The 70,554-nt window shown below is 41.6% G+C and overlaps 5 protein-coding genes across 7 annotated transcripts in view; 2 read left to right on the forward strand and 3 right to left on the reverse strand.

Moving 5' to 3' along the window:
• Positions 1 to 2,503: 2,503 nt before the first annotated feature.
• On the forward strand, positions 2,504 to 9,831 carry zbtb8b (zinc finger and BTB domain containing 8B). 2 transcript variants are annotated; one of them, XM_039605752.1, is made up of 5 exons: positions 2,504 to 2,611; positions 3,108 to 3,300; positions 6,610 to 7,525; positions 7,650 to 7,828; positions 8,887 to 9,831. In XM_039605752.1, the coding sequence occupies exons 2-5, from the start codon at positions 3,127 to 3,129 to the stop codon at positions 9,199 to 9,201; spliced, it is 1,584 nt and encodes a 527-aa protein (XP_039461686.1). In that variant the 5' UTR covers positions 2,504 to 2,611; positions 3,108 to 3,126; the 3' UTR covers positions 9,202 to 9,831. The 2 variants fall into 2 exon arrangements, with proteins under 2 accessions (XP_039461686.1, XP_039461685.1); XM_039605751.1 differs by having other exon boundaries at positions 2,513 to 2,576.
• A 16,298-nt stretch (positions 9,832 to 26,129) lies between these two features.
• LOC116320473 (serine/threonine-protein kinase Nek1-like) lies at positions 26,130 to 44,669 on the reverse strand. The gene is made up of 5 exons (XM_039605222.1): positions 44,647 to 44,669; positions 44,229 to 44,377; positions 44,045 to 44,141; positions 43,832 to 43,929; positions 26,130 to 29,219 (listed from the first exon to the last, which is right to left on the reverse strand). The coding sequence occupies exons 2-5, from the start codon at positions 44,343 to 44,345 to the stop codon at positions 29,139 to 29,141; spliced, it is 393 nt and encodes a 130-aa protein (XP_039461156.1). The 5' UTR covers positions 44,346 to 44,377; positions 44,647 to 44,669; the 3' UTR covers positions 26,130 to 29,138.
• A 1,484-nt stretch (positions 44,670 to 46,153) lies between these two features.
• Positions 46,154 to 49,301, reverse strand: LOC116320475 (serine/threonine-protein kinase Nek1-like). The gene is made up of 7 exons (XM_039605295.1): positions 49,279 to 49,301; positions 48,861 to 49,009; positions 48,677 to 48,773; positions 48,462 to 48,559; positions 48,275 to 48,358; positions 48,110 to 48,177; positions 46,154 to 46,166 (listed from the first exon to the last, which is right to left on the reverse strand). The coding sequence occupies exons 2-7, from the start codon at positions 48,975 to 48,977 to the stop codon at positions 46,154 to 46,156; spliced, it is 477 nt and encodes a 158-aa protein (XP_039461229.1). The 5' UTR covers positions 48,978 to 49,009; positions 49,279 to 49,301.
• A 7,504-nt stretch (positions 49,302 to 56,805) lies between these two features.
• The window catches only part of LOC120435957, a 13,797-nt gene continuing 48 nt past the window's right edge, over positions 56,806 to 70,554 (forward strand). Inside the window, exons 1-5 of one of the 2 annotated variants that reach the window (XM_039606197.1) lie at positions 56,806 to 57,405; positions 57,787 to 57,942; positions 60,973 to 61,065; positions 68,979 to 69,147; positions 69,490 to 70,554. The exon at positions 69,490 to 70,554 is cut by the window's right edge and continues 48 nt beyond it. In XM_039606197.1, coding sequence (XP_039462131.1) covers positions 57,301 to 57,405; positions 57,787 to 57,942; positions 60,973 to 61,065; positions 68,979 to 69,147; positions 69,490 to 69,986 — 1,020 coding nt within the window. In that variant the 5' untranslated portion in view covers positions 56,806 to 57,300 and the 3' untranslated portion in view covers positions 69,987 to 70,554. Of the gene's footprint in view, positions 57,406 to 57,786; positions 57,943 to 60,972; positions 61,066 to 61,591; positions 61,700 to 68,978; positions 69,148 to 69,489 lie in introns of those variants that run through there. The other variant, XM_039606198.1, reaches the window with a different exon arrangement.
• On the reverse strand, positions 61,927 to 65,748 carry LOC116309453 (coagulation factor XI-like). The gene is made up of 9 exons (XM_039606196.1): positions 65,619 to 65,748; positions 65,282 to 65,438; positions 64,547 to 64,656; positions 64,278 to 64,440; positions 63,922 to 64,040; positions 63,605 to 63,737; positions 63,291 to 63,394; positions 62,286 to 62,445; positions 61,927 to 62,125 (listed from the first exon to the last, which is right to left on the reverse strand). Exons 1-9 carry the CDS (start codon positions 65,677 to 65,679, stop codon positions 62,023 to 62,025), a joined length of 1,110 nt encoding a protein of 369 aa, XP_039462130.1. The 5' UTR covers positions 65,680 to 65,748; the 3' UTR covers positions 61,927 to 62,022.

Here is a 70,554-nt window from a genome sequence, read left to right on the forward strand (position 1 = left end):
CTCTCGCTTTTCTCTTCCTCCTTTACTGCCACCACAGACTAAGAGGGGCGCCCACTCTATTAGACTCCCAATGATTGGCTGTGATTGCATTATCTGATCTCATAAGGGATGAAACACACACCACATGCCTGCATTTCATTGCTCAGTGATCACTCAGAAGTCAAACATGTTTTTTTTTCTTTACACATGAAGCCATAAAAGAACATGGGATTCAAATTCAAACATTTTCCTAATCTTTTTCAAGTTAGTTTCCTGAAACACACAAGCACGCGTGCACACACGCATTCATACTCTGCTATGCACTCGACTTCACCACGAGTCCACCGCACTCCTCTCAAAGCTCTTTGATCCCCGGTCGAGGGTCCTCTCCGTGGTGCCTCAGTCTGAATTCCAGAGATTCTGGGATAATTCAAACGTTTCACGGCACATACTTGGTCCCCCCAGGAGACAGCGGCAGAGATGGAAAATGCCACCACGGTCCCTGTCTCTCTCTCCCTCCATTGTCCCTACTCTTTAATCAGGCCCTCTCTGTGGCTCACGCTGCCACCATGGTGTGTTGTCTCAGCCTGGGAAAATGCCGGCCTAAGTGGCTGTTATGTGCTGAGGCGCAGACCACAGGGACCCAGAGGGGTGCTGCTGGAGCCCTCTGTGCCAGCCGTGGGTCTCAGAGTGGCTAACACACACAATGAGTGAGGTCCCAAGTCTGGATGTAACCTTACATAACAGCCATCACTTCATCTATTTACTTTTTGTCTGGGTTTTCGATCAGTAAATCATCACACGACGTTGTAATCACAGGGACAGGCAAGAAACCCAATCATGAATCATGAATGTTATTTGTTCCTAAGAAGTTGCTGGGTGTAAACCGGCGCTAAACTGCCACACAGATAGGGCAGTATTGTAGAAAGTCCTGTGTGATTGCTTGGCTGCGATCTGCACAGAGGGAGTTTCCTGCCCTGAAGTCAACAAATGACCAAAACAAAGGCCTTGTGTTTCCCTGAGTCACAGCCAGAAGAAGGTCAACAAGCAGAGCTACATCAGTGTTCGGCCCATTTTAGCTTTGTTTTGGGATGGACTCGTGTTAGGGCTGGGCCCGTTGGGTCAACTGACAGCTGGACTTGCCTGCAGCCGGACACAACGCTCCGTCAGGTCAAGTTTACAAGAGCTGAGTGAAAGCCTTCTGCTTTATACTGGTTTATATTTAGTGCTTATAAGCATGAATAGAGTTTTTATGAGGTGCTATAAATTTCATTTTCAAAAAAAAAGAAAGGGGTGAGCGCTTAGGCTCATGTACGCCTACCCTGTGGTTTCCACAGGCCACCACGAAGCCTTTGTATTCACTCTGTTTGCCATGGGAAAATATCTGAAACAAATAAGTTGCCCAGTCGGCACCCATCAGTGTAAAAAACACTTCTAAGAGCTGTGGATTGTGCTGAGAGGGTGTGGTGCAGCGCTAAAGGAACTACTTGTTTACTCTTGCTATGTCTGAAAATAAAATAAAAAAAGGATCTATTTTCTCTCTGAAATGGAAGGCAAATAAACAAGTATTCTTGAGCAGACAATGTGGGCAGGCGCGAGCCGCCTGTGGTTGTACAGCGGCATGCTGGACTTGGTAAGAGACGGAGGGTGACACTTGGAGGTTCTTCCTCCAAAACATCATTACCATCATCTTCATCATCATCAAAAAACGGTTTTGCTCTTTATGGATAGTTTCCTGCTTTGTAACAGCTGTGTGCTGGATGAATTTGTTAAACGTCTCTCCAATGGATTATGTTAAAACTTACAGTCAGGGGTGTGGCCACTTTGATTGACAGGCAGCTGTCAAAAAAGCTGACTACTAACTCAAGCTTGACCTTATCTGTACCCATCTGTGGGTGCAGCTTTCTAACCAAACCTGATGGTGAGCTAATAATTTAGCTATTTTAGCCAGCTGTGGTCAAAATATACTGAGACTTCAAAATGCCGAATCCAGACACTAACGATGTGATCATGATGGTCACATCCATCTTTCATATACAGTCTCTCCTGGAGACATCTAGAATTGAATTGAAAGCATTAATCAGCTGATTTGGTTTTTAATGAATACTGCCATATAGTAAGGAAAAGAAAAATTCAGTGCAGACAGTGTTACGAAAACGTGATAGATTATTCCTGTATTTGTCCAGAAGCTTAATAAATCAGTTTTCTAATAGTTAAAAACATGGCATCATCATTTACTATAAAGTAAAATATGCATCCTGAATTAAGAGCACAGGGAAGACAGAAACCCTTTTTCTTGGGGTCAAACTGGCCATAATTGGTGATCTCACTACTTTACATATTCCTGGTATTTTTGCAAGTTATGTTGTTTTATTCCTTTGCACAAAGAGGACAGAGGCATGTGTACAGAACAAGATTTAAATCCGTCAATCTGACCATAACCTCCTCCTGGAAAATAGTACAGCAGACGCAGAACTGGCCACTGATTGGACAGATAAACAAAAACGTCACTATTTTTTTTTTTTTTTGGCCGAAAGCGGAAGTTGTTGGCTAATGTGGACATGGGACAAAAGAGCCTCGCTTCTAGCGTTGCTACGGTAAAAGAGTTGTTACGGTCAGCGTAATTAAACAAGTGAGTCGGTATTTCACGCCTTTTTATTTCAGTTTTTTCACAGGTTTTGTAATAAGCAGCTCGTCTCGTCAGTCGGCTATTTTAGGAAAAGTACTTCCAACTAGCTACCCAGCGTTAGCAACACACACTAGCTAGCAAACAAACAGAAAAAAGTGATTCCACTTTTGTTAGTCCAGGTGTGTCTGAGTTAGTGTTTGCGTGTTTAAACTCCATTATCCTTGTTGTGTTTTTAAAGTGTCAAGCGTCTGTGGTTACAGTTTGTCAGACCCAGTGCGTGTTAGCTGAGTTAACTGTTAACCGTCAGGACTAAAGTCTGTAATCATTAACATGTGTTTACCTGGAGATTTTAAACTTTGTATAAGTCAAGCTTTTAATACGACTCTGTCGGAGTTGACTATTAAGCGGTAATGCCATTTTAAATAACACACCTCCAACAGTTAATGATCACAAGTGCTTGTTTACCTCAGTTTACCCGTCTATTCCCTCATCCTGGCAGAGCCGCCAGGAGTTCAGCCATGGAAGTGCCTTGCTATCTGTCCAAACTACTGTTCGAGCTCAATGAGCAACGGAAGCGTGACTTCTTCTGTGACTGCAGCATCCTTGTTGAGGGTCGTGTCTTCAAGGCCCATCGGAATGTCTTGTTTGCAGGAAGCGGTTATTTTCGAGCTCTTCTCGTTCACTATCTACAGGTAAGGACATAAGGACAGATGCCATTGTTTTCTCTGTGTGTTTGTTAAGGAGAGCTGGCTAAACTAAGGTGGCTTCTTGGACGTAAATGCAACAATTTGGTCAAGATAATGTATTTATTATCAGACTGCATATATTACAGTATGTAGGTGAGTCAGTTTCACTGTTAGTTTCAAGTTCTAGTGTGTTGTGTTATTGTGATAGCTGTTTCCTAGAGTGTTCTTTCACATACTGCTTGTCGAAAGGGGGAAAAGGCTATCCAAACCTCCAGTGGATATAAATGACTTACACTTTTCCCTAAACTTTTTCCTAAACTTGCATAATGCAACTGAAAAGCAAAAAAAATGTTGGGGGGAAATATAAATCATAATAATGATGATTAAAAAATGTACAAAAAGCTGGTTGCATAAGTGGACACATCCTTACATTAATACTTAGGTGAAGCACTTTTTAAAGAACGCAGTCAGGCTCCATGGGTAGGAGACTGTCAGCATGGCACATCTTGACTTCGCACTATTTGCCCACCTTTCTTTTTAAAAGTACTCAAATATGTCAGATTGCCAGGGTACCTCTCGTGCACAGCCCTCTTCAGATCACCCCACAGATTTTTCCATTGGATTTATGTCTGGCTTGGCCATTACAGACTTTAATTTTCTTCAGGTGAGGTCATTCTTTTGTTAATTTGAATTGGCTTGGGATCATTGTCATGTTGAAAGGTGAAATTCCCCTTTATCTTCAGCTTTCTAGTGGATGCCTCTAGTGGATGGGGCCCTCCATCTTGACTAAAGCCCCAGTTCCAGCTGCAGCCCCAACTACCATGCCGCCAGGAAACTCCTACTAGAACAGCTTAACTTTACTTGGGCGTAATCAATTTAATTCAATTTTATTTATACAGTACCAAGTCACAGCAACAGTCACCTCAAAGCGCTTTATATTTTGAGGTAGACCCTACAATAACAACACAGAGAAAACCCCAACAATCTTATGATGCCATATGAGCAAGTGCTTTGCTCATAGGGGAAGGGAAAAACTCCCTCTTAACAGGAAGAAACCTCCAGCAGGGGAGAGGAGGAAGGCAGAGAGAGTCTCTTTAATTGATAGTATGTGTGTAGAAGACTAAATGCTGTGATTAAATCAAAATTTGTTTCACCAAAGTATTAATTTAAGGATGTGCTCACTTATACGACCAGCTTATTATATGTTTTTAACTTTTAATATTTTTCAGATTTGTTTTTTCAATTAAATTGTACAGGTTTAGGTTACATTAAAGGTGGGAACATTTTAAAATGATATATTGTAGTAATTTTTTTTAACATCATAGAAAACCTGGCATTTCAACAGGGGTGTTTACACTTTTTATATACATTCTACCTGACCCTGTGTTTTAAAAAAAAAAAAAAAAAAAATGGAATTGCCCCCACTTGTTAAATTAAGCCCACACCCAGGCCTGATTACTGCCAGACTTGTTCAGTCGAAAAAATACTTACAGAGAAGCTGTCTGACAAAATGAAGTAGGCTAAAAGTTTCCAAAAAGCAACACATCATCTAGAGAAACTCAAGAACAGATGCCATTTCTAAGACTTTGGGACTCGCGACGAACCACAGTGAGAGCCATTATCCACAAATAGAGAAAGCTTGGAATAGCGGTGAACCTTCCCAGGAGTCGACCAAGATTAGCGCATTGAAGACTCATCCAGGAGGTCACAAAAGAACCCAGAACAACATCTAAAGACCTCCAGGCCTCATTTGGCTCTCTTCATGTTTAACAGTAAGAAAGAAACTGGGCAAAAATGGCATCCATGGGAGCGTTTCAAGGAAAAAATTATTGCTGACCAAAAAGAACACAATGTTTTGTCTCACATTTTCCAAAAAACATCTTGATGACTTTTAAGAAAATAGTTTGTGGACGGAGGAGATAAAAATGTAAACTTTTTGGAATGTTTGAATTGTGTTAAATCTGGCATAAAACTAATACACAATATTTCATAAAAAGATCATCATACCAACAGTCATAGATGTTGGTGTTTTGATGGTCTAGGGCTTTGCTACTTTGCTGCTTGAGGGTTTGGGTGACTTGCTGCAGTTTATGGAACAGTCAGCTGGAACCTGCTCCCTATCAGAAAATCATGAAGCAATCAATTCATGGTCTAAAGCTCAAGTGCTTTTGAGTTATGTCACAGGAAAATGATCAGAAACAAACCTGAATGGCTCACAAATAAATAAATAAAATAAATGAACAACTTAAGGTTTTGGAGTGGACTAGCGGAAGTCTGGATCCAATTGAGGCACAAGGGCATGACCTTAACCAGGTGGTTCAGGTTTAAAAAACCTTCCAATGTGGCTGAATTAAAACAATTCTGGGGGCCAAAATTCCTGCAAAAAAGTTTGGAAAATTCTTTTTTCCTTTTTAAATAAATTAAATCATAATTTAAAAACTAAATTTTGTATTTACTCTATTTTTATCCAATTGAGATTTGAAATCGGGAAGGGGGCAAGTACTTTTTTCACAGCACTGTGTTTTGCCAAGGTCACAAATAAAAACTGCAGACAAGCAGTATTTTTTTTTATATATATATATTGTGCTTTTCTCAGACAAGAGGCAGAGAGTGCTTCACAGAAAACAAACATAAGCAATATAAAAATTACAAAATGAAGGGAGATCATATTTAAACAACAGAAATAGTGCATTAAGTGCTACAAATAGAAAAATCTATCTTAAAAGCAGTACAAAAATTAAGACAAATTATGCATTTCATAAAAGAAGAACTGGCATAAATATATTACTAATATGCCCGAGTAAACAGATTCCGCAGAGTCCGCAGAAATGACAACCTACTCAGCATACAGGCAGAGTTACACAGGTCAGGTCACAGCCTCAAGTACTCTGTCACAGTGTGTCCTTCAGTGGACGTGGGAGGGGAAACCTCCCAAAAAACATTAATTTTAAATTGCTTTGACTAAAGGGAATGACATGAAGAAGGTCGGCCACAAGGGAGCCTGACTGTGAATGCTGTATAGGTAAGGATGAGAATTTTAACTGGATACTTAACATTACTGAGTGCTGGTGTAGAGACATTAGTTGGGTAATATGGGAGCAGCTCTATGACCTAGAAAGTAGCGTAACCACATTTTTGCAGTCAGGAAAATGGAAATCTTGAAAACCTTTAGCTGTTTTGTAAAAACTATGATTTGAAATGTACTGATATTTCTCTGGAGCCCTGTTCCACTTTCTAAATATCTTCTGTTCCAGCATTTGTTTTCCAATACATTTGGCTCAACATTGTCTATCTTTTGAATACATCTCTTTTCAGGACAGCGGACAGCGCTACAGCACAGCATCGTTGGACATTGTGACAGCTGACGCCTTCTCTATTATTCTGGACTTCCTCTACTCTGGGCGCCTGGCTCTGAACAGGAGCAATGTCATCGAGGTGATGTCAGCAGCCAGCTACCTGCAGATGACGGATCTGGTGAACTTCTGCAAAGAGTACATCCGGTCGTCTTTGGAAATCTGCAGCAAGGAGAAGGAGAGGAACACGGAGAAAGAGAATCAGACAGAGGATGGAGGAATGGGTCCTGCAGACAGTGGCACTCCTTCTGCAACAATTTCCAGTGGTGCTGGGGTTGCAGAGCCTCATTCGCAGGTCTCAGAGGCGGATAGAGGGTCAGGTTTAGGTCAGGAGTCTGTTACATCAGGTAGAACACCTTTGTCCATTGTTGTCACCACCCCTCCAGGCGCTACCAGGGATATGGACACCTCCTATCCCTCTCGGGAAGAGTTTGCACCTGGGAGTGAAGGGCAAAAGGGACATATGGATCAGACTAATCTCTCATCATCCTCATCCTCTGCTCTGACTCCAGAGTTGGTGAACCCTAAGATAGAATATGACCCTGATGAAGAACTTATGGAGTCACCCGACACCAAAGTCATCACATCCTATCCTGGGCCTCCTCTGCACAATACTCATCATAGCAGGCTGCTTCCCCCGAGTCCCTCTCCATCTAACGAACGCTCCCCCTTGGGATACAGCTCATCCTTTAATGCCAGGCAGCTGATGGAGGCACTGGCCAGAGGTGAAGGTCCCACTTCTTTGGGGGACAGAGTAGGGCAGCGCTTCACCCAAGGGCTGGGTAGCAGCACTGGAGGAAGCAGAATGGACGAAGGTCTGGGATTTGTAGGATCATCAATTATGGAGATCCAGTCTGATTGGCTTGGAGAGGACACAGGTAATTAGTAGAATAAATATAAGGACATTTAATCAATTAAAAAGCTATATAGCAATGTTAGTAAATTGTCAACCCAAATAGATAGGGGTAGGTTTGAATTGTTGCTGTGTTTTTCCTCCTTCAGGTGATGGCTTAGTAGTGCCAGTGAAACTCCACAAGTGCCCCTTCTGCCCATACACTGCCAAGCAGAAGGGGATCATGAAGAGGCACATCCGTTGCCACACAGGAGAGAGGCCATTCCCCTGCCCCATGTGTGGCAAGAGGTTCACACGACAGGAGCACCTACGCAGCCACGCCCTTAGTGTAAGAATTTCATGCACTGCAAGCTTTGATCAGAAAAAAACAATAAAACTTATTGCCTCAAAAAATGTATAGCAGGTCGACTTCATTCTGAGTTAACCTTATCCAACTTTAGTTCACAAATTTTCTAATAATGCAAACTATTACCATGAACAGGTTAGATTTTTTTTCTTTTATTAAGAGTATCTGTACACAGCATTTATATTATCTGAGAAGAGACACATCTCAGTTTTTGTTGCATTCCTGTGGCCCCTTGCACTGAACAGTTACAGCAACACTGGTCATGTCTCAGTAATTACTACAGGAGTCTCAGTGACAGAGACCTGATACAATACTAGAATATAGCTTCAGTATACTAAGACTTCATTAAAGTATCTGTGTCATGATGCTTCCAACTTACAGTGCACTCTATTATGGATGAAAATATTTTACATTGTACTCCATAGTACTCATTTTAAAGCTTTTCTACTTTAAAACATCCACACTAATACATTGTGCAGTGTAATATTTTAAAGTCACATGAATAATAAAAATAGTCTCCAACTGTGACATTAAAATGATACCATAAAAGATTATGCACATGTATCACATTCATTATGAGTATTTTTTTTCTTTAGGTAATTTTCTTTTTAAATATAAGTGCAAATATGAGATTTTGAAGTAAATTTCATTAAGTGACTTAAAGAAATTCAGTGAAAACTGTGAAATTCCGTTCACTGTTCCCCATTGTGTGACGTAAGTTTCAGTAGTGCAGTTTTTTGTTTTGTTTTGTTTTTTACCCCTCAGCCCTAAAAAGCTGATGGGGAATATTTGTTACCCTGCCGGACAGGCAGGTGGCTGGAGTGGACACCCAAGTTTGTGAATGTGATAACTTGAGAACGAAGCGAGTTTCAAATTGGCACCATAAGTGCATCTGCTAGTAGCCTGAGGTTTAGCACTATCCACTGCTGGGATTTAAAAAAAATATATATATTGTGCTGTTATTTTCATCTACACTGATGGAAAAGTTGGTACTGTCCAAACAGATGAATTCACATCCTCCATGTCTTGATCATCCACAGGTCCACAGACACTACTGGCCCGTGTCATGCAAGAGCTGCAGACGAAACTTCACTGGTTCTAGCGTTTCACCCGGACTCAGACGCTTCGGCATCTGCGATAGCTGCAACTGTGTGACCACCACTCACGATGAAACAGCCCCTGTTCACCCTTCTAGCCAGTCAGAGGCTGTGGAACGAGCAGACGGCAGTACGGATTGGTCCAGCTTTATAGATGAGGTGGACGAGGTGGAGGTCGGCAGAGTGGAAGACTTGGTGGAGAAACAGATGCTTGAAAGACAGCTGGCTGTCTGCACTGATGTAGTTCACACGTTGTGAATTCAGTCAGTTATACCGAGGGAACAAAGTCTTTCTCTGAACTTGCTGTCTGAGCTAGTGTGTCATGCCAAAATGTAGTCTTGGACACATTGGGGTTGTAGTTTGGCGTGTATGTTTGTCAGATTTCATCACATTTGTGCAAGATGCCGTCACAGATCTTTAGTCAGAGGCTGTGTGTCATGGCTAGTGCGATTCCCATCAGGGTGATCTCTAGTTAGTATTATTTACTGTAAGATGATTTATTTATTAACTAATTTGTATTTTAAATCTTTGAGTTTTGCAGATATTGTACTCCAGTAACTTGCTTGACTGGAACTAGGTTCTGTGTGTGTGTGTGTGTGTGTGTGTGTGTGTGTCTTTCTTTAAATTATTACTGTAGTCTTTCCCTTCCTATATTTGCACAACTGATAAAACCAAATGTTTGTGTGTCTGTGTCTGTGTGTCTTGTATGTAAGAAGAATACACCCGTCCAGCTGGATTTCTGAACTTACAGAGGACAGACAAAGCGTCTTCTCAAATGCTTTGTCCAGAAAATTACACTTTGTGTATAAAAACAGTCTTGTGGATGTAGAGGGGCCACTGGAGTTATTACTGCAATAAATGTGTTCTCAAACTGTGGACACTGTGTAATTGCCTTGTCATTGTTTGTTTCTTTCAATAGTCCCGGAGTCAGTTCTTCTTCTTTATTATTGAAGTATAAGTAAACTTTGTACTTGATGTAGATTTGGATCATATACAAAACTAGCCTGCGGTGCACTCTAGTGGTTATTCAGTTCAAATCTGTGCCAGCAACTGTTTTCTCATGTTTCTGCATTAAATAAGCAGCTGCATTTGTCCTTTGCGGAGTAAACATTTATTTAGTGATCCAGAGTGCAAACAGGTGTGTGTGTGTGTGTGTGTGTGTGTGTGTGTGTGAGTGAGTGAGAGAGAGAACACATTCAGCAGTGAGCTTACTTGGATCTGGATAGTACCTGCAGGTGAGGTAGGTTGAGGATTTTATATTTTATTTCTCAAGTTCATTTAACACACTTAAGTTGCTGAGAGAAACTACAGGAAATGACACTAAAGCACAACCAATATCTCATGGATTATTAACTACTGGACAGGCCACAGTATCAGAGACTGGGCAGGACTTTGTCTGATTTGATGATGTGCAGTACAGAATCTTCACAGGGTTGTGTGCTGTCTCTGTTAATGTTCACATGATACAGCTCAGACTTCCAGTACAACTCTGCAAATTAAAATCAGTCTGTGGCACACTAGTAGTTACTCAGTTCATACGGACGCGGTTGTATAGTCTTACTTAGGTTCTGACTGCATATTTTTATTATTCGAGATAAATTGAGAGCCAATCCTGGCCATCTTCCATACATGCTTGTACAGTATGGTATGCCATACAGGTTTAATATGTAAAAATCATGAAGACTTTACAAACTGGGCTTAACAGGCTCTTGGACCTGGATCATTGTGGACATGGGTCCTCACAGGAGCCTGGTAGCTAATGTTTAATCCTGTGATAGGTATACTGATAAAAAATAATGCAGTGTCTTTAGTAGCGGTTTTTGATACGGGCGACACAGGCAGATGACCGGGGCGGCATCGTGGTGGGGGGCAGCATCACGGACATCATCAAAAAACAACAACAACAAAAAAAATATGCTCGTACTCATGCTGCCTCGACATCAGTCAGCGCATATTGGGAATAGCATAGGCACCGATCGGGTTTCTATCGCCCATTTGCTGCGCCCTCCGTTTGCTAGGTGCGCCTGCTGCTTGCGGCACAAGGAGGAGGAGAGGGCGGGGCGGCGGGGTATTCACTGGCTGGCTGGAGCAGCACCTAATAACCAACCCGCAAAATAAAACAAAATAAAAACAAACACGAAAACACCAGACATTATGATACAGATTTATAATTTGCACCATTGTTTTTTTCGAAATTCTATACACGAAAAGTGAGAAGGGTCTGGCTGCAGCCACTGGGGAGCGCCATATTACCTCCGCAGTAACCGTATACACGTGACCTCCACAGTAGCCGTATGTATATAATTGCCTGGACATTCCAAAAAAAATGTCCAACATTCACATTTTCCGTCATTCACAGTAGTGCTGTGCCACACTACAAATTTTAGTATCGATCTGATAACAAGTAAATACAGAGCCAGTATTGCCGAAGTTGGTTAGATGAATTCTCAATTTGCAAATTCTGAACACATTTTAATCATCACGATAGCAGTATGATTTTTACTTTCCACAATAATTAGTTAACACAACAAAACACACCTTTGAGCTTTTCATGTGTTTTAAAACTGGGTTTTTGGAGACCTGGAATGTAAATTTTTCTTTCTCTAAAGCACACAAACAGATTCGGACATTTCACAGTGCATGTTTGAGGTTTATTTTTTCCAAAGAAATAATTAACGGAGTTCAGCGGGCTACACACTGAATTTCGATAGCAGTACTAGTGTTGGTATCGATACTGTCGATACTTGAATCGATCCGTCCACCTCTAGTACTTGTAGTTAACTGCAAACTAGAATTAGGAGGAACAATTATGAACAACTAAACTTCCTGAGCATTGTGTGCATCTAGTGAGGCGATAAAGCTTAAATACCAATGCCCTTTAACATCAATTATGAAACCTTGTTTTGTAATTTTTACCAAGACCTTTACAAGACACCTTACAGCATGTTAGCAAACACACTTAAGCAATACAAAAGAACATAAAAAGAGACATTTGCTTCCCTAAACTGTAGTGCGGATTTCACCAGTGACCATGGTAGCCAGATACTTCCTTCTGCTGTTTGTCCTCAGTGGTAAGCTTTCATGTTTTTATGATAAAAAAAAAAAAAAATTAAATTAAAATCTGACAAACACTGTGCAATTTTTATTTGCTACCTATCCTACTACTAACTACATAAGATAAGATAAGATGGCCTTTATTAGTCCCGCAGGTGGGAAATTTGTTTTGTTACAGCAAAAGTGCAAAGTTATGTAGCAGAAATTAGAAAACACTGGAATGCAATAAAATACAATAAAATAAAATAAAATACTATATACAATAGAATAAAATAGAATAGAATAATATATACAATAGATTAAAATAGAAATACAAATACTATATACAACTGAGTAGGAAAATACAAAAACACAACTTCGTCAGAAGAAGAATTGCACGTATAGCAGTCTTATTGCACATGTGTGGGTTTGTGTGTTTGATCAGCTGCAAAAGTCTTTATTGTAGAGTCTGACAGCAGTGGGGAGGAAAGACCTGCGAAATCTCTCCGTCCCACACCGTGGGTGCCGCAGTCTCCCACTGAAGGAGCTGCTCAGTGCCGTCACAGTCTCATGCATGGGGTGGGAGATGTTGTCCATCAGGGATGACAGCTTAGCCACCATTCTCCTGTCACTCACCACCTCCACTGGGTCCAGAGGGCATCCTAGAACAGAGCTGGCCCTTCGGATCAGCCTGTTCAGTCTCTTCCTGTCCCCAGCAGAGATGCTGCCCCCCCAGCAGACCACACCATAAAAGATGGCTGAGGCCACCACAGAGTCATAGAAGGTCTTCAGGAGAGGGCCCTCAACTCCAAACGACCTGAGTCTCCGCAGCAGGTACAGCCTGCTCTGCCCTTTCCTGTAGAGGGCGTCTGAGTTATGAGTCCAGTCCAGTTTGTTGTTCAGATGAACACCAAGGTACCTGTAGCTGTAGCAAGGTACCCATATTGTCCTGGATTGCTATAAACCCATGACGTCGTAGTTTATGTTTCAGGAGCTGACAGTTCTCGGATTATTGGAGGCCGAGATGCTGCCCCCCACTCACTCCCCTACATGGCCTCAGTGCAACTTCAAGGTCGCCATTTGTGTGGAGGAGCACTAGTGAGAGAGGACTTTGTACTCACAGCAGCACATTGTGAGACACGTTGTTTGATTTAATCTGCAGCATTTGCAGAACTGACAAAAAACCTCTCTATCAGTTTTTCTACATATCATAATAGGTGCTTTGTGGAAGAAAAACTATTAACATTGGGTCCTTGATAACATAATAAATGTTGCTGCAATTTGTAGAATACCCACAGTCGTGCTGGGAGTTGATTCCCTGACAGGTACTGTCAGGGAATCAGCAGCAGTTTGACCACAAGGAAAGCAGCAGTTCCTTGTGGTCAAATCTTTAAAGCATCCAGGCTATGATGGACACAAAAACGATATCATGCTCCTCAAGGTGAGTGTTGGAGCTATTTGTTCTTTATTTTTATTATTTTGAAATTTGTTAAAGTTTGTTGTTAGTTTACTTATATTTTTGGGTTTATTTACAAGTTTATTTGTAGGTTAATATTTGTTTCAATGTTTTGTTTTATTTTGATGTTTACCTTGTTAAGTTAGTAAGAGCTGTAGGGCCATTTTTTTCTATAAATAAAGAGACTGGTATAGGACCAGCATGCACTGGGGTGGGCCTTTTTTTTTTTTTTTTTTACCAGAGCAGGAGAAACAGCAGGAAGTAACAAAAAATGGATCTTGTTATTGCTTGCCAAACTGGATGAATAAACTATAAAAACGCAACTTTCAAGTTTGGACAGTGGACTTCTTTTCCCTGCGTACAAAATATTATCTCAGTGCAGCAGTGGCTTGTGGATTTTTAATTGTGGGATGTTTGGTTTGTCAAACAAAAGGAATTGCCACTACACAAAGTAAAAAACCCGCCCCGTGGACCAAAGGAATAATCCTTAATTAATGGATATGTTGGATATATGGATTTCAGGGATCACTGTTGAACTCGAACAAAAGTTACTGGATCGTCTTTGTAATAATCCAGACGGATTTGGTGCTTGAGGCCTGGATCAACATGTCAATCGTTCATCAAAACTGGTGAGTGATAATATTGTTTAACAGTGAAGCTAGAAGACATTATTTCACTACAAAGACTGATGAACTAAGTTGTACTAAATTGGTGCATAATTGGATCGCTAATTGAAACATGCCAACGCTTGTTGTGGAAATGTTTGCTCACTGCAATCAGCAGGTAAATGGATGTCATGTTTGTCCTTTATGCTGTGGATTCTCAATGTGCTGTGCATCTTTGGAATGTTTGAAATAATTCAAAAGAACAATAAAAATGTCAGATACTAAAATAAACAAGAGGATGACACTCAGATGCAAGCAGAGAAAATAAGCATCAAATTTACGCCCAAAGGTTTGGATTTGTATATAAAGACATGCCAAGAAAAGCAGAGTTCAACGTATAAGCAAGCATCTAAGTACATGGGGAAAATTTCCTCGTTAATGACCTCACATGAGAATGTTAAGGAAGTGTCTTCTGAATTTGGGATGCTTATTAAATGCTATCAAGATGCAACCGCTTTGCAAGAATCTATTTTAAGTTTGCCACTGCCAGAAGATGAAGTGAAAAGGCAAACCGCACATTTTCAGTCTAAGGTGATAGCATTCTCTGTTTTTTATGGACAATGTAAAGGTTTGGTTGCAGGAAGCAGGCGAGCCATATACTGAACAAAACAATACTGCTCATGATGATCGAGTTGTTGAAAATTTGTTGAATAAATCCTGAAGACAGCGTCTCTAATATCTCAAGCGTAAAGGCACCTTCAAAAACATTTTCACAGCAAAGTCGAATTTCATCGACACCTTCTGCACCAGGGCCGTGCAGATACATTTAAAAGGCGGGTGCTCAAAGTTAAAAGGGCACATTGAACACCTGGTACATGTGTTAATGTTACCTGTGCTCTTTGTAATCCAGCTGGTGAGGGATCCACTGCCTTTAGTAGCCTCACACAGCTCCTTTTGTCACTGTTCCTCCTCATGTCTTTACCAGGCATGTCTGGACAATGTTATATCATCAGTAATAATTAAAAAAATCTATACACATAAAACACACACACGCACACACAGTGACATTTTAGACCTTCTTCAGAATACTGTATATACTATGGCCACAAGTTTCCATCATGGTGCTGATTGTTAAGGTTCAAAAAATATAGGGAAGGAAACACAGGAGGAATGCAAGTAACCACACTGGTCCAAAGGGTAAAGACGATGATTTTAATGAAATGACACGCGTGGGAGAATGAGCGGACTCTGTAAGCAGACAGCCCCACAATCTCATCCTCCTAACATCAAAATACAGTTTTATATGCATCAGAGTATATTTAGTGACGCCCCCTCATTGCGTCATCACATACATCAGCTTCAAAACCACAAATGTTCTATTTGACAACTTAAGGCACAATTAAAAGTACACTGGCTTCCATCTTCTCCCGGTGGTTTCCGTAAGCCAGCTCAGCTCTCGCATCGTGCATCTACTGCTTCATCAGTCAACTTTCACCTACACCCTAACAGTGTGTGTGTGTATGTCTCTGCGCGTGCACAGAGTGTGCATCTGCTCTCTGCACCTGTGTTGTGATGATCTTAACTTCTATGTAAAATGTATAAACTCATTATACAAACCCAGACTCTGGTTTTGGTTTCACTTTTGCAAAAAGCACGCCGTTTCCTGTCAGCCTGCAACTCAGTTTTCTCACCCACGGAAGACTATATGTAAGAATATAAAACATTCGAAAACCTTTAAATTTTAGAACAACCTGTAATAAACCTGTTAATATTTGATTATGATAACCCCTGTAATATAAATTATAACTGAACCTGTAATAAAAACTAATATAATACCAATATATTTGAACATCTGAATGCATCTGAATGCAACATCACATGAAATGGTAATGACGATTATAAAATAGCAACAAATAATAGCAGTAAAATATTTCTATTCTCGATACTCCCTCTCTTGGTGACCCTTAAAAGGGTCACCATACACTTATAACATTACTCTGACCCTCTCTAGAAATGCCAGCTCCCCTAAGAACACTCCATGGGTAAAGTCAGGTTGTCCTTGGTCCCTCTCTCGTGGAAATCTTCTCCTGTAAAGGATAGAAAACACTTTCTCCCTACTATGCTCTAAGTTACTCTGTTCCTCGATTGTTCTCAAAACATGAACCTAATTTCATATTTGGTTTTTGACTTTTATTTTCAAATCTTAGTCAACCGTACTCAGCATTTGTAAAACTCTTCAAGCACTGCCTTCAAGAGAATCGAAGGAAGCACGTCTCTGCATATGCTTCCTCTTTGCTCCTTATCTGATCATCAACATCCTGTGCACAAAACTGCCACTGCTGCAAGGGCCTACCTTTCATCTAAAGTCACCTCTCACAAGCAAAATCATCATAAAATCATTATAACGGCTTATTCTACTAAAAGGATAAAAAACAACCACTTTAATCATTCCATGTAAACACATAGTTAATTGCTCCTAAATAAACTTCATCATAGCTAAAAGCTGAACTCTAACTGTATTTTGAACTCCCATTTCCTAGGTGATAACCTGTTTGAATCTATCATTTTATTTCATTTTGCTGCTTTTAATGTAATGGTACATTCTAATTATATTTTATCAGTCATTATATTTTATCAGTTTTAACCAAAATACATAAGCTTTTTCCCCTTGGACCTGGTTTAAAGCAAAAACTTGATCCCTTCAACAAGTATTTGTTATCCTGTAACTGCATTTTATATAAGAGGACTAATTTAGAACTGCATGTGTTATCTCCATATTTTTTTCATGTTACCCAATTTAGTTACAAACGAAACTCCTATTCAGTTAAATGCTAAATGGACTTCAGGCCTTTTGCCTGGAATCAATACTGTCAGGTCTTAATGAACTCTATATGTCTGTAAGCGTGTGCAATCCTTCAATAACTCAGGTCATTCTCACAGTAGATTGGCTAATCATAACGTTAACCAAAAGTTTATGACCCTCAAGAGACGACTCTCTGAGCCACAACTCCGTCAAAGGCACAAAAATGCAATGTGTATGAAAAATCATTTCTACATATATAATCTCCAATATTATTCATTCGAGTCCATACCACTCTTAACATCCTCATAAAAAGCTCTCCTCTACCCTAAAAATAAAAAAGAAATCCCACATTTTCTACTCATAAAATGTTCACTATTTTCCCCCAAAGCATATCCTTTATTCCCACAGTTTCCCCTCTAAGTTTGATGTACAACTTCTTATTAACCCCCGCAATTTATCTTCTAAACAGAATTCAGTTCATTTTACTCCTTTCTTTTAACAAGTCCTCAGTTTTACTATATCTAGATTATCAAACAACCCCAATCGTTATAAAATCCTAGTAAAACCCCTTTCACATTAAACAAATTAAATCTTAAATCCCTCTCTTTTTTGACACATCTCATGTGGCAAAAAACTCAACATGCTTCACCCAAGCTTAACAAATCAAAAGGAAAAAAGGTTAGTCATTTCATTTCTCAGAACAGCTCAGCAATTCTCCTCTCCGGTGTTTTGCTCCAGCCCTGAAAACCTGTGTTTAAGGAACAAAATCAATTTTATCATCATGTCAAATCTCCTCAAAATCGTTGCTCCATGCAAAGTCTGGATCCTTGGAATTTCCTGAAAACAAAACCTGTACTTTACATTTCATACTCTCCCTCTATGATCCAGTCTGTGTCATGACAAAAATAACCTTAAACAAAACAGTTATTAATCATGTGTTACCTCAGTTAATGGTAACTTAAGTTACATCAATGTTTCCCTTTTAGCATTTTATAATGTATTAATATGGTCTAACCCAAATCAATAAAACAGAAATTCACTCAAAGGAACATCAGCATCCCCAGATTTAAGTCTTCCACTTCTCCTGTTTGTCAACCTTTATTTATTTCCCCCTTGGTCCAACCACTCACATTCACTCCCATGCATTCACACATGATATTTTTGCTGATCTGCAGCCTTCGCAAGACGTCATCAGATGCTCCACATCAGCAAAATCAGTTCAATCATTTGTTTTATTTCGTTTTCCTTTTAGGAAAATAGTTCTCTATACTTTTGACTGGATTGAATCGATCAATCCATTTTTAGACAGAGACTCGCCGCCGATCAGTCTCTGATTGTAATCAATTATAATCCGTACTGCCCACCTGATTTTCGTACTTGGTAACTTTGTCAGCGCCGTCCGTTCACTCTCTTCCAGGCCTGCTTAGAACAAAATGAAAAAGAGAGCTGATTATTAGCTCATCAAAGTACAAAACAAAATCACCTGACAGGTTTTTTCCTGAGTGCACTACTACAAAAATTTTTGGGGCCCCTCTCAGACATATCCCTGTCTAATCAAACACCCTCTCTGGAAATAATCAAACACCCTCAAAAATCTGAAACAATCTTAAATTTCACCGTTCAACACACCGAAAACCTCGTCAAAAGATCAAAGACCGTTTGCACAATGTCACCCTTCCTCACTTTACCATGTGTTTTCATTCAGCACAAAATAAAAACCAATTTCAACCCCATATCAACCTTAAATTATAAATTTCCTGTCCAAATCTGCCCCTCTGAACAGACCTGACCACCGTAATCAAATATCCTGATACTTTACCATTATATATTTCTCCCAATACTCTTCAACAGCCCCGATCTCTCTTGAACTGAAAGCCTCCGACACACACACACACAGGAAGTGTCTCTGCTCCAGCTAATTTGCATAAACCCACAGCTCAACAGCCAACTTAACAAGAGGAATACATGTTTAAACCTTATCACATCATTGAATTATTTTCATTTTCTTTCTATACTAATCACTTACTTTGATAAATCAGTGCAAGAGCACCCTAAGTAATTACTCCTCTTTTTTTTTTTTTTTTTTTCCATAACTCACTCCCTTGTCATACAGCTTCGTTTGAGTTATTCCACAACTCTATTTTATCCAAGTGTGTTTTAAGTGTATTTTCTCCAACATTCACACCATTTTAACCCTCATGAAATTAGCAGGCTGATTTAATTACGTATGTTTGTGTTCTTAGCCAGGTTTTAAATCATTATCTGTTCATTAATCTTCATGAGCTTGTCTCTGTAAGGTTAGTGCCTTTTCTGTTTGTATGTGTGATTCTTATAAATGTCTCTTTATGATCTTTGTGATCTTGTAAATGTTTCTTTTCCAGTGTTCCAAACTCCTTTTGACAGGGGTGTGTTTTCTCTTTGGCTCATCACTGGTCATTGTGAATGACATTTCCCCTTCGTCTGTGCCCAGTGGCCTTACCTGTTAAATCCCGTCTCCTCCAGTGACTCCAAGGTCACTCCGGGACTTAGGTTCGAGCAATCGTGACTGCGCCTTGCCTTAGGTTGTCCCAGGGTTTCGAGGTGGGATCTTACCCGTCATGGGCTGTCCAGCCTTCCATGCCCGCCTACTACAGGAGCCAACTGGGCAAGGGTGTTATCAGATCTAGGGGACACACTGGTTCTGGAAATTAAAGGAGTGTAAACTGCTTTCTTTATTAAACTTTCCAACAATAATTTCACATGTAACAGTTTGTGTACGTGCATTTTCAATTCATTAATGTAATTGTTAGTTCCTGTATTTATTTCTCTCAGTCTGTCTCTTTTCTAAAACCTGTAATTAATATAATTTTATTACTTTATTACTTTTCCTTAAAACATGCATTCGCTTCATCTTCTTAGAATTTAACTCTGTCTATTTCTCTGGGTGCTCCCCTGACATCATCAGTCCCACACACCTTCCTCTCACACACACTTTTAAATATTCTAACCTCTTTCAGACGCCATAAATCGTCTCACACACACTGCCTCTCTCTCTCAAACTTCCATTTTCCACTCACTCAGACAAATCATGCAGCCACTCAAATCAAATACTGACAGCATTCACACGGTTAAAATCACACAACATACGCTTTCATACGAGTATTTTGGACATGCCTTCCTTGATCAGAAAGAGCAAGTCAAAAGAAAAAAGAAAAAGAAAACTGAAACCTCTCATCATCCTCACGGCTTCTCCCCACACACACATAACTGAAAATAAAACACACCAACATTTATGGCTCACGAAATGTACATCTATCAAAATTCAGTCATTTACTATACATCCACACTAATATATTCACACTGTATTTACACTCTCATAATAAGCTCTTATATACAGGCATTTAGCAAAAGCTCTCAGTCCTCTCGAAAACTGAAACCACCCTCTCTGCGTCACTGCTGCTCATTTGCATTTACACACACAATCAGTGCACATCCGGCTGTGCATGACTGACATAGAGACTGATCCTACTCATAGATCTCATATTTTATATTACAGACGTCTTAAATTACAACTGCACAGATTTTTTTTTTAGGCCTTGTCGCTCCTACAAATTTCGAAAATTTACCATAACCGACTCGAACGGGCAAACCTCAGGTTTTTGCAATCAATTCACCAGACCAGACTCGAACTGCTCTGTCCAGATTTCTAGCCCTAACTTAATTTACCGGTAGCCAAAAAAGCGCAAGAATAGGGGACTTGAACCCCTAGCAATTTCGGAGTTTCCCAACCTCTCCCCCGCTGTCGACGGTACTATCCCTACTGTCCTAGTAGGTCTAAGATCAGCGTCCTGTCTTAGCGCAAGCGTTACCAAGGAGAAAATGCGCTTCTTAACAGACGCCGCTGTCGTCCTAGAAAAATTTACAATAATTTGAAACAACAATCTACACCCGGAGCCGGATAAGATTGAGGCAGATCTCCCGTTGTGGACATAGGGGACTTGAACCCACAAAAATGACCATCACACGTAGACCAAATGACCAACGGGACTTGAACCCACAAAATGACCAAATTCCCTATCCTTCTAAAAGTTCACTTCGCAGTCCAACTGCTTTAATTCTCTTTTCATTCCTTTATTCTCATTACTCAGTACTGTCACTTATACTTCCTTATCATTATCATTACTTCAACCTTCAACTTTTCACCAAAATCAAAGCAGACATCTACCAGTAGTTTCAGTGAGTAGACTTTCAATTTACACAGCCCAATTTGACACACTTTGGTTCATAAGATCAACAGGTGGTGCCTACCTTTTGTTATATGCCGGCTTGTCACTCACTCACTTTGACCACTGACCAATGCCTGAGCGCCTGACGCCCGGACCTTTCTCCGTCCTGTCTCACTTCCCCCCCTCGGACGAAGCCCCCAAATGTTAAGGTTCAAAAATATAGGGAAGGAAACACAGGAGGAATGCAAGTAACCACACTGGTCCAAAGGGTAAAGACGATGATTTTAATGAAATGACACGCGTGGGAGAATGAGCGGACTCTGTAAGCAGACAGCCCCACAATCTCATCCTCCTAACATCAAAATACAGTTTTATATGCATCAGAGTATATTTAGTGACGCCCCTCATTGCGTCATCACATACATCAGCTTCAAAACCACAAATGTTCTATTTGACAACTTAAGGCACAATTAAAAGTACACTGGCTTCCATCTTCTCCCGGTGGTTTCCGTAAGCCAGCTCAGCTCTCGCATCGTGCATCTACTGCTTCATCAGTCAACTTTCACCTACACCCCTAACAGTGTGTGTGTGTGTGTATGTCTCTGCGCGTGCACAGAGTGTGCATCTGCTCTCTGCACCTGTGTTGTGATGATCTTAACTTCTATGTAAAATGTATAAACTCATTATACAAACCCAGACTCTGGTTTTGGTTTCACTTTTGCAAAAGCACGCCGTTTCCTGTCAGCCTGCAACTCAGTTTTCTCACCCACGGAAGACTATATGTAAGAATATAAAACATTCGAAAACCTTTAAATTTTAGAACAACCTGTAATAAACCTGTTAATATTTGATTATGATAACCCCTGTAATATAAATTATAACTGAACCTGTAATAAAAACTAATATAATACCAATATATTTGAACATCTGAATGCATCTGAATGCAACATCACATGAAATGGTAATGACGATTATAAAATAGCAACAAATAATAGCAGTAAAATATTTCTATTCTCGATATGATCCAGAAGCCTTCCCTTATTATTTATTACTAGAGCTACAATAATAAAGCAATGAGAAAAAAAAGTAATAAATATGAAATAATGTATTTATGATGATTCCATTTGTTTCACTATCCACTCTGTGCAGGGAGACAGCTTATTCAATTTTTAAACTGTAGAGGTACAATAATTTTACTGCTGTAAAATCAGCATGTTGTCATATTTAAAATATAAATCGAATATAATCTGTTTCTTAATGTATGTTCTTTAACCTCCTAAGACCCAAACTCTTCCACGGCATGCATTTTTAATTTCTCTTTGACATTTGGGCTGATTGGGACCCGATGAATGTAAAAACAAAGAATTACCAGATTTTTTTTTTACCTGATTTTTGTTTCTAGGAAAAATGAGAGCCACATATGAGGATATTCATTTGAAATTTTGATAGAACAGTAGCAGTATAATGTCCTCGTAAGTGGATATCAGGCCCTTCCAGCTATACATATATATATATATATAGCTATATATAGTTCCAACTATATGTTTACTTAGCTTCACTTGGAGCCTATCTGCAGATGTCTGCACAGAGCAACATCTGGGCCCTGCTGTGGAAAGTAACACCCATCTAAAGGGGGGTTCTCAAAGTCTTAGTGCCAATTTAAGGAGCCAACTTATGACTGAAAACAGCACATGAAAAATGTAAACCATAAATCTTTTCCTAAGCAAGCATTTTTTGTTTGGTTTTATTTCTCTTCATCTGCTCCGCTTTCAACATGAACATCTGAAAGAAAGAAAGACTTTAGTTTGAAAGGTATAAAAACTTTTTGCATGGAGATATAGAAACTAAACAGTATGCTCACCTGCTCTCTGTTTCCTTTCTTTCTCGATCATCTCCATCCTCTTCTTTCTGATGCCATCCTATAGAATGAGACAAAACCATTCAAACCCCAAAATGGACATCTTAAAGAAACCCGCCTCAAGGGAAAGAGCCAGCAGGACTGCTCTGTCAGAGGTCAGGTGGGCGAGGAGGAAAAGTTTGGTTAAAAGAGAAAGCTATATCAGGCAGAGCACTCCGAATGGGCCGGGAGCGGACAACAGGTGAAGATGGGGAGCAAGCGCAATGAGAGGGAGCAAAATTGAAATTGCTAATAAGAAGGGACCTTCGCGTGTAAGTGAATGGCGAGAGAAAGAAAGAAAAAAAAAAAAGGGGAGCCTATTAGAGAATATAATATGGCACCCCCCTCTGTCCCCTTCTCCTCCCTCTGTCCCCTTCTGGCCACCTGTGCCTCAATTTTATTCTGCAACCTAGACATCCACATTACTCACACTCTCACATAACACATACATATAGGGCCTTGAGGGTGGGCACGTTTTACAGCATCCAGAGGATGGTCGGTGTATTCCAACCCACCTCTGGCGCTGGTGCCCTACCCTCAATTTTAATGCATATAGACACTGAGGGTTTTCGGGAGGAGCCGTGCTGCTCTCTGGCAGGAAGCACCATGCCCTCCTGTGTTTTAAATGCACTTTAGAACAGCACACAGCAACACTACATATGAGCGGGCGGAGGGAGGTTTGGGGTCTTCACCCCCCCCCCGGTTCTGTTAGCCATCAGGGCTGGGGGGCTGGGAGGAGCTGCTGGCCGTCGGATTGGGGTCTGGGATGCGGGGCCTCCCTGCTACTGCAGATAGGGGAGAGACTGGTTGCCTCCACCCCAGAGAGAAGGGTTACACCTCCTGGGTCTAGGTGCGGCTTGCCCCTCTGGGGGCGGCGGTACCTGGACCTGGGATACAGAGTATGTTTGGGGAGTGTGATTGTCTGTTCAGTGTCTATTTGTGTCTGTCTACATGTTGGGTAAGTGCCGAGTATTTGGTTGTGTATATGGGGGTGGGAATGCACGTTTGAGTCTGTGTGCGCCTGTTCGTCTGTGTCCCGATTCGAAATACTGAGATCCAAAACAAAATACCAAAGGCCCAGAAGGATGCAATCAAACGGAAGAGTTTATTGAATACACATGCGGGGAGGTACGAACTGCCAAACATCAGTTGTAGAACTCCACCCAAAAAGACACTTCAGATTGCTTTTGATTCATCAGGGTTGACGCCCCCTCATGCGTTTACAAAGATTGTGATATATCAGATACAGTAAATATTCATTTTCATAAGCTAAAATAGACATAGAAGTTCCTGTCTCTATCACATTTTCCATATAAGGCCACTCGCTGCATCCTCCAGATGGTCCTTGGGGATGGCAGTCATCTGGCCACCTCTTCTGTCACCTGTAACTGGGCAAACTCAAATACAACAAGAAGCTGAATACATTCAGGCCTTCACTCCAGCCTGTTTCTTGATTAAATGTATTATATGTGTTTTGTAAGCGTGCATGCATTGAACCTTCCATAGCTCCAAGCCACTTACTCCATGTTTCGCCGGGACATTCACACCCAACGGAGCTTTCAACCTTCTAATTAATTGACTGAGCCACAACTCTTTAATAAGCACCAAATTGCAATGTGTATATAAAATGATTACCTTTCCACCTGCAATAAAAGAGTATTATGTGATTATGATAACACCTGCAATATAGACTTTAATGTAATGTTGGCAGCTTCAATAACTGTTTCAATAAAATGATTATCATATGGCTTAATGCAATGATCATGACTTAATGCAAAGTTAATTAATGCAATGATAATGATAAGAAGCATAATTAGCAGTAAGATATTTCCCTTATTCCACACTATATGTCAGGTTGGGCCTTAGACTCGACCTCTCTGGGAACATCTCAGGCCCTCCAAAGTATGGAGGCCTATCTCCCCTCAGACGTTGGTGTGCTGGTGGTTCTTGTCGACTGGGGCTGGGCACTCATGTATGTACCGGCTCACTCCTGGTGGCCGATTGGCAGGGCCTGGCACCTGTGGCCCGGCTGGGCCCCTTCCGGGGGGTGGGGTGCCCTCAGGCCTCTGGGCCTGAAGCTCGGTCCTCTCTGGCGCAGCTGGCTGCCGGCAGAGCCCGCGGGCACGCCACTGCAACCCCCTCCAGCCTCTACTCTGTGGCTGCTGGGTGACATCTCGTTTGGGGGTCTACTCAGCTCTTCCCAGGAGGGTGGCACAGTTACCCCCTTTGGTGGTCCTCCTTGGGTCCTCATACTCTGGGGCCTCTGGATGTCTGGGGCCTGGATCTCCTCCATAACCATTTCATGCCCTGGGGGATGGGGCTATGGCTCCCCTCACTCCCTAGCAGATCGTTACATGGAGAAACCTTTGGAATACAAGCATGCTTATCCACACAGGTGTATACCCGGGTGTTCACAGACACAAACTACACCTTTCTTGGCTGCTACCTCAAAGCACATTGTGCGCTATCTATCTTGCGTGCTGCACAATAACATTTAATATTTAGTATCTACTGTTATCTACTGCTAGCTAGTTTATTGTGATGGTGCTGTATTTATTATGTAGCTGTTTTTTTTTTTGTTTGTTTGTTTTCTCTTCTGTTTTTTTTTCTCCATACAGGTGATCCAGGTGTTTTGTTTGTTTTCATTCTTTCTTCTCCCCTTTCTCACCATCTCTTCTCCCCTCTATTTTTCTTTCTCTCCCTCTCTTTCTTTCATTCTTTCTCCCTGTCCTATCTCCCAGTCATGTCTTTCCCGACTGTAACAACTGAAAATAAAATAAATACATAATTATAATAAAGGTCAATCAAATGGACCAATATGGCAAGGCCATGATGATCCACTTGGTAAAGTAAATCCGCTTGGTATCTCTCTTGGCCTTAAGACAACAATTCTGATGGCTAAAGATCCAAACGGGAAAGGGGAAAAAAAAAAAAGAGAATATAATATGGCGCTCTCAGTGTACCTCATGTTTTTCCTCTCTTCTTCCACTTGACTCACTCTTCTCTGGGGGGTTGCTGGGAGAAGGGCCTGAGCAACATATGACACTGGGCTTCAGAGGTAGTGTTAAAAACTCCCAATTCTTTTAATCTTTGGGCTGAAGGAAGGACAATACTCGGTGTATAAATGCTCAATCAACAATATTTTATTTCCATACAATTCAACACTTAAGAGCATAAGAACGTCCGGACGGGAGAGATGCTTGCAGAGGGTCACAGCATGTCTCAAAATGGTGGCAGATTTCACAGCCTCTTATAGCTTCTGGCGACCCCCACCTAATCACAAAAGCTACATCTTCACATGTTTTTCTAATTCTTAGCGAGACTGGCTCCTGACCTTGGCTCCCTGTTTTTCTGCTCTAAAGAAGGTGGGGGTATGGAATGTGGTCTATCTCCCCTGTCCTAGACACAGAGTCTCCTGCATATAACATTTCTTTTTATGATTCAGCAGTAAAGCATGTCAAGAAAACAGTGTAAGACATTCACAGCAGATCAAGGATACAGAGTGATGCACACTTATCTAATGAACTACAAAATGATTATGTTCTTTTAACCCAAAAGTATAATGAGGACTAAACTACATACACAGCACACAATCTAAACTAAAGGATAATATATGTCCTACAGCTGTTACCATAATTCAACTACATTGACTACGGGCATAAAACAACATATGTTTTACTAATGATCTCACAATTCCCCCTTTGATCTCTTTTCTCAAAGAGATCACTTAGAACACGCACTCCAGGGTCGCAAGATCCGCGTCTCCCTGATCCTCAGGCCCATCCCTTAACAGAGGTATCATGACCCCCGGGCCCTCCGGCCCTGAGGCTATGGCCCTGTCAATGAGACGGATTACAAGTGCTCTGAGGCAAGGGATGAAACAACAACCACATGTTGTTAGGACTGCAGTGAAAACAGACAGTGAGACCATAATTGACATAACAAAACCTTTCCATTGCCCAAAAACAGAAGTCATCCATTCCTCCAGCGGGTTCTCAATACCTGAGTGTTCATGCATATTATGGGCCAGAGTTCGCAGCCCCTCCAGAGCCTTGGTTATCGAGCCATCTGGAGCAGTATTATTAGGAATAAAGGTGCGGCACATTTGTCCGAACATCGCACAGACCCCCCCTTTTTCAGTCAGAACCATGTCCAACGCCATCCGGTTCTGCACTGCCATTAGGGAGGTGGGACCTAATTCCTCTGCTAACCCCTCAATCGCATCGCACGTCAAGTTTGCCAGCCGGAGAACGTTATAATGCACATAATTAATTCTATCCACGTTTTTATTGGGGGTGATGGGAAAAAAGGCACAAATCACTGGGATGTTTTCAAAACCGGCTGCTATCTGATCTGCTAATTTATACTCATTAGGGACGCCGCGCGGAACACCGATAGAATCTATATACGTGGGTGAATTAGCAGTTAGATCAAACGACCAAGAAGATCTTTTAGACAACACCTGACGTCTGCGCCTAATCGTGAGTCGCGCATTACCATCCATCGCCACGGGTTTAACCTTCTCCCCTATTATCAGCAGAGGCGCTCCTAATCTGACCATGGCACAAACACCAAACGCTTCTCTTGGTATTCGCACATGCAGACTCCCACCTCCACAATAATAGTACAAACCAGCTCGAGCCCAGGTCCCAACGGTTGTGGCGCCCGCACACGAGGCATTCCCTCTTCCTGGATACGTCACCGTACACCAGTCAGCCGGGATCTCTCCAGCGTCATACTCCTGCTCTCCAGGGTCGTCTGCTGTAAAATTAAAACAAGTGTAATTAGCTTTCCTGGGCGTAAACGGTCCGGGGACGGTATTATTATCTATGGGGGGAAATAAAACAGACAATGGAGCACATTTTCCTGAAGATACTGCTCTCCGAGTGAGTCGGAGCATGCAATCAAAACCCCACTGGTCTTCTGGATGCAGAGGTGCTGGTTCAGTAAATAAATGTGGGCGTGCCGTAGCGCATGCCACACAATCAGACACATTTTGCTCTTTTGCATTTGCAATCAGCCAATCCAACCACAGGTTGCTGTCCACATACCCTGTGGCACGAGACATCAGCTGTCGGGGTTTCCATTTTGTATAGTCCACTTTCGTTACCTTAGAGTTGGAAGGGGGGGCTCTCACAGGTGCGGTGTCGATGCTGGATACATTACCGGGTGGATCTTTAAAATTTATCTTTATCACGCCCATCAGGTCTCTCCCTGAAACATCTACGCCTAATAGTAAATAAAATACTTTATCAGCTTTCCTGTATTGCTGAGGTGTAACCCGCCACCCACCAACAGACATTGTAATTGGATTTTGACTGTTACTAAAATCACGCTGAATCGCAAACCCTTCCCATCGGCCTGGTGAGTCCCACCCTGGGGCTATGTAGGCTGTCACCATATCCCACACCGGACACGGGTAACGCCCCAAGGCAGTGGGATGGCCTATAAGACAAGCACCAGTTAGTTGCAGGTCATGACATATCCAAACTTCATACCCACGCCAACTAGCACTATCATCCCCACACTTTATCACGGAACAAAGATCAAAAGTGAAGGCTGTTGTGGATCCTCTAACGTAATCCACCTCTATGCCTCCATAATGTAACAAACAAGGATCCGATCTCTCACCTACATCGCGCTCAGGTCTGGTCATCTCAGGATCCGCTAAAGGAAGAGGTGTTGGATGAGTTCTGAAGCTGGGCAACTCACATAACAGAAAAATAGTAGTTACCACACCAATAATGATTATAGTTAACACTCCCATCACTCCCCAGTTCTCCCAAAGCTTTATTTTCGCATTAGACTTTCCCACCCCCATTTCAGTAATACCTAATAGCTTCTAGACTAGAGCTTCTGTCTAAGGCACTTTTAATTTTATTATTACTGCAGCTATCAATATCTTCCAGTCGGGTGATTCTCGACTTCTTTCTTCAACCTCCGGGGTAGACTACCCTTTGGTCGTTGCACAGATCAGGGGATTATTCTGCCCCTTCTTTACTAAGATCTGTTTTTTGGGGTCACAGGCGTGTCCCCCTTTTTCGCCAAGAGCCTCTCCGACCGCCTAGGCTCCTCTGCCGCCGCACACTGGCTCCAGTGATACCAAGTGTCGCCTTTGCCTTTCAGCTGGACCGCATGAGAGGTTCGAGTGGTCACCTTGAAAGGTCCCGTCCACCTCGGCTCGTCCCACTTTCGCTTATACACCTTCAGCCACACCCACTTCACCTCCGGCGTGGTCACCTCCTTTCCGGTCGGGTCTCCCACCTGCGTAGTGAAACTAGAGACAAGAGCTTTTAGTGCTTTAAACTGTTTCAGATGTTCAGACACATTTACCTCCTCTCTTAATTGTCTTACACCTGCTGCAGGGCCGGGAAACTGTCTCCCTGTCAGCAGCTCATATGGAGTAAATCCGGTGCTCTGATTAACGGAGCACCTCACACTCATACGTGCTATGGGAAGAGCATCAACCCAATTCATGTTTGTCTGTGCACAGATTTTTGCCAATTTGTTTTTAAGATTTTGGTTCATTCTCTCCACTTTTCCCTGAGATTGTGGATGGTAAACTGTACCATATCTATGTTGCAACCCCAACATACATTCCACCTCAGCGAGATCTCGATTTTTAAAGTGAGTGCCATTATCTGATCTTACCTTCTCTGGAAATCCATGCCAGGGGACATAATAATTCACCAGACATTTGATCACCGTTTTACTGTCTTCTCTACGTGTTGGCCACGCCTCTGGCCAGCCGGTCAGAGCATCCACACACACCAACAGATATCTAAACCCTCGAACGGTAGTTATCATGTCAGTATAATCAATCACAATTTCCTGGCCTGGTCTTTCTGGCAAAGGAAACTTACCCATTTCTGGTTTCACGGTGGGCTTTGGATTAGATTGTCCACAGATCAGGCATGTTCTCACGTGTTCCCTTACCATGTTTTTCATGTAGGGATGCCACCAATGACACAAGTCCCTCTCCATTTGGGCTACTCCTACATGTCCTAGCCCATGAGCTTCTTTAATTTTCTCCTGGGCCATTTCTGCTGTGAGTACTGGCCGCCCGTCGGGTCCTCTCCACAATCCTTCTGATTGTACGGCCCCTCTCTCCTGCCACACCGCCTTTTCCTCAGGTGAGGCTCCTTTTTGTGCCTTTTCGATGTCCTCTCGCTGTTGGGCTGGCAGGTCTCCCCATTCCACACCCATACTTACCATCTGTTTTCCTTCCTGATAGCCTGCCACCCGTTTTGCTTCCTCGTCGGCTGCTCTGTTCCCTTTTGCCACCCAAGTGTTAGACTCGTCATGCCCTTTACACTTTATGATGGCCACCTCCAGAGGTTCTTTCAGAGCGTCCTCCAGCTGTCTCATCTCTTCCTCATGTTTAATCGGTTTATTTGAGGCTGTTCTAAATCCAGCCCTCCTCCATTGCCCCAGTTCCACATGTGCTGCTCCAAACACATATGCTGAGTCTGTGTAAATGTTAACTCTTTTTCCTTTCCCTAGTCTCAGAGCTTCTATCACTGCAATAAGCTCTGCTCTCTGCGCTGATTGAGATCTCTCCAATGTTCCTGATTTCTCCACATGCAGCTGATTTCCGACTCCTTTTACCACTGCATAACCTGTTTTCAATCCTTCACTCGGATCCCTAAAACAACACCCGTCTGTAAAGCAGTCATCTGCCTCATTCACCGGTTCTGCTCTCAGATCTGACCTTACTTTCTCCTCAACCTCTACTATTTGTGCACAGTCATGAGGTGTCCCCCCTCCCATCTGGTCTGCCATGTTGATCCCTTCATGTGTGAAGGTCAAATTTGGAGACTCCAGAATCTTAGTCAGTCTCTGTTGTCTCAGTGGGGTCATTGTGAATGCCTGTGAGTTCACATAGGCCACCACACTGTGTGTTGTTAGCACTTTCAGTGGGTGCCCTCTCACAACGTGGGCCACTTTCTGAATTATTTTTGCTACCCCCGCTGCATGCTGTGTGCACGTGGGGTGTCTTTTTTCCATATTATCCAGGCCAATGCTGATATACATCAGCACTCGTCTCCTTCCCCCTTTTTTCTGAAACAAAACACCATTCACCACTCCATTTGTTTCAGAAACATCAACAAAGAAATCAGAGTGATAGTCGGGGATTGCTAAATCTGCTGCACGAGACAGGGCCTGTTTCAGTTCAATGAACCGCATCTCAGCTTCAGTGGTCCAATTCAGATTAGCTGTGAGGTCTCTCATGCCATGTTCTTTCACCAAATCCTGCAAAGGTTTGGTTTTGCCCACATAGTCAGGAATGTAGTGTCTACTGTAACCTGTAAGTCCAAGAAATGACAACATTTCTTTAACAGTACGTGGCTGGGGGTGTGACATAATTGTTTCCCTTTGGGATGCCAACATTCCCACCGTCTGCATCGCCACCACACGACCTAGAAATGTAACTTCAGTTCTGACAAGTTGAAGTTTGTCTCTACTTACTTTAAAGCCTGTTTTGGCCAGCTGACGAAGCACAGTCATCGTCGCTTGAAAGCAAGCATCAGCTGTTTTAGCAGCAATCAGCAAATCGTCCACATACTGGATCAGTGTGCATCCTTCAGGCAATACACATGGAGAAAGAGCATTTTTAAGTACCGGATTAAAAATCCCAGGTGAAAGGGCAAAGCCCTGAGGCAACCGAGTGTAACGCAGCTGCTGGCCCCTGTAAGTAAATGAAAAAATATCTCTCAAAGATGGATGCAGAGGGAGACAAAAGAAAGCATTTGCCAAATCTATGCATGTGAACCACCGCTGGTCTGGAGATAAATTAGTCAAAGCTGTGTAGGGATTTGGTACGGGTACTGTTGGTGTCTTAAGGACAGCGTTTATTGCCCTAAGGTCATGTGCCATGCGATATTTGCCCGTGCCTGATTTTTCAACTGGGAGGATTGGAGTGTTCCATGCAGAGGAAGACGGCTCCAGCACACCCACCTGCAGAAGCCCTGAAATTGTTTCTGCAATCCCATTTTCTGCCTCTGGACTGTGTCTGTATTGTGAACGCCAAATAGGGGTGTCATCCTTTAACTCAAACGTGACGGATGAACAAAATGTTAAACCCACATCAGTGGGACCTTTAGACCACAGAGTGTCAGGGAGTTCAGCTAGGCCTTTAACAGCTTCCTCGTGATCTGATTTCTCCCTGCCATGTGTTCGCTTTAAATGTTTGTGTTCTTAAAACACTCTGATCAGTGGCCGTCACAGAAATCCGATACGTTTTACAACTGGGTGAGTATGAGACATCAGTGAGTTGTGTTTGCTGCCAATCTGTGGCCCTTATGGCTGCTCTCACCATTGGGCCCAAATCTTTTGCTTGATGACCCTCATGTATTGCCAACGACACGTGGGGAACTGCTTCATCCCCCATTCTATACCAGCTCATTCGATCTTCAGGGAGCGCAACAAACGCTGCCACTCCAGCTGAGCCAACATAGATGTCCTGAGAGTTAAGCTCCCAGGTTTTCTCATCTAAACATTCATAAAATAGATCCTCAAACCACTCAGTTTGCTCGCGGTCGTAAAACAAGGTCACGTGGTAGGGGTCACGCGGGGGTGAATAAACAGACATGGACATTATCCAGGGACGCCAGAGTTGGTACTGTGCCAGAATTCCATCTGATGTGGTCAGTCGCGCCCAGTAAATCTGTGCTGTGCGTTCACAATCCTCCGATAACAGCCTCTGTCCCCTCATTCCTGATTGCAAACAGGACAGCTTTGTTCCATCTTTCAAAGTCACTGTTAATCCATCAGCTCCACACATGATAGTAGCTCCAAGCTTAATGAGCAGGTCCCTGCCCAATAAATTAACTGGAACTTGTGATGAAACCATGTATGAATGTGTTAAGGACTGGCGCCCTAGTTCAGTCTTTAAAGGGGCGGTCACTGGCAGGGTCATGGGTACCCCAGAGAAGCCAATTACACTGATGCTCGTGTCAGACAGTGGGATGTTTTCAGGAGCAGTACGAATGGTGGAATATGTTGCTCCTGTATCCACTAAAAAAGGCAGGTTACGTCCTTGAACCCTCAGTGGCACCAGGGGGTCTGCCCCTCCCCCTATGCCCAGGCCCCTCTGTGGGGTGTGTCAATATTGTTCCTGCTGCCAGTATTCCACTGGATATTGCCCTGGAGGAGCCATTTGTGGATTTGGAACAAAATATCGTCCGCGCCCCCTTGTGGCGGGTTGTGGCTGGTAACCTGGTTGAGGTGGTTCAGGGCACTCTCGAGCCCAATGTCCAGTCTGACCACAGTTGAAGCACACAGTCCCGGGCACATATGGACCTCCTCTCAGCGCACCCCTTTGTCTGCCCATGCCGCCGCCTCCTCCCCGTTGACCACCACGTGAACCCGAATTTCCTCTACCGACCCCACGGCCACCCCAATTTGTTCCTCGCGCAGGTCCCTGTGTGTTGGTTGGAAAAACATTCGGATCTACCTCTGTCCCCATTTGTTGGTAACCTTGAGCCACCATTGCTTTTACTGTTTTATCTTCTTTCTTTTTATCATTCACTTTTTGTCTCGCCTCACCCAGTTGAAACTGTAACAAGTGCTCTTTCATTTTATCTGTGTCCTCATCTTTAGTAATAGCCTCATCATGAGCTTTCTGCAGGCGATGCACCAGATGTTTCTCCCACACGTGAGACTCCGCCCGGGTTATCTAACATGGCCACTCTGACCTGTTCGGGCACACCTTTTAACACAGCTTCTCTAAACCACAATTGTTGCATCCCTTCTCTACCAGGATGCTGGCCCGTTCTAAGGGCCCACGTAGCTTTAGCCTGTTCAATGTACTCCCTTGGAGTTTGATCAGGCTTCCACAGCAGCTTCAAAATCTTAGCAGCATTTGGAGTGGGATATTTTTCACGTAATGCATCTGATATTACATTCACAACACGACAAAATGGGGTGCTATCAACCATCAGTGCTGTGCCTGCTATCTTCTCTATGTCATCCAGAGCTGTGCCTTTGACACATCTGGCAACCACAGCTCTGAAATCTCCCAGAGCCAATTGAACACCTGTTGTAGCTCTATCAAACTCTCTCAGCCACCCCGCACCTCCGTCTGTAATAGGAGGTAATAATTCAGTCAATGCATTAACATCTCCCACTCCGTATGGCTTGTATTTCATGTGACCCCCAGCGGTCACCACCAGGGGGAACTCACCAGCTAACTCAAGATTGTCCTTATCTTCCTGACTCCGACGCACCATGGGGTGTGGTATGTTTCCAGGTTTGGGCCTGACTATTCTGCCTCTTCCTGCTTTTTCTCTAGCTACCCTATTGTGAAAGGCCCCTCCTAGCTCTGGCCCTGCTTCAGGTCTCTGCTTCCCACATCCACCCACTTGAATGTTGTCATCAAGGGTGCCGGATAACCATCCCTCGTATGCGTCCTCATAAGGGCCGCACACCTCACCTTTCCCTACCTGTGGTGCAACTACTACTCCACCCCCAAACTCATCATCAGAAATTTGATATCGTTGCTCTAAAGTCGATATAACTGTTTCAACCAGCCACACAGCCCTATCTTCTTCACTCTCTTCCTGCTGAGGTGACTGTTTCATGGGCGGGGCTTGTGCTCCGCCACAGGCTCCGTCCTCACCAACAAAAGTAGAATTTTGCTTTAATATTCCACTTTTCGGTGTTGGAGTTGGCCGTTTGGGCTCTTTAGATATTTCACAATCTACATAGCCTCCTGTAACCTCTAACACATGGCCATCCCCACCAGAGAGACAGCCCTGCTCTACTCTCAACACAGGATAGAGGGGGGTGGGGGCCTGATAGGGAGGAGGAAAGCCAGTGAGCGATGACTTCACCGGGGAGGCCGGCAGCATCAGCTTATCTGGCTCCTCCTTTCGCTCCCTCATCCAATGCTCCACCCCCTGGCATGTCACTGCCCACCTCGTTACGCGGGCTCTCTCCTCCTGCACTTCCTGCAACTGTTTTCTTTGCCTCCGTCTCACCCAGGTTGAGGCCTCCTCTATCTGAATTCAACCTTTCTTTTTTCGACTACTCTAGAACTCAACCTTTGATCGCAAAATGTGTCTTGTTCTAGTCCAGAATAAATGTGAACCCGTGATTACACGGCCGTTCCAGTGTTATTCTGTTATCGTTTGAGGGCCCTCAGCTCTCAGGTGATAAGCCTGGACCTCCAGACGCCGCTGGTCCGTACGCCGCGTCCAACGCACACGGTGGGGAGCCAACCCCAGGGCAAAATTAATTTCCACAGGTACACTAGGTATCAACCTTTGATCCTAAAATGTGTCTTTACTCTAGTGTCCTCCTAATCACACATCAACCGTCATTGTCACTGTGTTCACGCTTCACACAGAAACACACCCAGAGCGCGCCTCACACACAGAACAGCACCCAGAGCGCGCCTCACACACAGAACAGCACCCAGAGCGCGCCTCACACACACAGAGCAGCACCCAGAGCGCGCCTCACACACACAGAGCGCGTTTTCACCAGCGGAAACTTACACAGAAACCTCTGAGCTCAACTGTTAGAACTATTCCGAAGCACAACCGCACCATACACCAGGTACCCCTTTCACTGCACTTATGGCCGCAACAACGGGGCAAAATCGCATCGTAAAACAGAAGTGATGCACACGTCCCCGAGGCACAACCGCACCATAAACCAGCGTCTGCTTTACATTTATTTCATTGTGATGGCTGCACTTACAGCCACACAGTGGTAATACCCACCATGTTAGTGTAGAGGCTTATAAGTAACATTGCATTCACATTTGTTTTTCTTTAAATATAGGAATTAATTTACAGGACAATAAATAACTGGGTTTGGTTTAGAATTAATTCACATATCCACATAACACTGCATTCTAGTGATGGGTCCTGCAACACTGACGCACCGACGCTTGTATCAAGCTCACCTAGCGAAGCCTGTATCGGTGCGTGCGTCGCTTTAAGAAAAAGTCACGTGATCGATACAGCTGCTGTATCGCTCATTGCCAACGCGCCAAACTGTGTTTAAAAAGTACCGCATCCGCATCTGCCAACGGCCACAAAAAAACACGAAATTACTCTCGCAAAGATTAAAAATACACATCTCTCCATAACAAAATGGAGCCCGAAAGAAAAAGAAATGTTTCTGCTGTGTGGGATCATTTTGATCTTTTAACTGGAAATAAGGTAATAGTTTGACTGTCTTTGTTTCAGTGTAATCTATCAGAACACCTCCTCAGTGTTTAGGCATTACAGAGCCAAACATGAAAATGAGGCGACAAACACACCGAGAATGAACACAGGTCGGCCTTTATAGACACTGAACAGCTTTATCATATATTTTTTTTATTATGCGTTTTATTATTTTGAAATCAAGCATCTAGGAGACCAAACATGTTTGACATGTTTGGTCTCCTTTCATTATAAAGGACTGCCAACCCCTTAGTATTGTGGAGAGTGTCGGAGAGAAACATCCCAAGATCAGAGGATCCTTTAACGTACTGGGGGAATAGGAAGACATCAGAACCTTTTCCACCTAGCTTTACAGTTTGTGTACCCCAGCTTCATCTGTGCCTGTGAGTTTTCCAAAGCTGGGGAAATGGTGCAAAAACCCCAAAAAAACCCCCGCAATAGACTGAATGCAAAACAATGGATAAACTTATTTTCTGGATAGAAATTTATAATAAACTCTGAGTCAATTACATTTAAATGGGTAATATTATATTCACAATACTTTCATTTTAATTTTCACTTAGTGTCATTCACAATATATTTTATAGATGTCTACAATATTTGAAATGTAAAAGATATAAAATGATTCCATGGAAAGTACATTACCTTAGTGTACAAGTACGACTAGGTCATTGAATCGTCTGTTGTGAGTCTCAAGTAAGTTGCCTGCAATGATATTTAAGGTCCAGCAGGTGTCAGTATGGAGCACAACAGCAACACTGTGTCGACACAGTATCGATACAGTTTGGGGAATGTGCTGAAACGCTTCATGAGGCCTCATCTACCCATCACTACTGCATTCTAAAATAAGTCCGCACATTTTAGTTTACACTGTTATGTATGATTAATCTTTTGTTTTCTGAGTTACCTTAGTTGCAGCTGCTCCAGTCCCTTGATTGAGGAGCCAAGAGGTGGAAAAGGGGCGGAGCGAGCTTTGATGGAAGACTGCTAATTGGTTCATTCCATAACTCGGGACCATGGGGGGGAATTGGAGTTCATTATGTTAGTTTCAGTTAGGTTTTGTGTGTTTTACCCCTCTGTATTTTTGTGGGCTGATCAGCCACTATTTAAGTTTCCCCTTTGTCTCGTTAAGTTAGGTCAGTTTGTTTGAGTTATCAGTAGTGTTGTCAATTTTGAGTAGAGTTCTGTTATTTTGACCTCTTTTATGGGCCCAAGATTTTGATTCTTTTTGCATGATTTAACCAATTGTTTTTTGGGTTAAATAAAAAATCTTTTTTTTGGACTTTAACCTGTGCCTAAGTTTCCTTCACTGCTTGGTCCATCACAAGTGGTGTCAGGAGTGGGATCAGCAGTTGAAGGCACAGGATTTTTTTTTCCCTCTTTTTTCCCCTCTTCACTTATTAAGCCATGCACAGAATGGGAAGGAGTGGCAGAGGAGCAAAAGGAGATTATCAAAACCAGCCGGTTGGAGTGGTAGAGCAAGAAGAAGGAGGAGAGGAAAATGGAGCCTCTGGAGGGGTGGATAGCACTGAGAGCCAAGGTAAGGAGCCGACAATGTCAGAACTGATTTCCATCCTTCGTTCTCATATGGGTCAGCAGGAGGCCGAGGAAGCAAGAAGAAGGGAGGAGTTTACCCAAAAGGAACAGCGCTTTAAAGCACTGCAACATCAGTTTCAGCTGTTGCAGGTAGAAGTGCAAGCTCGTACCTCCCCGGTCCCTGAGCCTCAAATGGAGGAACCTCAACAACCAGAGGTAGAGTCCTTTGAAGAGGAGGATCCTCCCTGTGCTGGCTCCAGTAATGAGCAAATACATCCTCAATCAGGTCAGTCTCGCTTTCATGAACCCAGGCTGGAAAAATTGACGATATGCAGGATGATATTGAACATTTTTTAACAACATTTGAACGCATGGCTGTAGTTTGCCGGTGGCAAAAAATGGACTGGGTTTTTCATCTGATTCCTTTACTCACTGGCAAAGCAAGAGGTGCGTATGTTCATATGGATATGGATGACTCTCTAGACTATGATAAAGTTAAAGCAGCTATTCTTCAAAAATATGACATTAATCCTGAGACATATAAACTGAGGTTCCGTTCACTGGAGGTAAAACCTGATGAGAATCCAAAAGAACTATATGCAAGATTGAAAGAGTTATATGAGAAGTGGGTAAAGCCAAAAGGAAAAACGGTGCATGAGGTTGGTGAAATATTAATTTTAGAACAATACTTGAGAATGTTGTCTCCTGAGTTACAGATATGGATTAAAGAACGCAATCCAAACTCTGCTGCGGCGGCCGCAGAGCTGGCTGATGTGTTTGTGGCGGCACGGAGAAAAGGACAGCCATGGAGCCACACAGCTTGGAAAATGAGAGATGTTTCAAAATCTGTACCTCACTACCAGAAAGCAGGGGTGAGTAAACCTCCAAAGAGCCAGTCTATCAATATGCCGTCAAGACCCCCACCCAAGACTGTGATTTGTTATTTGTGTGGGATGGAGGGCCACACAAAACCTATGTGCCCAAAGAATTCTACAAAAATAACTCAAATGTGTTTTGTGCCCCGACAAAGTGTGGAACCTAAAGTGGAATTTGAGAATGGTTTCAAAATGACCTTAGTTGAGGTTGATGGGAAACCATTAAAGGCCCTTGTTGACTCAGGAAGTACTCAGACTCTTGTGCACCGAGACTTTGTTCCTGCAAATAAAGTTAATAATGTGGAGACAATCCCTGTTTGCTGCATTCATGGAGATGAGAGGTCATATCCAACAGCAGATCTGTACATCAAGGTACAAGGACAAACCTATATTCTAAATATTGGTGTTGCAGAGAATCTGCCGTTTCCAGTAGTGCTGGGTCGAGATCTGCCTGTGTTGTTTAACTTGCTGAATCCTAGTCATACATGCAATGTTGCAGTAACAAGAGCTCAAGCTAAGAAGAAAGAGGAATCCCTACACCCACTCCGTGCCTTGCCCTTCTATGATGTGGACATAGAGACTGCACCCGGGAAGTCTCGTAAGTCTCGTAGACAGAGAAGGCAAGAGAAGTTTCTACATACTGCTGTTCGAGCAGCTCCTAGCACAGAGCCTGAGTTACCTTTGGGTTTTAAAATCCCTGCTAATATTATTGAAATGCAACATGACGATCCATCTTTAACATCTCTGTTCCAGAAAGCTGCAGAGAGGAACTAAGTAAGATCTGAACAGCAAGGGGGAGTTTCTGCTGAAGGATGGCATTCTGTATCGTCAGCAGGGTTCAGCATTACAGTTTGTGGTTCCTAGAGCCGTTCAGAAGGTGGTGCTCTCCTTGGGACACTCCATTCCATGGGCTGGCCACTTGGGAAAGCACAAAACCATGGCCCGCATTAAAAAATATTTTCATTGGCCTGGAATGCGCTCAGATGTGACACTGTTCTGTAAAAGCTGCCCTCAGTGCCAGAAGTCTTCTCTTAAAATCCCCTCCAGAGCTCCTCTCCAGTCTCTACCAATTATCAGCACTCCATTTGAACGGCTAGGAATGGACATTGTTGGTCCTCTAGAAAGAAGCAAGGCAGGCAACCGTTACATGCTTGTTGTGACAGATTACGCTACAAAATATCCGGAGGTCTTTCCTTTGAGATCAATAAAAGCCAAAGCAGTCGCCCTCTGTCTCATACAGTTCTTCTCAAGGGTTGGTTTTCCTCGTGAAATTCTTACTGACCGTGGCACTAACTTTATGTCCACTTTGTTAAAGCAGGTGTACCAACTCCTTGGGATTAAGAGCCTGAGGACAACGCCATACCATCCTCAGACAGATGGCCTAACAGAGCGCTTCAATCAGACCCTGAAACAAATGTTATGTAAATTTGTCAATGAAACTGGTACAGACTGGGATCAGTGGCTGCCCTACCTCCTCTTTGCATATAGAGAAGTACCCCAGGCCTCTACAGGTTTTTCACCTTTTGAATTATTGTATGGCCATGAGGTACGAGGCCCCTTGTCTCTTCTGAGGGAGACTTGGGAGGGTGACCAAGAAAGATCACAGGCTGTCAATGTTGTCTCTTATGTTGTCCAGATGCGGGAACGGTTGGAGAAGATGACGGCGCTGGCCCAAGCCCACAAAGCAGAAGCACAGCAGCACCAGAAGGCCTGGTACGACCAGTCAGCTCGGCAAAGATCCTTCAGTCCTGGTCAGAAGGTGCTGGTGCTTCTTCCAATTGATGACAGTAAGCTGTTAGCAAAGTGGCAAGGGCCATATGAGATCCAAAAGAAACTTGGGCAAACAACCTATAAGGTCGCTATTCCAGATCAGCCCCGCTCCAGCAGAGTACTGCACATTAACCTGCTTAAGGAATGGGTGGAGAGACCAAAAGCGGATGTCTTTCTGATCCGGGAGGTTTCGGAGGAGGAGGAAGTAGATGATCAGTATCTGCCAAAACCCACTCCTCAGGACCTGGATCTCAACCATCTTCCTGAGGAAAGACAGGCTCAGGTGAGAAACCTGTGTAAATTAGATGTGTTCAGCGAAAATCCTGGTAGAACGGACATTGTGGAACATGACATTGTGTTGAAAGATGGCGCTTCTGTGAGGAGAATGAGTTACAGGATACCTGAGCGTCTATTGATCCCGTTGAAAGAGGAGATCGACCTGATGTTGTCACTAGGAATCATTGAAACCTCGAAGAGCGAGTGGTGCCACCCGGTGGTCCTGGTGCCAAAGGATGGCAGTATTCGTTTCTGTATAGATTTCAGGTACCTGAATGCAATATCACAATTTGATTCATATCAAACTCCCTGCATTGATGACATGGTTGAGCGCCTTGGGAAGGCCAGATACCTGACAACAATAGACCTCTGCAAGGGTTATTGGCAGGTACCACTGACTGAGCGCTCAAAAGAGCTGACTGCTTTCCGGACCCCGTGGGGCTTGTTCCAGTTTAAAGTCATGCCCTTTGGACTGCATGGTGCCCCAGCAACATTCCAGAGACTGATGGACCAGGTACTGTCTGACATGTCTGATTTTGCTGCAGCCTACCTTGATGACATAGTGATTTTCAGTTCTACCTGGGAAGAACATCTGTAACACCTGGAGAAGGTATTGGGGCGTCTTCAGTCTGCAGGGTTGACTGTTAATCCAGCTAAGTGTGCCATTGCCAAGGCTGAAACTGAGTACCTTGGGTTTGTGATTGGAAATGGAGTAATAAAACCTCAAGTCAATAAGGTCACCGCCATAGAATCCTGTCCCTTGCCAGAGACCAGAAAACAGCTGAGATCGTTTTTAGGTATGGCAGGATTCTATCATCGGTTTATCCCTCATTTCTCCACCAGGGCAGCTCTTCTGACGGATCTGACTGGTGCCCGAAGTCCCAATAAGATCACCTGGACAGAGGAAGCTAAGATGGCTTTTCAGGACCTACGACAATCTCTGAGTAAGAGCCCAGTCTTGCACAGCCCTGATTTTGAGAGAAATTTCATTCTTCAGACTGATGCCTCAGAGAGAGGATTGGGAGCTGTTCTGTTACAGGGACCGCCTGGAGAGCGTCATCCAGTGGCCTTCATCAGCCGCAAGCTGTTTCCGAGGGAAGTGCGATACTCGACCATCGAGAAGGAGGGACTTGCCATCAAATGGGCCCTGGACTCCTTTAGGTATTATCTTCTCGGGCGGGAGTTCATATTGGAAACAGACCACAAGGCTCTTCAATGGATAGAGAGAATGAAGGACACAAATGGAAGGATCACGCGATGGTACCTTGCAATCCAGCCATTCCGCTTTACCATCAACCACATCCCCGGCAAAGATAACTGCACTGCAGACTGTCTCTCTCGCTGTCCCAGGGAGAGATCTGAAGAGGGGGAGTGTGTGATGGCTGCACTTACAGCCACACAGTGGTAATACCCACCATGTTAGTGTAGAGGCTTATAAGTAACATTGCATTCACATTTGTTTTTCTTTAAATATAGGAATTAATTTACAGGACAATAAATAACTGGGTTTGGTTTAGAATTAATTCACATATCCACATAACACTGCATTCTAAAATAAGTGCGCACATTTTAGTTTACACTGTTATGTATGATTAATCTTTTGTTTTCTGAGTTACCTTAGTTGCAGCTGCTCCAGTCCCTTGATTGAGGAGCCAAGAGGTGGAAAAGGGGCGGAGCGAGCTTTGATGGAAGACTGCTAATTGGTTCATTCCATAACTCGGGACCATGGGGGGGAATTGGAGTTCATTATGTTAGTTTCAGTTAGGTTTTGTGTGTTTTACCCCTCTGTATTTTTGTGGGCTGATCAGCCACTATTTAAGTTTCCCCTTTGTCTCGTTAAGTTAGGTCAGTTTGTTTGAGTTATCAGTAGTGTTGTCAATTTTGAGTAGAGTTCTGTTATTTTGACCTCTTTTATGGGCCCAAGATTTTGATTCTTTTTGCATGATTTAACCAATTGTTTTTTGGGTTAAATAAAAAATCTTTTTTTTGGACTTTAACCTGTGCCTAAGTTTCCTGCACTGCTCGGTCCATCACATTCATACTAAGTAAAAATTTTACTTATTAATTTTATGGCCGCATCCCTCGAGGCACAACCGCACCATAAACCACCTTCAAACCTCTATTCAATGTGCTGAAACCAGCTACCACTCATGCTGCACTTACGGCCGCATCACCAGAACACGGCCGCATCATAAACCAACCTACGGAACGCGTTACTGGCGCTTAACCGCACCGTAAGCCAGCATCTGCTTAACCTTAATTTTCTACTAATTTCATGGCCGCGTCAACGGGGGCTTAACCGACACCATAAACCAACTTCAAAACCTCTAATCAATGTACTGGACTTATGGCCGCATCAACGAAAGAGATTCTAATATCTTATTGCTACAGAAGCCAGTCTTAGACAAAGTTAAATGTGGAAGGTAAAGTGGGCTGCAACTAGACTCAACGTAGTATGTTATTAGTATCTTGCTAGAAGCAGTTCAGCTGCAACTAGACTCAACGTAGTATGTTATTAGTATCTTGCTAGAATCAGTTCATTTAACACACTGGAATTCAGCCTCAACTTATGTTGTTAGTATCTTGTGCCAAAAACCAGACACCGACAAATTTAATGTGAAAATACTTGTAACTCAGCGAACAGATTAATTTGGAAAGCCCAATATGCACATTTGGTATTTATAATACAACAGGCTGTGCTTACCTTTCTGTTTGGACCGGTCCTCTGTTCGCCTCGCCCCACGATCTCACCACAGGCCAAATCTGCACCTCCTCAGCACACCAAAGATCCGGGTCACCAGGCACCAAGTATTACCAGAAATGCAAAGTGTTCTTCAACTTTTAGTCTGAAATCTATGCTTAATGAAAAACTGCAGGGCTATTTAGACAACAGTGTGCATACCTGTTCAGCACCCTTGCAATTCCAAAGTCTCCAAGCTGAACTGTTCCATCTTTTGTCAAAAAGATGTTCTACACAAGTATTATGAGAACACGTGTAAATAAACCAATACATGCAAACACACAATTTATCACTTAAAGGGAGGTCTTGTGATTTATGAAACAATACCTGTGATTTTATGTCTCTGTGGAGAATTTTTCGATCGTGTACATGCTTGAGCGCTAGGCAGATCTACACAAACCAATCTAGGATCTCAAAAAGGGAGACTACAGTAAACCATACTTATTGTGATCAGTTTAACCCAATATGTGTATACTGTTTGCACAGTGACTGCCTCGAGTAGTTGCTGACTTACTTGCTCTTCTGAGAACAGTACCCCTTTCTGAGAGTTGATCTTTTTCAATAGGTCTCCACCCTCGCAGTAGTCCATCACAATATACAGACAGCCACCCTCTGGGAAAAAAAATACAAATAAAATAAAAAACTTATAGTATGTAATTATCACACAGTGCACATTTGATAATATTTTCTTCACATAAACAGATGACCTTTTGGATGGCATTAGTACCTTCAAAAGATTCCTTATACTGGACGATGTTTGGATGACTCATGCTGGCAAGAACAGCAACTTCCTTTCGAGATTCCTGCCTCTCTTTGCTGGACATCTGTCAAAGTAATGAAGAGGGTAACGAGATGAAGCGCAGGCTGAAAACAACATGCGAAGCTTGTGTAATATATGCACAGAAGCTTACTCCAGATATGCCAATCTCCTTGATGACATATTGGTGTCCATCATCTTTGGATTTGACCAGGATAGCCTTTCCGAATGAACCTTCCCCAATTTTCTTCACCTTTTCGTACTTGTCCATGTTATTGGATTGACTGGCTCCACATGCTGGATCTGCAAAGACATCAAGAACATGCTAATGCTATTGCTCGGTGTAATTAGGCTTTAATCGAGAGTTCCGTGACAGCAGTTTTAGAAAAGGCAACCATGCTGAGATGCAAGACACAACACAGCTGGTAGCAAAACAGCTAGCGCTCCCGTTACTTAGAAGCTAGAAGAAGATGGGAGCTTCATAAAATATTTACCTTGTGAATGTACAAAACTCTGGCTGATATAATAGAACAGGTTCACTGTGTAGCCCTATACATTTGTGTGTGCCTTACCATTAGTCTTTTCTCGCTGCCTTTCTCATAGAGCAGGGGTCTCAAACTCATGCCCAGCGGGCCAATTATGCCCGCAGGACGATAGTTTTTGGCCCCCACCTTAATATGAAAATTTAATATTAGTGCGGCCCATGAGTTTGATAATGTATGACACTTTACAGTGTTGTGTGCGGAGCTGAACTAACCTACCAATCGGGTGGGATATGGATCTCAGGTGACTATCAGCCGGGCTTGATGCAAGCAGGGAAACATTTCTCAATGAGTAAAAGTTACAGCAGCATTGCCCTGGAGTGTTTCTTTCTTTTCTGTGCCTGGCTGGCTGCCTCCTTTCTATTGGGCAAACGCGGACATTCGCCCCAGCGCGCTGCGTTCACAACACTTCAAAAAAAGTTGGGGTTTTTTTTAAGTTGCTGCACAGCGGGACATTACACGTATACAGATTTATACACACGTCAGTGGAATTTTTAGTTATTTTTTCACAGAGAGAGGCCGTATGTTAACTCTGTGATGCATAGGCGGCGGGGTAAAAGAAAAGTAATGAACTCAATGCAGCCCAATTTAGTCTGCAGTCACATAGCGACACCTGTTCATCGGCAATAACAGTCCCCGGTAACCCGGACTAAGTATAGGGTCGCACCGTAATTTGTGGGTCGATGTTTTTTATGGGCTCAAAATGTGGTCATAAATATTTTGTACTTGTAAATCAGTTTTGTACTTGTAAATCAGTTTTGTACTTGTAAATCAGGATTTGTATGTGTAAAAAGAATTTGTGTGTGTGTAAAAAAGATTTGTATGTGTAAAAAAGATTTGTGTGTGTGTGTAAAAAAGATTTGTATGTGTAAAAAGAATTTGTCCGTGCGTAAAAAAGATTTGTATGTGTAAAAAAGATTTGTGTGTGTGTAAAAAAGATTTGTGTGTGGACTTAGCCAAAACAAAGCCTGCAAGTCACAAGTACGAATTTTGACCCTATTTTTCTTCCTGTCATCTGATTGGTCAATGTCATGTCAATCACAAATGTAACAATCCAATCAGAGAACAGATGGGTTTGGCTGTCGGAGGGGCACTTTTTTTGAACTGCAGGGCTTTGAAGGGAATAAATGCCCTTTTACATGCCAACCCAGCGTTTTCCTTCGTCACCACGAAGGAAAACAGTCTGTGGTCCTCCGAGTTTGGTGATTTTTGTGTCACAGGTCTACGTGTTTAATACAGCGCTGTGGACCGTGGGGGGGGGGCAGTGTTTTGGAAATGACAGTCTTCATTACAAAGCTTTCTTCGTTATGAATTAGCATACATGTTTTTATTGAACATTTGAAGAACTAGCAAAAAAACCAGAAACTCTTGTAGTAAAACAGAATGTCTTATTACCAGAAATGCAAAGTGTTCTTCAACTTTTAGTCTGAAATCTATGCTTAATGAAAAACTGCAGGGCTATTTAGACAACAGTGTGCATACCTGTTCAGCACCCTTGCAATTCCAAAGTCTCCAAGCTGAACTGTTCCATCTTTTGTCAAAAAGATGTTCTACACAAGCATTATGAGAACACATGTAAATAAACCAATACATGCAAACACACAACTTATCACTTAACCTCTTAAGCCCCCAAGGGGGTTTTTGAGCTTCCTGCTCGAAAATGTAATGCCCAAATTAAATTGGTTATTTCTCTGCAATTACAAACTCTGTCCTTACACTGTAAGAAATGTACATAAAAATTACAGTAAATAACTGCGAAATGGCAACGGTAAATGACCATTAAATCCAAAAAAGTAGATAATTGTAATATTTATGTTGAATCACTGTAAATTGAAAAATGGTAAATTGCTTTAATTTTTGCACTGCTAAAATGTTTAAAGTACATTAATGTACAGTAATATGACCCATTGTCTTTGAAAACAACAAGAAAAATTTGTAACATTATTTACAATTAATCACCCTATAATTTACGTAATAATTCTGTATGAATAAGTCTTTTCTGCTATAATCATTTGAATTTACAATCTACAACTGTATATTAATCACCAAAAACATACCGTACTTTTAACTGTACCAAAAAGTCAAAACATTGTTAGAATTATTGTGAAAACTACGGTAAAAAAAAAAAAAATTAAGAAGCTCAAGCTGCTTAATAAAACAGTATATCTTAGTAGTAAATATGGTCAGTTACTGCAAATAAAAAATATGTATATGCTTTTTAGTTCTACAGTCTCTCCTAGTATAAAACACAAGTATTCACAATGAAAACTAAAATTCTGGCATAATTAATGACAAAAGGACATCTGCTACAGTGGCCCCTAGAGACAAAGCACATGCAAACTCCAAAACACGTACAAACTCCAAAGCACGTACAAACTCCTAAGCACGTATAAATCCCGAAGCACGTACAAATTCTGAAGCACGTACAAATTCTGAAGCACATACAAACCGCAAAGCACGTACAAACTCCAAAACGCGTACAAATTCCGAAGCATGTACAAATTATGAAGCACGTACAAACTGCAAAGCACGTACAAATTCCAAAGCACGTACTTTGCAGTTTGGATGTGTTTTTGAGTTTGTACGTGCTTTGGAGTTTGGAGAAGCACGTACAAACTAGAAAGCACGTACAAACTCAAAAACACATCCAAACTCCGAAGCACGTATAAATTCCGAAGCACGTACAAATTCTGAAGCACGTACAAACTCCAAAACACGTACAAACTCCGAAGCACGTATAAATTCCGAAGCACGTACAAATTGCAAAGCACGTACAAACTCCGAAGCACGTACAAATTCTGAAGCACGTACAAATTGCAAAGCACGTACAAACTCCAAATCATGTACAAACTCCGAAGCACGTATAAATTCCGAAGCACGTACAAATTCTGAAGCACGTACAAACTGCAAAGCACGTACAAACTCCAAAACACGTACAAATTCCAAAGCACGTACAAATTCCAAAGCACGTACAAACTCCAAAGCACATACAAATTCTGAAGCACGTACAGACTCTAAAACACGTACAAATTCCAAAGCACGTACTTTGCAGTTTGTACGTATTTTGGAGTTAGTACATGCTTTGGTATTTGTAGATGTTTTGGAGTTTGTACGTGTGTAATGTGCAAAAATACAAACAATGACATAAAATCAAAGCAAAAACTGCTGTAAAAAAGGGAAAAATCAACATCAATAATAAATGCACCTAAGACCCTCAGAATAAAATGTATAAATACATAAAACATGTAATACAATATAAGATCAGACATATTTGATTTAACCAAAAGATATTTCTGTGTAACAACAGTTAAAAATTGGATAAAATAAGGGCAGTGTACAGATGACAAACTTCAGTAAAATAAACTACAATATTTTTTAAATGTAGTAAAACAGAATGTCTTATTACCAGAAATGCAAAGTGTTCTTCAACTTTTAGTCTGAAATCTATGCTTAATGAAAAACTGCAGGGCTATTTAGACAACAGTGTGCATACCTGTTCAGCACCCTTGCAATTCCAAAGTCTCCAAGCTGAACTGTTCCATCTTTTGTCAAAAAGATGTTCTACACAAGCATTATGAGAACACATGTAAATAAACCAATACATGCAAACACACAACTTATCACTTAAAGGGAGGTCTTGTGATTTATGAAACAATACCTGTGATTTTATGTCTCTGTGGAGAATTTTTCGATCGTGTACATGCTTGAGCGCTAGGCAGATCTGCACAAACCAATCTAGGATCTCAAAAAGGGAGACTACAGTAAACCATACTTATTGTGATCAGTTTAACCCAATATGTGTATACTGTTTGCACAGTGACTGCCTCAAGTAGTTGCTGACTTACTTGCTCTTCTGAGAACAGTACCCCTTTCTGAGAGTTGATCTTTTTCAATAGGTCTCCACCCTCGCAGTAGTCCATCACAATATACAGACAGCCACCCTCTGGGAAAAAAAAATACAAATAAAATAAAAAACTTATAGTATGTAATTATCACACAGTGCACATTTGATAATATTTTCTTCACATAAACAGATGACCTTTTTGGATGGCATTAGTACCTTCAAAAGATTCCTTATACTGGACGATGTTTGGATGACTCATGCTGGCAAGAACAGCAACTTCCTTTCGAGATTCCTGCCTCTCTTTGCTGGACATCTGTCAAAGTAATGAAGAGGGTAACGAGATGAAGCGCAGGCTGAAAACAACATGCGAAGCTTGTGTAATATATGCACAGAAGCTTACTCCAGATATGCCAATCTCCTTGATGACATATTGGTGTCCATCATCTTTGGATTTGACCAGGATAGCCTTTCCGAATGAACCTTCCCCAATTTTCTTCACCTTTTCGTACTTGTCCATGTTATTGGATTGACTGGCTCCACATGCTGGATCTGCAAAGACATCAAGAACATGCTAATGCTATTGCTCGGTGTAATTAGGCTTTAATCGAGAGTTCCGTGACAGCAGTTTTAGAAAAGGCAACCATGCTGAGATGCAAGACACAACACAGCTGGTAGCAAAACAGCTAGCGCTCCCGTTACTTAGAAGCTAGAAGAAGATGGGAGCTTCATAAAATATTTACCTTGTGAATGTACAAAACTCTGGCTGATATAATAGAACAGGTTCACTGTGTAGCCCTATACGTTTGTGTGTGCCTTACCATTAGTCTTTTCTCGCTGCCTTTCTCATAGAGCAGGGGTCTCAAACTCGTGGCCCGCGGGCCAATTGCGGCCCGCAGGACGATAGTTTTTGGCCCCCACCTTAATATGAAAATTTAATATTAGTGCGGCCCGCGAGTTTGATAATGTATGACACTTTACAGTGTTGTGTGCGGAGCTGAACTAACCTACCAATCGGGGTGGGATATGGATCTCAGGTGACTATCAGCCGGGCTTGATGCAAGCAGGGAAACATTTCTCAATGAGTAAAAGTTACAGCAGCATTGCCCTGGAGTGTTTCTTTCTTTTCTGTGCCTGGCTGGCTGCCTCCTTTCTATTGGGCAAACGCGGACATTCGCCCCAGCGCGCTGCGTTCACAACACTTCAAAAAAAGTTGGGGTTTTTTTTAAGTTGCTGCACAGCGGGACATTACACGTATATAGATTTATACACACGTCAGTGGGATTTTTAGTTATTTTTTCACAGAGAGAGGCCGTATGTTAACTCTGTGATGCATAGGCGGCGGGGTAAAAGAAAAGTAATGAACTCAATGCAGCCCAATTTAGTCTGCAGTCACATAGCGACACCTGTTCATCGGCAATAACAGTTCCCGGTAACCCGGACTAAGTATAGGGTCGCACCATAATTTGTGGGTCGATGTTTTTTATTTGCATCACTCCGTTTGCATTGCAGCATACATGAACATTACATATATTTCAATATAATGTAAAAGCAGTCAAAACAACTAACATCAGAAACAGGTGATGTCATTTGTTATATGTCACGTTGTCATTTCCGCTTCTTTTTCCTGTAACAACAGCCCGGCGGCTAACAGTCCGTGAGCAGTCGCCTTTTTTGCGCTCGCTATCCCTGTACTTTCTACCATCTGCAAATGCCACGGTGTTCGTGTCATCATGAAAGACATGAACATCGAGCGTAAAAACAAAGGAGACTGCTACCGGCTTTTTATCCGCCGATCGCCGTGCTACGGTTGCAAGAAAAAGAAGGGGAAATGACGTTCTCTATGCGTTGAGACGTCCGTCGGCTAAATGCTTGATTGAAACTTCAATGGTTGCCAGTCTTAAAACAGATCTACTGAGGCAGCAAGATTTCTTCAAGAAAGCAACCAAAGAGAATAATGCAGCAGTCGAAGCTAGCTACGTGGTTAGTGAGATGATTGCTAAAGCAGGAAAGCCATTCACAGAAGGTGAATTTGTCAAAAAGTGCATATTGCAGGCTGCAAATATAGTCTGTCCGGCAAAGAAAGGTCAGTTTAGCAACATCAGCCTTTCTGCCAACACCGTAGCAGATCGCATTTCTGACCTGTCAAATGACATTTATGACCAACTTTGTGAGAAAGCCAAATGTTTCAGTGTATACTCAGTCGCTCTTGATGAGACAACAGACATCACCGACACTGCCCAGCTCGCAATGTATGTCCGTGGTGTTGATGACAGTTTTGAAGTGATGGAGGAGCTGCTCACAGTAATTCCAATGCATGGCCAGACCACCGCTCAGGAGATATTTCACAAGCTGTGTGATGTCATTGAGAATGTTGGTTTGCCATGGAAGAGGTTTGTTGGAATAACAACAGATGGAGCGCCATCAATGACAGGGAGGAAAAATGGACTGGTGGCACTTGTTAAAAAAAAACTGGAAGAGGAAGGCGTGGAGGAGGCCATTGCTCTGCACTGCATTATCCATCAGCAGGTCCTTTGCAGCAAATGCCTGAAGTTTGACAATGTGATGTCTATTGTTGTGAAATGCATCAACCAAATCAGATCCAGGGGCTTAAAGCACCGAAGGTTCCGTGCTTTTTTAGAGGAAATGGAGTCAGAATATGGGGATGTGCTCTACTTCACTGAGGTACTTTGGCTCAGCAGGGGAAATGTATTAAAGACATTTTTTGAGTTGAGAGCAGAAGTGAAAGCCTTCATGGAGAAGGATGGAGTTAGTCTTCCTGTGCTAAGTGATCCCAAATGGCTCATGGACCTAGCTTTTCTTGTTGATATAACACATGAGCTTAATGTACTAAACAAGAAGTTACAAGGCCAGGGGCAACTTGTCAGTGCTGCCTATGACAACGTGAGAGCATTCTCCACAAAACTTGAGCTATGGAAAGCCCAGCTCTCTCAGACAAACCTTTGCCATTTCCCAGCATGCAAGGCACTTGTGGATGCAGGCACACCATTCAGTGGTGACAAGTATGTTGATGTCATTTTGAGGCTACAGGAGGAATTTGATCACAGATTTGCTGACTTCAAGACACACAGAGCCACCTTTCAAATTTTTTATGGACCCCTTCTCCTTTGATGTGCAAGATGCCCCTTCTGTGCTTCAAATGGAGCTCATTGAGCTGCAGTGCAACTCTGAACTCAAAGCGAAGTTCAGGGAGGTGAATGGAAAAGCAGACAAGCTTGGACAATTTTGAGAGAATTGAGCCCTAGTTTCCCTCGGCTTTCCCGAATGTTCAAGCGGACCATGTGCCTTTTGGTAGCACATACTTGTGCGAAAAGCTCTTCTCCACTTTGAACTTCAATAAGTCCAAGTACAGGTCCAGACTTACGGATGATCATCTTCAAGACATACTGAGGGTCTCAACTGCTTCCTCCCTCAGGCCAAATCTGGCTCGGCTATGCGAGAGGAAACGCTGCCAGGTCTCTAGCAGCAAGGAGTAGGCAAGAGAAGCCATGTTCAGAAGAACAGTTCATTTTCTACAGTGTTCCATTCATGTTCAGAAGAAGGTTATAGAACTGTTAATACAGACATTTGAATCTAAATACAGCAGATATAGAAGACTGAAAAAAACACATAAGTTCACTGACTAAAAATATCTTATTATTATTTTATTTATGTATTACAGATTGATTTATTTTCTTATTAATTCTTAATTTGTTTATTTAGTTTTCATCTTATTTTGTGTTAAAAAAAATAAAAATAAAGAGATTTGAGAAGATTGGAATTTTTTAATCATGCCTTTCTTGTGGAAAACCTAATGCGGCCCAGCCTGACCCAGACTCTGCCTCCAGCGGCCCCCAGCTAAATTGAGTTTGAGACCCCTGTCATAGAGGTTCGGGTACTTGATAACTCGCACTCTCTATCTAACTACGGCTACATTTTTTGTACGTTTTCATTCGTCAGATGTACCAAGACCGAACATTAATTGGTGTACACAACTGTCCATCATCGTTTATTGTGGATGACACTTACCAGTTTCCGCCCCCAATGACACCGTTGCTGTGGACATTTTCCATAGCAACCGCAAACCAACTGGAGAAGCATGGAGAACGTGTAACGTACACGTTAGCTGTGTCCCAAAACGTCGGCTGCATCCTTCGGAGGACCCGGCCTTCGCGGTCTACATGGGCCGGGTCCTCCGAAGACCGAGAAGGCCGGAAGTGCGAGGCTGTGAAATGGGACGGTCTAGCCTTCAGATTTGCCTTGAATGGTCATTGGTTGATTGCTGTAATGAGAGTTGAAAGTTTGTTTTTCATTTTAGTCAACGTTTATGGATATAATAATGAAAGTCAAAATAAAAATGTGTTAGAAGATATAACTTTAAATATTTTTGAACTTAAAGATCGATACCCTACGGAATATATTTTAATGGGTGGTGACTGGAATATGACTCCTGATGAATGGACTGATAGATGGCCCTCAAGGACAGATAGGTTATGTTTTTGTGGTCTAATTATAGAATTTTTGATAAACAACAATTTGACAGATATTTGGAGAGTAAGAAATCCAGGAATTAAAAGCTTCTCCTGGTTTAAACCAAATGGAGCTTGTAAATCTAGAATAGACTATTGGCTAGGAAGTGACAACATTCTTAACCACACTGTAAAAGTTGTGATGTCAAATGCACCACTTTCTGATCATTGATTTATTGAACTATGCTTAGAATCGTGTCCCGATTCGAAATACTGAGATCCAAAACAAAATACCAAAGGCCCAGAAGGATGCAATCAAACGGAAGAGTTTATTGAATACACATGCGGGGAGGTACGAACTGCCAAACTCCGCCCAAAAATACACTTCAGATTGCTTTTATAACGTCAGGGTTGGTTAACGCCCCTTCATGCGTTTACAAACATTATGATATGTCAGTTACAGTAAATATTCATTTTAATAAACTAAAATAGACATAGAAGTTCCTGTTTTCTATCACAATTTCCATATAAGGCCACTCGCTGCATCCTCCAGATGGTCCTTGGGGATGGCAGTCATCTGGCCACTTCTTCTGTCACCTGTAACTGGGTAAACTCAAATGCAACAAGAAGCTGAATATGTTCCGGCCTTCACTCAAGCCTGTTTCTTGATTAAATGTATTATATGTGTTTTGTAGGCGTGCATGCATTGAACCTTCCATAGCTCCAAGCCACTTACTCCATGTTTCGCCGGGACATTCACGCCCAACGGAGCTTTCAACCTTTTAATTAATTGACTGAGCCACAACTCATTAATAAGCACCAAATTGCAATGTGTAAAGAATATTATGTAATTATGATAACACCTGTAATACAGACTTTAATGTAATGTCAGCAGCTTCAATAACTGCTTCAATGAAGTGATTATTATATGGTTTAATGCAATGATCATGACTTAATGCAAAGTTAATTAATGCAATCATAATGCTGATAATAAGTATAAGTAGCAGTAAAATATTCCTTATTCCACACTCGGAAATTAGACAATCAAATAAAAGAACTTATTGGAAGTTCAATGCCAAACTTTTACAAAATGAAGATTACTGCAACATAGTCCAAAAAATTATAAAAGATATTATGGCTGACCGTTTAATTCTAGGATATATCAGTAAATGGGAATTCATTAAATTCAAAATTAGAGAATTTAGTATTCAATTCAGTAAAAACATAAGTCGAAAGCAAAGAGAATATGAATGTAAATTATTCCAAGAAATTACTTATTACTGTAGTAAAGATGATCTAAATAGCCAAGAAAGGAGTAAACTTATGGAGTTGCAAACTAAATTAGATCAGCTCTACCTAAATAAAGCAGAAGGAGCTTTTTGTGCGTTCACAGCGCCAAGTGGATTGAGGAGGGGAAAGAAATTCCTCATATTTTTTAATTTAGAAAAGAGCAGACAGAAAAGAAATTTTATATCTTCCCTGTTAATTGATGGCATTGAATGTGACGACCCTAAAATTTTGGAGAATGAAACTTATACATTCTAATCCAATTTATACTCCTCACAGTTCTCCCAAGCAGATTGTGATGCCTTTTTTGATCAAATAGATAATCTGATCCCTAAAATTGATGAATCATTTAAGGAATTTTGTGAATCTGACTTTAGAATTGAAGAGTTAGATGCATCTGTTAAGAAAATGGCGCTTAATAAATCCCTGGTCCAGATGGGCTTACAGTTAATTTCTTCCAATTTTTTGGGAAGACTTAAGGAAATTTTATTCAAAGCTATACTGGCCAGTATTGAAAAGGGAGAATTGATGTCTAGCATGAAACAAGGATTAATTACATTAATTCCTAAACCAACCAAAGATAAACGACAATTGGATAACTTAAGGCCCATAACTTTATTAAATACAGATTATAAAATTTTTCTAGCTCAATTGCAACAAGGCTTAAACAAAGGGTTTCAAGTATAATTAGTGAGACACAATCAGGGTTTTGAAGGACAGGAACATTCTTAATAATATCAGATTGGTTTTAGACTTACTGGACTACAATGATCTAATTAGTGATGACAGTTTTCTTTTCTTGGACTTTTATAAAGCTTTCGATTCAGTAGAACACCCTTTTATTTTAGAAACATTAACTCAACACTCAAAAAAGTGAAATTGGGTGGTTATTGCATTTACAAGTCTCTAACATGTGATATAAAACAAAATTAATTTATGTTTCCAAGGTGAACGTAATTAAATCATATATGATCTGCATGAAATTTACCAATATAGCACCTCTTAAATTTATTCTTGTTGATATGACATGATAAAATCTAACAAGAGTGGTTAGCTGCCTTAAAGACTCGCGATATCACAAGATCACACGTGATTTTAACCACAGGAGACAGGAAAGCGCATGGTTTGCTTCGCGGTCATCTTGGAAAGGTAAGAGTGAATCTGTCTTCATCCATCCAGATGAAAATACTTTTTGCGTAAAGATATCATTAGTTTGTCTATTCTTTTCAGTGATATTTATTCACATTTGTTTTTTTTTTTTTTTTTTTTTTTTAAATCTGTCTGTTTATGCCATTTGTGCTAGCTAGCACGTTAGTACAACAATATAGCACAATGTCAAGCTAGCACAAGTATAAAAGCCTAATATGAAAGACATAGCTACTTCAAATGTAGATATTGTTTATAACTTAACCTCTGCAAATAAGCTAGTTGGGCTCTACCACAGAAACTGTTGTGATAAATACACATTTTATGTATTTTATATATGGGTTGTTGAAAAGTTTGTAAGTTGCAACTATTGCACAGTAGTTTCCTTAACAATTGATATATGTTTTTAGTACACTGAGGAGGAAAGACCAAACATGAACAGATATTTTTTTCTGTTTTTTTAATTTTTTTGAAATAAAATATTTGTCTACTTAATAAACTTAGAGACTTGCAATGTGGACAAGCTCTATAATCTAAATATTTTTATTGCTAAAGTACAATTAATGTTGTTATGCATTTAATTTTCAATATATTATCTTGCAGAACTAGAAATAAATGGTAAAGCAAATTCTTATTAAGATGCCAAGTTACAATTATTTATTTTAATTCCTGAAGAGAATGTTATGCTTTATTAATTTTACTCCTGAGAGAATTCCAGTTTAAATTTGATTATAAAAATGTGAATAATTCATTTTGAAATTCTTCATTCCTGTTCAACATGGTAAAATGTTGAACTCACTGAAAAGGAAAGAGTCCAAATTACAGGAATTAACTCATTTTTATGACAGGCAGTCTAATAAATCTAAAATGTATTGAAAATTAATGTGGCATTATTTTATTTACATCAATTTTAATGGACATAGCCTGCCACACCTTTATCGAATTGCTTTGTTGAAATCAGATTTACCCTTGTTGAAACGGTTAACGTTGTCTTAATTTCCTCTTTTAGGCTGTTGTGAAATGGCTGCAATGGTGAAACTCAGAATCATTTTCTCCGAAAAGGATTCCCGGAGATTGATCCTTCCAAATGAGATGCCAGAGTCTGTCAGTGAGCTAGTTCAGCAGATAAAGGGACAGTGTGGAGTTAATGGGGACTTCAGGCTTCAGTTCATGGATGCAGAATTTGGGAATGAATTCACCAACTTGGAGTCAATGTCGGACATCCAGGACAAAAGTACCATCAAGGTCATCTTTAGCTCAGTTGCACCTGTCGAGCCTGGTGAGCCACTGCTCCCTCTTTACTCATCTGCTGCCACTTCCGCACTCTAGATGACTCCTCATCCCTTTCATCTCCTGGGAACTCATTTGATACAGACATATTGTCTTCTCCTGAATCTACGTCCTCAAGAGCCACTGCATGCCCGATGTCTTCCCCATTCCCGGTTCTCTTATGATACTCAACTACAGCTGGACAGGGCCAATGCTACTTTCAAAGAAACTGGAGCTTTGTTGAATCCTGATCATAAAATTAAGTCTGCCATTCTTGATGGTTTAGCTGAAACAATTGTTCAGTACAAGGTCTACCTCTCTGACAGGGAGTTTGATGAGGTCGCAGAAGCTCTTGTAACAACCCATCCATGTTTGAAAGAGCCTGGTTCAGTCACTGGATATGGCGGATGGAAAACAAGCTTGAAGTATAAACTTGCTAACTACCGAACTAAGCTTAGACGGCTTGGATGCCCTGAAGTTACTGTGAATTCCTTAAAACATAAACCTGATGGCAAATGTACTCCTGCGTATAGCGTGAAGAAGCCAAAAAAAGCTGAAGTGAATTACTGCCCCACTTATCCAGCTGGTGAAACTGCAGAGACACTAGAAGAAATCAGAGTGGACCTCCTGTCAGAAGTTAAGAAAAACAACAATGACCATAGGGTGGCTGCAATGATGGAGAAGACCTTAGCTCTCAGAAGGCAAGAGGTGGTACGTGAAGCACCGATGATCGCTGATTTCAAAATGAGGTGGCCAGCTCTCTTCCATGTGTGTGAGGTAATTGAATGGGTTTAACAAAACAGCAATATTTTGCTTCCATTGGATTATTATATAAAAGTAACTTGTGACCACATGGGATTTACTGAAGGTCAGCTAAAGCAGCCTGTGTTAGCTTAGCTACAAATATGAATGCAGGAACCTAATATACAAGAAATTAATGGATTGTGCATTGACATGTATTGAACAGACTTGACTCACTTTTAAGTGGACTGAATAATGACAACACAATCCTCTGTTAATTATTTGTGGTTGTATTTTCCTTTGTTAAGTATCCTGGGGTTTTTTTGAAAGGTGCTGTGTAAATCTCAGTTATAAATGTATTCTTATTATTAGTCAAACTGAGTTTTGTCTGTTGGATTATTATTCTGCCTTTTGCAGGTGAGTGCAGAATTCAAGAGGATTACAACAATCCATTTGCAGTCCAAGTTCTTCTCCCAGCTGGATAGTTATTCGGCAAACCTTATGAAGATATATGCCAAGAAGGGTGGAATACAAGGGCGAAAAATTAATACCATCATGGCACCTGCAACCCAGGTATGACAAGATATATTTATACAAGCCCAATTGAAGAAAGTTTGGATATTGTGTAAAGTGTAACTAATAGGGGTGCAACGGATCAAAAATTTCACGGTTCGGATCGGATCACAGTTTTTAAGTCACGGATCGGATAAATTTTCGGATCAGCAAAAATAGAAAAAAAAAGACAAAAATTCTACTCGCCATTTATTTATTTAAGTATTTTTTGCCTATTAAAAAACATTCAACTGAAGACTCATTCCACGCACTTACATAAAAACAAATTAAGGTGCAATATGGACATTATGGACCATGCTGGGCAGCCTCTGCATCCTCTGCACACGGCCATAAACAACCAGAGGAGTCTGTTCAGTGACAGGTTGCTTCTCCCAAAGTCAAGGACCAGCAGACTTAAAAAGTCCTTTGTCCCACAAACTGTTTAACTCCTCGCTGAGGGAAGCAGGGGACAGAGGAGGGGGAACAAGTAGCTGTAGTGCCTTTTCACTGTGCAATAGTTTTTGTTAATATCCAGCGGTGTAATAGACTTACAATACTTAAAATGTGGCGTTCCCTTGTATTCTTATTCCTATTTATTCTATTTATCCCTTTTGTATTCTCTGTATTTATAAATGTGTATATATGGTATATTTCTGCTCACATTCTGCAACTTCTGTCGGTGCTGTGCTACTGGAAACTGAATTTCAGTTTGAACCCACCGAGGATAAATAAAGTTTCATCTAATCTAATGTAATCTATAGGACAGTGCAGGGCTTTGTAGCTACCACTCCGCTGTGATATAACGAGGGGTCACGGTCACGTGGCTTTCCGTTGCCCTGGAGCTCCACCCATTTGTAGTTAGAGCAACAGAAGATGCCTGGGACAGTTCAGCCATAACTTTAAACTTCTCCTGCTCATACATGCTTGGGGCGATCTTGTCACTGAAGTGGACGCGCATAGCGAGATATCATAGCGTGGCTCAAGCACGTTCATCACAGTTTAAACCTTGTTGCACAACAGACGACGGCCTCCGTCTGCAGCTAAACACCCCATTAGCTTTTAGCTTTAGCCCGGTCGGACTGAGCAGCAAAGGGCTGCTTAAATGCCGCAAACTCCTCTGCTCCGCTACTTGGACCGCTAGCGCTGACCATAACTACCGCTTGACAGACCCACCGCGCACCATACGCATACTTTTTTTCTTTTTCGAATCTTCGGATCACGTGCGCACCGAACCGTGGAGAGGGATCGGTTCGGATTTCGGATCAACCGTGATCCGTTGCACCCCTAGTAACTAAAACCAGAATGCAGTGATTTGCATTTCAAAACCATCTTTTACTTACAAATAAACATAGAAATTTGGTGAGTTAGAAACATTTGTAAATGTTTTTGTACTTGATTCTAATCTGCTAATTTTTATTCTGCTTGAACTGCAGCTGAAAACTAATCAGTTAAATTTGTAATTCACCTAAAATATCTGTTCAGTGACATTGATTTCACTTTGATATGGAGACAAGCTAATGTGATTTCCATGTCTCCTTTATCAGGCTGCGGGATGGTAAGCTTTAGTGTTTAAGTGAGTCCAGTTTAAATTTTCAGACTCTAATGTGCTGATATCACCTTACAAATAAACAACAGCACTTTAAGCAAATAATTTACTGGAACTACAATGTTTATTTTACTGCTCTGTTGATTAAAACATCAGATTCAACATTTGCTGCACCATTCATCACTAGTCCCTAAACAGCATGGGTGTTTTTTACTGTTATATTTTAGTCTTCTTTATAGATTGTTAATCCCTATCTGATAACGTCCCTAGAGTACACTTATAGGGATTATTTCATGGAAGAAGAGTCATATGACCCGTGAAACGCTCCTTTAGATTGGTTAGATATTGCTAACACCACCCTTTTTATGGAAACGAGCCGGGGAAATCCTAAGTTAAGTTAATGAGTTAATAACCAACTTCGTGTGAGTGCACATCCTGATCACCAGTGTTAATCCAGATAAGGGAAAGATACCCTGGGTATGTTGAACTCGCTTCATAGTATAGGCCTCTGTTGCTCAACTTTTGGGAGAAGAATGTCATCTCATTCTTGTCTGATACACAATTCTAGCTGCTCTACAGAGGCCTATACTAGGAAATGGGTTCAACAGCGAGTTTGAGAGTAAATACAGCAGAAAAAGAATGCAAACATAGGCTTAAACTACATACAAATTTGATATGAGGACAGCATGTACAGCAGCGGTCACCAACCCATTTTTGCTTCACGGACCGGTTTATGTCTGACAATATATTCACGGACCAGCCCTTAAGGTGTCACAAATAAATAAAACCAGTACCAGTACCAAAAAAAAGATAATTTATTCATAACACACAGGGAAAGCTAAAAACCGATAAAAACTCTCAGCCTGGGGTCCTCTTTTGTCATTTTTTTTTTTTCATTTTATCACGTGCCAAATGTTATGGGGTGGTCAGAGGTCTGGAGAGCTGGCAGGCCAGTTCATCAAATTCAAGATGAGCTAATATTTTTCTTAAAAATTTTCAAATTTTCCCAGATTAAAAATTTAATATGTTCATTTGTAAGTGACATGTAGTTTTGAGACTAGGAAATCATTGCATTCTGATTGTATGTACATTTACACATCATCCAAACTTTCTTGAATTGGGGATGGTATGGCATGATTAAATTCATAGACAAAGTAATAAATAATATTACAATGACAGATTTGTCTAAAATGCGTAAAGACTATTCCAAAGGGGTAAAGATTGCAAAACAATAGCCTCTAAATTTCTCACAAAACGTTCTTTAACCCCACTGCTAGGTTGTTGAAATGGATTTCCATATATATGTGTGTATGTGTGTGTGTGTATAAATCTGTGTATATATGTGTATATGTATATATGTATGTATATATGTGTGTATATATGTATATGTGTGTGTGTGTGTGTGTGTGTATATATGTATATATATGTATATGTATATATGTATGTGTGGAGAGTGAGAGAGAGTATATTTGTGTAATTTATGTATTTTTCCTCTGTGTATTAAGACTGCTGCTGTTGAAGTCAGAAGAGAATGCATCCTCAAAGGTGTTTGCGTGTACCTGAATGAAGATCCAGAGAAGCTGGTGAAGGATTACCTGGTATGTTAATTTGCATTTATCCTTATCTAAGGAGATGATCAAAGATAGGCTCAAACTACATATAAAAAGCTACATACAAGAAGATAAGATAAGATAAGATAAGATAACCTTTATTAGTCCCACATGTGGGAAATTTGTTTTGTCACAGCAGGAAGTGGACAGTGCAAAAGTTATGAAGCAAAAATTAGAATAAAATAAAATAAGAATAAATACAGTACACAACTGTACAGAATAAAAGTAAATAATAATAAAAGTAAAAGTAATAAAAGTTTATTAATAATAATTATAAAGAATATTATTTGTGTCATGTTTATTTAAAGCTGGAGTTGGGCTTGCTCTGCAATTTTCAGGCAATATTTTAAAGAGGCTGGTGTATATGTTTATGTAGCTGTTGGTGTTAGAGATCATGTGGGTAGAGACTGCCATGTCCTCACACGTGTAGAGATATTCCATTATGATTTGGTGGTTTGGGCTTGGCAATAATTTGCTCCTTTTTTTCTCCTTTGTTTTCTTGTTTCTTTTGTAGCCAGAGCCACTTTCATATATCCTGTACATATTTTCCATTGTATGTTTTTGCTTTTTTTCTTCTTTGTGAATGTTCTCTGTATGCAATTAAACTGCTGCAAGAACCCCTTTTATTGTGTCCTGTGTGGCAACTAATTACCCGGGCAGAAGTTTTGGGAGCTTGTTGGGGCTGGAGCATCTGCATGTGTGTTAATGCAAAACCATAATCCTCCCAGGAGCAGAGATTCCAGCAAATTCGTCCTTAACACAGAACGTGCAATCCTTAGAGAAAACCCAAACAAAACATAAAACCCAAGAGTTCATTCTTAGACTGCAAAGGCCTGTCAGACAGACAGCTCATGTTTGAAATGATTTATTTAGGCTCCACAAAAGTCCCTCTGAGAGCTGTGAAGTCTTCAAACTTAATTTCACATATGTTACAAGTAGATCCCTCTATGGGCAGTTTTTAAGGGAGAAACCCGACACAACATTGGTGACTTTGATGACTTTGGGAGGAGCAGGGATGGTGATGACACGCTTCAGGAAGCAGCGACGCCTACAGTACAAAATCCAACAGTTTAAATTAGAGACTGAAGATATAGTTGTCATCAGATTACAAAAAGCGTGAAAAACAGATTAATGAAAGTGACGTGGTTTCTGGGTGCGACGTGAATTACTAGTTCAAAGTGTGCACAGAAGTATTCGTAATACTTCACCGATAACTGCGATCAAAGAAGGTTTCATCAATGTAGGTGTAGAACAGGCAGTGAGGGTCGTCAGTGCATGTCTTCTGGCATGTGTCTGCATCATCCATCAGCTCATAGCGAATGTCAGAACCGTTGAAATGTACTCCTTCATGAGCCACTCTAGCCCAGTCTGTTAGCAGAAACACATATCACTATGCTGAAGGGATGGACACATAAAATATTCCTGTGCATAATTACAGTGTCTTTAACAATATTACCTTTACAGAACAAAGCCCCCAAAAATGATTGTCTCACATCCACATGTTGTATTAGAGGAAAATGACATAAATTTGGTTTGTCATCATGTCTGAAATACTAATTTTTACATTAAAAGTTTTCTTTCTACTTTTTCTCCCTGGGTTATGACAAATTGATATCTGTAAATCTACACTGCTCAAAAATGAAGCTAAAGAAACACTTTCAAAACAAATCAGATTTCAGTGATGTCAGATCCAAACTTGTATGAACTCAAAATCCTCCTTAGTAGTTTGTTTGGCCCCTAGACGTGCATGCCTAAGCCTGTTCTGAAGCGGCCTAACCACATCAGGGCATGCACGTCTAATTGTACTTATGAGACAGTCGATGGTGTCCTGGGGGATCTCCTCCGGGATCTGGGCCAGTGCAATCTGACAATGTGGGATGGACCGAACCATATTGTCCTAGAGGTGGGGGAATCAATTACTTCATCCTCCAGGAACTGCCTGATTGAGTGTTTCTTACAGTGGGCCCAAGGTTCCAGGTTCCAATAAATTGAACATTTATGTAACAGTGTTATAATTCAGTATTCACCCACATTTATTTATCTACTTTTTAAATTTGTTTTATGATCTAAAACATGAAAGACTGTGAAATATTCAGAAAAATAAGAAATCAGGAAGGGGGCAAATACTTTTCACAACACTGTATGCTGTTCAGTAACTGTTCGCTCACAAACACGTTCATGCGGAGCATTACAGGTTGATTTGCGCTACTCACTGTCATCAAGCTGACAGGAACGGTGTGGTAGCCCTGAAGTGCCTATATCTGCCCTGGTGACTATTTCATGTGTGTTTTCCTTCAGGTAACAAACAAAGGTATTCCTAAAAAACAAACAAGTAAAATCAAAAAGGGTTAAAATCAAAATGTAAGAGGGTCTAAATGTTTGCATATAATGTAGAGCTGTAAAGCTATAATTCTGCACTTAAGTACAGTTTTATTACACTGCCTGTTAGACATGCAAGAAAAAGAAAAACACATAAGATATTTGTTTCACTCTCAGATGAGACATTGTCTGAAACACAGACAACTACCTGTTATAAGTGAAGTAGGTGCAGCGCGGATGAGTTGAGCACAGAGTCTGACAGTGTTCAGGAGAGGCAGCAGGCAGCAACTCGATGTCACTTCCTGGGATGTCAGTGTTTGGAAAAAGCTTTCTCTGGCATGCTGAATATAAAAGAGGAAAGACATTTGTTTTGTTTGATATGCTTTTATATTCCCATGTGAAGCACTTTGTAATAGATTCTAGTCTTAAAAAGGGCTATATAAATACATTTTACTTGCTTACATTAGGAAAACACACAGGCAACAAATAGGAAGTGGGCCGAAAGCTACAACTAGGTCTATGTACCTTTGTCAGAGTGCTGAGTTTGGTATGTTTTGTGGGAGAATCCAGATGTTACACCAGCTTTTCTTTCAATAACAGGAGTCCTTGGTACAGGCCAACTGAATTTAAGGTGACACTTATACCTTAAACAGAACAAGAAATCATATTCTCCTTTGATGTTAGAGTGTGAAGTATCATGGACAAACATGGACATGGAGTTTAAAAAACAAGATGTGACACAAGACTGCAATAAGCTGAACTTTGGGAAATGCAGAGGTGTAGGACAAATCTTTTTGTTAAAAACTAATCTTTTGTGGTTAAAAAATAAATAAATATGGAAACGTGTTTAAAATCAATACACTATCCTAACTCAAATTTACCTGACTTTACTATTTGAGAAATTCTCTTTTACAAAAGTGAAGAACTGACACGCAGGGTCCTGAGTGCACACTCGCTGGCACTCCTTGTGGTCACCTGTGAACAAGGACCTGTAGTCTCCCCCGATAAAGTCCATGTTTTGGTACACCTCAGACAGGCAAGGTTCTGTTTCAAACAATAGAAACATGCATAAAGAAAGTTAAACTGGAGGTGAACATACTTCATGAATTGCTTAATTTTTAAAATGGTTTATTAATGGTTGTAAGCCTACGTGGGTCTGGGCTGCAGGATTTTAGAGAGAAACCAGAAGTGGCACCCTGTACTGGAGTCTGGGCACTGGGCTCTCCAGAGGGAGTGGACTTTAGGTAGCAGTAGAAGTGCCTGCAGAGACCAACAAGTAGAAGGAGCCATGGTACAACCAACATAACAGATCAGATCCCGAAATTACTTGACATACAGTGCTTCCTATAGCTGGTTTTGGTTCTTTAGACTTTTGGCTGAACTCTGTTAAATCTTAAGTTGCCATCAGTGAGAGGCAGCGATCATGGGTGGGTATACTGGTATACAGTGTGGCACAGCTCTGTAACATCTCGTGGAAGTTGGGGAGAGTGCCTCTGGATTGGCAGGCTGGAGTGATGGTGTGTTCAAACTTCAAGGGGATCAAACTCCTCACTCAAAAAAGTATATGCCATGGAAGTGGAGAGCACACTCTGTTGGATTTTGTGGTGAAAGAGAAACAAGCACAAACGTGATTTTGATATACTGGTCAATCTACCTTCTCACTCTCACCCAGGATCAGGAGTAGATCACAGATACGAGAAGCAGAAATTAGTTCATCTCAACTTTAGAGATAGGGTGCAGAGAAAGGACATTTGGAAGGAACTCATCCCTTGTTTGGGAACGCTTTGGTGGTGTTGCTTAGACTGCTGCACCTTACAACCTGCCCCTGCAAGATGGACCTGGATAAGTATGTGTATATATTGCAACTCATTTGTGCCAGTCATACCTGTCATCATGGGTCCAATCAGCACGAATAAAGGTAAAGAAGAGGCAAGAGGGGTGCTGGGTGCACAGGAGCTGACAGTGGTTAACATCAGGGGAGTAGAGAAATGTTATGTCATTTCCCGGGAAATCCATGTTCTCTAGAATATTTGGATTACATGCTGAAGAACAGAAAAGGGAAATATTTAAGGAAACATTTACATGTCCAAAGAAGTTTTTCATATATCACAAACATTTAACCACACAAAAGTGCTAAAAAATAAGCATAATGGTAGATACATGAACTGGTAGCTGCATACGTTTAGCCCTGTCATAACAAGATATTGCATAGTGCATCGTACCTTGACTTAAAGAAGAGCTGAGGAGGGAGAGTAGACCAACGAAGATCAAATGTGTTATCATCTTTAACGTTTAACAGCAGAGTAAATGAAACTCATCAAACACGACTACATTTAACAAAAAGGCTGTGCAAATAGAAAACTGTCCTTTGAGCCAAAGGGCAATTTTGCAATCGGATCTATTTGCACAGCTGATCTCTGGCACAGTCAATAACCTGCCCTACAACTAGAGTTTAGATAATTTTATGTTGGTATTTACCAAAGTGAAAATTTATCAAATACCAAGTCCAGGAGAAGATATCATATACTTTGATTATTGTGTCTAGCTTTGGTTGTTGCCACATTCCATAAATGAAGCTGGCCTCCCATGTGTACAGGCTGATTTAGGGTTCATACTGAAAAACAACGTGTATGAATGTTTAAATAGCAAACTGTAGAATTTAGTTTATTCCTCTTTACTTTCAGACACTGACTTTTCCAAATGCAAAGAACAAGCAAGACACAAACTGAAATGCATTCGCAGATAATAACAGGAGCAGTGCCCGATGAATGAAGGGAATCCATCAGCAGAGGGCAGTGATGCGGTATTCTTATCATTATATAATCCTGTTGAAAGATACAAAGGACTCCAACTGTAGAAAGACAGACTGGTGTTATGTCTGGAGATTCCCACACAAAGAAATGTTAACATAGGTGGTTAATGTCATAGTCCTGCCCTCAAGAAACCTTGCATGTTTTGCTGTTATGTGTCTTGCACAGTTGAAGTTTTTTCTGCCTTTTTGTGTCAGAATTTAAACATCTTTATGTTTGATAACAGTTGATAACATTATCAGAAAGGAAACAAACAGGAAACAATTACATACAAGAGTATAACATAGTAACCAACAAAGCACTAAAATGAATGTGAAACTGTTTTGACTCAGTAGCTTGCAGCACCACAGTCTCACCGCCTTTCCTATTTCTCAGTTTGCACACACTTGATTTGTCTCCTTGTCTTCTCTCTTTGAATTAGAATAGAATAGAATAGAATTCAACTTTATTGTCATTGCACATGCACAGGTACAGGGCAACGAAATGCAGTTTGCATCCATCCAGAAGTGCTTTAGTGATATAGATATATTACAATATATATTAGCAATAATATAGATATGCAAGTATATTACAGAAATGGGTCTATTGTGGTATGTTATAATGTACACGGTATGAAGTATGTTGTGAATATTCTATAACTATAGGTATGTACAGGCTGTAGTGAGTACAAGCTATGTACAGGCTATGAACAGGATATAAATATGAAAAACTATACAGAATATGAAATAAATAACTTTACAGAAATATGAGATATACAGTTATACAGAAATGGGAACTATGCAAGTTGTAAACAGTTGTAAGGTTAAAAATTATTGTATGTACAGAATGATTATTTACACAGAGCTATACAGTAGTGCAGTTAAGATAAGTGAGGGTGTGGATAATTTCTACAGAGGCTGTCAGATGTCAGGAGGCAGAGTTCAGGAGTCTGACAGCTGTGGGGAAGAAGCTGTTCCGGTACCTGGTGGTCTTAGTCCGGAGGCTCCTGTAGCGCCCCCCAGAGGGCAGGAGGGTGAAGAGTCCATGTGATGGGTGACTGGGGTCTCTGATGATTTTCCCAGCCCTTTTCAGACACCGCTTCCTGTAGATGTCCTTTATGGCAGGAAGTGGTGCTCCGGCGATGTGCTGGGCAGTTTTCACGACCCTCTGCAGCGCCTTCCAGTCTGAGGCAGAGCAGTTCCCGTACCAGACTGTTATACAGTTGGTCAGGATGCTCTCGATGGTGCAGCGATAGAAGTTCACCAGGATGTCTGAGGAAAGGTGGTTCTTCCTCAGAGTCCTCAAGAAGAAGAGGCGCTGGTGAGCCTTCTTGACCAGCTTGGAGCAGTTGGTCGTCCAGGTGAGATCCTCGGAGATGTGGACTCCCAGGAACTTGAAGCTGCTCACACGCTCCACAGCCGTCCCCTTAATGTGGATGGGTGGATGTGGGTCAGCATTCCTCCTGTAGTCCACGATGAGCTCCTTGGTCTTCTCGGTGTTAAGCAGCAGGTTGTTTGTGTCGCACCACTCAGCCAGACGATCCACCTCCTCCCTGTAGGCGGTCTCATCGTTGTCACTGATGAGGCCAATCACCGTGGTGTCATCTGCAAACTTAATGATGGTGTTGGAACCATCAGCAGGTCTGCAGTCGTGGGTGAAGAGGGAGTAGAGGAAAGGGCTCATCACACAGCCTTGTGGTACACGGTGTTCATTGTGATGGTAGATGAGCAGTGGTTATCCAGCCGGACATGTTGGGGGCGGTTGGTCAGGAAGTCCAGTAACCATTTGCAGATGAGGGAACTGATGCCCAGGTCTGTCAGTTTCCTGATGAGTTGTGAGGGTGGATTGTATTGAACGCTGAACTGAAGTCTATAAACAGCATTCTGGCGTAGGTGTTGTTGTTGTCCAGGTGTGAGAGGACAGAGTGCAGTGCGATGGAGACTGCATCCTCTGTGCTCCTGTTCTGGCGGTATGCGAATTGGTGGGGGTCCAGGGTGGGGGGAAGACAGGATTTGAAGTGTGCTAGGACCAGCTGCTCTAAGCACTTAGTGATGATGGGGGTGAGTGCTACTGGGCGGTAGTCATTGAGGCAAGATGGGTTGGAGTTTTTGGGTATCGGGACGATGGAGGTGGATTTGAAGCAGGCCGGTACCACAGCGTGGGCCAAGGACAGGTTGAATATGTATGTCAGCACTCCTGCAAGCTCCCCAGAACACGCTCTGAGAACACGACCGGGGATGCCATCAGGACCTGCAGCCTTGTGGACATTGATCCTGCTCAGCACCACTCCTACATCGGTGGGGGAGAGAGTCAGAGGTTGGTGGTCTGGCGTCACATCTGCTTTGGTTGTGGTTGTGGGGTTCCCTCGCTCAAAACGAGCGTAAAAGTTGTTGAGCTCGTTGAGGAAGGAGACATCAGAGGATGCGGGGGAGGGTTTGGTGGTCCTGTAGTCTGTGATGGTCTGGAGTCCTTGCCACATGCGTCGGGGGTTGGAGTTGGAGAAGTGTTCTTCTACCTTCTTTAAAAAGAGATTCATATATTTATCAATACTCCTATTCGCTATTCTATTCTGTACTGCATTTTATCGCCCAGATTTTAGTTAGCCTCTGTTCAATTGACTGTTATATGTCAATAGAATCATATTTCACAAATTAAAGTGTCTTGTAAATTATGGTTTTTTTTCTCAAGAATTTTCTTCCCAAATCTCTTACATGCTAACTGTAACTTGTTACTTCTGCTAAAACCTGAACTTAAATGTGTATATGGTGTTTTATCTGTTTTTCTCTGTTTTAGATGCACATATCAATCTGGCATTCAGGCTTAAAGCCAGAATTGCAGGAATGCAACACGTGTTGCAGGGGACTCTTTCACTGCCCTCTGTGCCCCACTTTCAGCCCTACTGTCAGGGCAAAGATTGAGGAGCATCTAAATGTGCATATAAAAAATGCTTTGCCTTTCAAAGGTATGTTTGTATTAAATATACTTTATAGTTATGAATATGCACTTTTTTCAGCGCTTCTGCAGTATCTTTGTTGACTTAAAAGTTGCTGTTCACATTGTACAGTTCAGTGCATTCATCTGCAACAAAAATAGTGTTTTTATTAAATATATTATTATTATTATTTACTTTTCACCACATTTCATAACTTTTGTGATCCATACCATTTTGCTTTCATTATTGAATGGCTTGGATGTTTTTGTTAACATGTACAATCTGATTGTTAGATATATTGATTGCATTCTATACAACTACATTTAAATCACATCTGGTTTTTGTTTTTTTTGGTTTTTTTATCTCTTACAGATAAAATGATATGCCGGTGCAGGCTTCCTTGTAGGACAACAGGACACTTTCACTGCCCTGTCTGTGAGATTACAATCATACAGCGTGGGGATATGGCAAGGCATTTATTGTCTTGTCAGCATTCTTCAATGCCAAGTCAGCCACCATTATCAGGACTGCTCCCCGCTGAACTCTCCAAGGAGCCCCGTCTCCCTCCGGCAGCACTCTCCGAGGAGCCCTGTCTCCCTCCGGCAGCACTCTCCGAGGAGACCCGTATTCCTCCGGCAGCACTCTCCGTGGAGCCCCGCCTCTCTCCCGCTGCACTCTCCGTGGAGCCACATCTCCCTCTTGATGTCTTGTCTCCAGCATATAAACCATTTTCTGAATCTTCAGTAGAACATTCATGTGTTCTACCCTCTGTGCTGAATGAAACTGTGGCTTGTGGAAAGTCCATGAAAATGAAACGCCCTCACTGTGGTCTTAGTCTTCTTACAAAAAAAACTTCAAGGCTCACATGATTAGGAGGCATTCAAACAGATCAATAGATGTTTGCCTGACCTGTCATCTGCTGTGTTTTTGTGTAGAGGGACTTCTTCCTCTTTGTTTTTCAGTTTGCAGGGGACATGGAGCTCTTTTTAAAAGCATGTGCTGACAAGCAGGGACTACGGGTCAATTTGATGTTTGACATTTAATGGACAGATGAAGGCCCTGGCTGTTTGTTTGTGTTTTTTATGTGTTGTTTGTTTTTCAGTGTACAGAATTCCAGTTAAGCTTATTATAAAATGTTGTTCACTTGTTTCCATGTCCATACTAATAGTAAAAATTTAAGTGTAAATGTAACAGCATTGTTTATACTTGTAACTTCAGAGTAAAAAACTTATTGTTGATATTAACATTAATGTATTACCCTGTAATCAATAATATTTTTATACATTTTATGCATTAACCCTCTGATCTCTATCCTGGCCATTTGTGGCCACTTCACTTCTTCCTCTTGTTTGACTACTACACTGCAGTGGACCAAAAGAATGACACAGGTTTGATCTAATAGTTGTGTGTGTTTGTGCATGACATTGCAACGCAAAT

This window comes from Oreochromis aureus, linkage group 22 (genome assembly GCF_013358895.1).
Source record: "Oreochromis aureus strain Israel breed Guangdong linkage group 22, ZZ_aureus, whole genome shotgun sequence".
Taxonomy (NCBI): Eukaryota; Metazoa; Chordata; class Actinopteri; order Cichliformes; family Cichlidae; genus Oreochromis; species Oreochromis aureus.

What these genes read in the sequence shown, in the direction of transcription:
- zbtb8b (XM_039605751.1), top strand. Translation starts at nt 2,533, where the DNA reads ATGTGGACATGGGACAAAAGAGCCTCGCTTCTAGCGTTGCTACG. An exon ending in TCGCTTCTAGCGTTGCTACG is followed by an intron (nt 2,577 to 3,107) that starts GTAAAAGAGTTG and finishes TCATCCTGGCAG; the next exon opens with AGCCGCCAGGAGTTCAGCCA. An exon ending in TACGCAGCCACGCCCTTAGT is followed by an intron (nt 7,829 to 8,886) that starts GTAAGAATTTCA and finishes GATCATCCACAG; the next exon opens with GTCCACAGACACTACTGGCC.
- LOC116320473 (XM_039605222.1), bottom strand. Translation starts at nt 44,345, where the DNA reads ATGGACAAGTACGAAAAGGTGAAGAAAATTGGGGAAGGTTCATTCGGA. An exon ending in AGGAGATTGGCATATCTGGA is followed by an intron (nt 44,142 to 44,228) that starts GTAAGCTTCTGT and finishes TTACTTTGACAG; the next exon opens with ATGTCCAGCAAAGAGAGGCA. An exon ending in TACTGTTCTCAGAAGAGCAA is followed by an intron (nt 29,220 to 43,831) that starts GTAAGTCAGCAA and finishes TCTTGTCTCTAG; the next exon opens with TTTCACTACGCAGGTGGGAG.
- LOC116320475 (XM_039605295.1), bottom strand. Translation starts at nt 48,977, where the DNA reads ATGGACAAGTACGAAAAGGTGAAGAAAATTGGGGAAGGTTCATTCGGA. An exon ending in AGGAGATTGGCATATCTGGA is followed by an intron (nt 48,774 to 48,860) that starts GTAAGCTTCTGT and finishes TTACTTTGACAG; the next exon opens with ATGTCCAGCAAAGAGAGGCA. An exon ending in TACTGTTCTCAGAAGAGCAA is followed by an intron (nt 48,359 to 48,461) that starts GTAAGTCAGCAA and finishes TCCCTTTTTGAG; the next exon opens with ATCCTAGATTGGTTTGTGCA.
- LOC116309453 (XM_039606196.1), bottom strand. Translation starts at nt 65,679, where the DNA reads ATGATAACACATTTGATCTTCGTTGGTCTACTCTCCCTCCTCAGCTCT. An exon ending in ATCCTGCAGCCCAGACCCAC is followed by an intron (nt 64,441 to 64,546) that starts GTAGGCTTACAA and finishes TGTTTGAAACAG; the next exon opens with AACCTTGCCTGTCTGAGGTG. An exon ending in TTCTCAAATAGTAAAGTCAG is followed by an intron (nt 64,041 to 64,277) that starts GTAAATTTGAGT and finishes GTTCTGTTTAAG; the next exon opens with GTATAAGTGTCACCTTAAAT.